Below are 72089 nucleotides of genomic sequence, written 5' to 3' on the forward strand. Positions count from 1 at the left end.
TTGGAATTCTAACAACCGATAGCCCCGGTGAAATATTTTTAATAAATGTCGAAGAACTTGACAAAACAAACCATAGCACTAGTTGTAAGGCATTTGATAGATCGTTGTTCTTAATTTGGCCCGAAGGAATACGTTATGATGACGTGATGTTGTTTTTAACAGACGCAGCGCCTTATATGAAGAAAGCAGCACGTCATTTACAAGTATTTTATACTAAAATGGTGCATGTTACGTGTCTTGCGCATGGCTTACACCGAATAGCGGAATATATTCGTTCACATTTTGATACCGTAACACGGGGAAACTTTGTACCATTTTTTAGCATTTTTAAACTTTCGGGCTAAATTTAGGTAGGTTTCACTTAAGAAAAAAATAAATAAATATGTACATAAATGTGTGGGTCTAGACAAGCCTTTTGCAGAATCTAATTTTTAATTTTCTAAGTTTTTAAGTATAAAACATTTATGAAAAAAATTGGGCTAATGTTTCCCGGCAATGGGGTAACTTTAACCCGCCTCCAAATTTCCTTATATATTCCCGTTCTCATTTATTTGGGCTAATGTTAGCCTATGCAGAGTTAATCAGCAAGTTTTTGAGATGAGATTAAACCAATTTTTACGGTAAAACAAGCTAAAATAACGAGTAGAACAGCATTTTAAGGAATAACAAAATTTATAGATCATAGTTAGCACTAGATCAAACTGTTTTTTGGCGTCGACAAAACGTTACGACTAATGATATTTTTTTTGATAACAAGGCAAGTGATAACGGCGAAAACTGTTATCATATTCGGTTAACAGTGTTGTCAGCTATCGAAGTACTTCCAAATATTTTGATAATAGTCACATGTCTTATCACAGCATACAAAAATATGTGAAATTCCAACGGTGGGCCAAAGTTACCACCCGGGGCCAAAGTTACCCCGTTTTACGGTAACGTTGATGATTTAGTGGATAACGTAAAAAAAATATCCCGCAAATCTCCATGTCGTATTTAAATATTTAGAACACTTGAACCTGACTTAGCATTACCACCAGAACCCATTATAACACGTTGGGGAACATGGATTTCTGCAGTTTCATACTATTGCGCACATTTTGAATCGATTAAACGTGTTGTCGAATCATTTGATGCAAATGATAGTCTAGCAATTAAAAAGATCAAGAAGTATTGAAATCTCAAGCACTGCAAGCAAATTTGATTTATATAAAATCGAATTTTGAATGTTTATCAACGGCAATCACCCAACTTCAAGAACAAAAATTATCATTATTTGATTCAATTCAAATAACAGAAAAAATAAGTGATATATTTAAAACACTTCAAGGACAACACAGTGACAGTATTTAAACTAAATTTGATTCAGTTCTAAATAATAACCATGGTTACAAAATTTCTGAAATTATATCTGGTGAAGAGAAAAATATGACAAATCTAGGATTACCCGAAGATATGACACTTAATGATTTTTCTTGTTTTAAATATGCACCAATCACCTCTGCTGACGTTGAAAGATCATTTTCAATGTACACCAATTTACTCATACCTAATCACCGTTCATTCAAACTTGACAACATTAAAAAAATTCTTATTGTGCAATGCAACTCCTAAATGTAACTCCTAAAGTAAATTTTTAATTATTTAATTAAGTATTTTGTGTATTGTTTAAAAAAATTGGATTTAAAATTTGAATATGAATGGACATTTTTTTGTTATTCCAAAATTTACTTATAGTATTTTTATTTTTTAATCTACATATTGTTGATACATATTTTTAGAGTTTTAGTGCATATAAATGCATATTTTTGATCTCTAAAGGCATATTTCAATGCATATTTTCCCAGCTTTTAGTGCATAAGTGCATACTTATTTAGGCATTTTTTAGAGCATGAACTCACGAGCCCTGGTTATAAGTATTCATCCAGGATTGTATATACATCTTGGTATAGAATTTATGTTGTCTAAATTAATAACTGCACACCTGGAACATTTTAAAAATGACCAAATACAACTAGGAATGAATGTCGATGGTTTACCTCTAACATCAAGTTCGAAATCAAGTCTTTGGCCCATTCTTATATCTTTTGTTAATATACAAAATTTATCACAAATTGTAATTCCAGTAGGACTGTACCACGGAAAGTACAAAAAGCCAACATCAAGTAATGATTATCTAAGACCGTTTATAGATGAGATGAAACACATTTTATCAACTGGTATAACTGTTAATAATAAACATTTTCAATTTAAGTTAGTTCAGGTTGTATGTGACGCCCCGGCAAAAGCTTTTGTTTTAAACGTTAAAGGCCATAATGCATACCATGGATGTAACTCGTGTACAGTTGAAGGAGATTTTATTCATAATCGAATGGCTTATTTAGATATTAATGCACCTTTAAGAACAGACCAGTCATTTCGTTCAAAAATGGATGAATTTTATCATAAAGATGTAAGCCCACTTGAATATTTGCCCATAGATATTACTTCTTCTGTTGTGTTAGAATATATGCACAATATTTGTTTGGGTGTTATGAAAAGATTATTGGCATTTTGGGTAAAAGGTAAAAAACCAGTGCGCTTTGAGGATCCTGACACTATTACTAATGAATTAATTAAAATAAAATCATTTTTTCCTGTTGAATTTAACCGTTTACCAAGAACTTTAGAAGAATTTGAGTACTGGAAAGCTAGCGAATTTAGAACATTTCTCATTTATACAGGACCAATTGTCTTAAAAGGACGGATAAAAAACTCTTTTTATAAACATTTTATGCTTTTAAGTTGTGCCATAAGATTGTTAATTTCCTCTAAAACTGCATATACTTATAATAATGTTGCTAAAATGTTATTAAGACAATTTGTAAATGAATATTCAGAACTCTACGGTAAAGAATATGTAGGTTATAATGTACATGGCCTAATTCATATCAATGATTTTGTGTTACTGCATGGAAATTTGGATGCTTTTTCTGCATTTAAGTATGAAAATTATTTACAGTTTGTAAAACATAGTTGCAAAAATTCTAGATATCCTCTTCAGGATACATATAATCGTATAATAGAAAAAATCAATACTATGTCAACTTGTACTATAAACAAATATCCTTTACTAAAAACTGAAATAGATTATGATCCTTCAATAAATAAATCAATTAATGAAACATTTTATAAAGAAATTATTTTAGAAAATTTCACTATAAATATAAGTAATTCAAAAGATAATTAATTTGCACTAAAGATCATGGTATAGTAAAAGTTATTAATATAATTAAATTCTTAAATGGTAAGATTAAAATTGAAGTTATGAAGTATAATACATCTACAGTATTTCAAAATCCCATTTCATCAGATATTATAAAAATATTTTATACTCATGAAATTATTCCAAAGCCTTCTTTAATTTCAATTGATGTAGAATCTATAGAATATAAGTGTTTCTCATTTCCAATAAATGACCAAAAGTCCATAGTTTTAGCATTACTGCATTCTACATAGGTAATTGCTATTTCAATTATAAAAATTTAAGTTACACAATACAATACTTTTTATCACTTAATATGTAAGTTTTTTTTTGTAATATTCGATTAGAAATTAGAATAGGTAGGTATGCTATACATTCAGTTAAAATTCAATACGTATTATATTCTTGTTAATAAAGATTTCATTAGTTTCTGTATACCTACCTACCTACCTACTTTATTTTATTTGTATGCTTACACATTGATTATTAATTATACATTTGAATTATTTTCTCTAAATTATATGATGGAAATTTAATTTTATGTTACTTGTTATTATATATTATGTTATTTTTAAGACTAAAATGTATATCAAATTTAATAAAAGTTTTAATTTTTATGTTTCTATCAATTGTATAGTAGGTAATTTATTTTCTAAGTTTTCAAGTTAAAAATAATTACTTTGTATTTTTGTTTAAAATATAGTTTTAAACTGTTATATTAGATTGGTACCTCCTACTTACTTAATGTCTTAATAACAAGTCATTTGAATAGCTTAATACTTTATAGTATTATATATACTATATATATGTATTATATATTATGAACCGTATATTATTATATAAACCATATTATAAACCCATAAAAATTTTAAATTAGTATCATTGTGGTCAAAAAGAGGAGGGGTATAGGCCCCTTACTTAATATTAAACTAAACAAATTGCAATTTAATTGTTTAATATAATTATTTAAGGCAGAAATGTAAAAAAGTAATTATAATTTATAATAGTATTTTGCAATGGTTAATATAGGTATCTACTTACCATGTAGGTAACGAACAAGTGATTATTAAAATATTTTAAATACACCATATTATTACATGAAAATCATCTCAGTAGCGTGTCCCGATATGTTAGGCGTAGGTCCATTTAGGTAGGGGTGTCAGGTTCGAATCTTAATTGAGTACAATGATTATTTTTTTCTTTTTTTCCTAGACATTTTACTTTGTATGTGTACTCTATGCGATATCAGTGGGATGAAAATGTGTAGTCACATGTATCTTAAACTGGTAGCGCATGAAAGTTACAATGTGACGTAACATAAACCATTATTTTGCAACATCGCATGCACTGTCTTCACAAGATTGGGCATTAAGCGTCTCTGGGTTATCTAAGTGACGTCTCTGAGCGCAAATATCGAACTGCACATGTCTCAGTGTGACTTCTATGTTATTGCTATACAACTAAATTTTGCACACAGGGCCCATAGCAACCATTTATAAACAAAAATTTCTATCGTAAATCTCAATATTCCTGTTTGAGCACATATTATTAATAATACATATTGAAAAAAAACTATCCTATCTTTTAAGTTGGACCAAATTACACGCGGTGTAAAAAATTTCATCAAAATCGGTTAAGTGGTTTAGGAGTCCATTGAGGACAAACATTGTGACACGAGATTTATATATATTAAGATAAGATTATATTATATATTATTATTATTTATTATTATAATATGTAAGCTAAAAGGAATTTCACTATATTTTATTTATTCATAACCAAAATTCTGAAATGTGTAAAAAATTGATTCTTGGCTATGAGAATAAATAAAGTCTAAAATGTATAGTGGTCTGTGACGTATCGAAAGTTCTCAAAGTAGTTCACAGTGTCAAAAAAAAATTAAACCACTGATTTAAATATCTTTCAAAATAGTATAGACATAGTAATTTGTATTTTATACTCAGTTTATTCATTTTACTAATTTTAATCTCAAAATATTATCCAATAAGATATATTTGTGTGACATTGTCACTGATGTCATGAATTCCTGTACGGGATCCCTTGCCCAACAATTAAATTAACTCACGATAAGTACACACTGTTAAGCATTATACGTACTTTTTTTTGTATAATATGTAAATAAAAAACAACGGTCATCTTTTAAAATTATATAGATTACTTTTTCCTGTATTGTCTACATACTTCTTTTGGTGTACCTATTATAAATATTAATCACATATCATACAATCATATTGTGTTTATTTTAATAAATACACATCAATGTTTCTTTTTATACAACCATTTATTTATGTACTGAAATACTATTGTACAGTAATGAAATAATGAAACTACAAAATATAAAATATCAATGCCCCAATGCACATTAATTTATTATTAATTTTTATTATGAATAATTTAAAAATTATTGATGTAATTTTCATGAAATTAAATTAATTTTATAATAAAAATAAATTAAATAAGCATTATTTAGGGAGTTTTATTTAAATGTATGTATTATCTCATCGAGATGATTAGATTAAAAATATATTTATTATCTTATGTAGATACCTAATTATTTTATTTTTATGATCTTAACTCTATTCATATGCTAAACAAAATACCATCATTCAAAATTTGTGGACCTTAAATGATTTATAATTTATTAACAATATCAACTTTGAAATTATATATTTAATATAGTTATTTATGTATTATATAGATGTCTACTATTATTCATAATTATTTCTATGGGGGTGCTGCCCCCATAAACGAAGAAAGAAAAAATAGAAAGCATGAAAAAGTAAATTATTTAACTTCAAACTGATTAATTTCTATTTTTTTTTTAGATGACAATCAACAAAATGTTGAAAAAAAAAATAATAAAAAACCAAGTATGTATATTGTATACCTATTGAGTATGCTATGTGATTAATTTCACATACCTAATTTATTTCATTTTTTTTTTTTTTTAAGAGTGTAAGACGTGTAAAAAACTACATTTCGGCAAATGCCGATTACAACAGGCCAACACTAAAAAAAACAAAAATAAAAGTTAGTATACCTATATTGGATATTAAATTTTAATTGATTAAGCAATAATAAACATGTATTTTGTTGTTTGAATCAGAATGCAAAATATGTAGTAACCGCCACAAAGGCTTGTGCTGGTAGAGACCAGAGAGCCAGGTAATTATTGAATTCAATAAAACAGTTTCCTGACTAGGTGCAATTTAAATATGATTATTTTAATAATACAATTTTTTAAATTTTAGAAAACAAAAACCAAGGACATGAGAGCGGTCCTTGACTCGAAAAAAAAAATAGTAAGTTTTTTTTTTTTAATACTTAAATATCACTATGCATATTGCACATATCGAATATTTAAATACAATAATATTTATACTAAGTTCCTGTTAATTATAATCAAACCATGTCTTCATTTAATTTATTTATCAGTGGAATATCCAAGAGAAAAGTTCAAACTTCAGGAAATATTAAATTACTCTATAGTTAATTAAATAATAGGTATATGATAGTGCAATTGTTGATATTGCAATTCAATTGAAATCATGGGCGCCCATTGGGGGCAGGGGGGCAAGATAGGGCACTTGCCCCCTGGACAAAAAATATTATGGACTTGTAGCTCAATAAATATTACCATAATATTATTGTTATCTTTATTAACTTACATTTGAGAATTTTTTTTATTTTGACACCCCCCCCCCCTAAAATGTTATCTATTGACGCCCATGATTGAAATAACTAAAATGGCTCACTTTTGATTTTCATAATCACACAATATCAAAATACATTCCACTACATTCAGACTCTCAAATATTTGCAACCAAACATTAAATGTGTATTTATTAAGGATTTTTTTTGTAATGTAACTAAACAACCACCCTCTCTCCCAAAAAAAATTCTAAATATCACTGATGTTCATAAAAAAAAAAAAAAAAAATAGGATAACTATCAACTTCAAACACCACAATAGTGTACCACTAAAGAATGTGTGTATACACTGAAGAATAAGTTTATTAAATATATGTTATAGTCAAACTAGGCATTTTACTAAATGATAAATAATCAAATAAGTTCATTTTTTATTCAATTTCACTACCAGTCTAGACATTTAGTTAAATGATTTTAAGAAATAAAAAAATATAACGATATTTTCTATTAATTATTAGGTACTAATTAATTTATATATTATATAAAAAAAAACCATTAGTGATGATAGTGTAATTATATAAAAATGTAATTTAATAAAATGCCTGATTTGACTATATGCCTATCACATATACACTATTCATAAAACTATAGTAAATACAAAATATTATCTAATTCTGTTGTAGAACAAAACAGACAATGAAATGGAGGTGGAGGAGGAGGAAGACTGCGAACTCATTAATTTTGAATAAAAAAAGAAAAAAAAATCGTTTTAGTTTTTTTTTTACATCCTACCTATCTACCTACATTCATCATGGATCATTAAAAAAAAAAAAATTCTACCTATAAAAATTACAAAATGTTATAGTACCTGTTCTTATTATACGTTGACTAGTTGGTTGTTAATGAGTTGCTGGTTGAAGCAGGCAGATATGTTAGCCAGCATAACGTATGCAGACATGCACCAATAAATAAGTACACTTTTTTAAATCTGCTTCCTCAGGGTTATAGGACCTAAAAATGTAGGTGAATTATGTTAATTAGTAAGTCAAAGACAAATGTGTCAAAAATTGTAACTCTCAATGTATACCAATAAAGTTCTAACCGAAAAGAGTATAACATTGTTAATAATACTTACGTATACATTGTGCTATTTTAATTATTGCATTGAAATGTCTAGTCCATAGTAAAGTTGCCCATAATCACATTGGTTGGAGTTGGAAATTTATAATTTATTGCCCAAAATATATTTTATTTCGACAAAACAATTTAAATGAAAAAAATAAAATAATAATAATAAAATAAAAAAATCACACGTGCAGCCTACAATTAATATTCCATTCACAACCAGATTACCAGAAACCACTATTAAACAAATTTAAATTTAAAAAGTAAACATACCTTGACGAAATGAGAGGTATTATAGGTTATTATATTAAATATAATATAATATTATAAGTCTATACCATTACAATTAACTAAATATTTTGATTTTTGATAATCACAATGTAGGTACACTATAAAAATAATTTGAGCATAGCGACTGTCAGTGAAATATTCAAATATCACGTACCTACCTATAATGTATAAACTATAAATGTATAATAATATAACATTATTTTCGAAAATTTTAAATTACATATTGGTACCACTGTATAGATTATAATGTTCAAACCATGAAGATTAGAGATAAGGAGACCAAAGTCCTATGAGCCGCCCGTTTATAAAGTGGCCCGACAAAAGTCGCACGGTTATTCTGCCACCAGGAGCGCGTCGTTCGGTTAGAGGGCTACATTTTACAATTATAACATGTAGACATGTAGTATATATAATAGGAATTATGTATGTTTTTCGAATTAAACATGATTTATTATTCCTTGCAAATAATTTATTAATTTATGATTTAGATCAGATCTAAAACATATATACAGAATTAGGGGGATATTGGTTAAAATTGGTTCAATAATAAAAAACAAATATATTATTATAATTAGCTATTAAACACATGGACATAGATGATTTCCATATGATTATTTATTATTGAATTCATCAAAATATTAAACTTATAAATAGACAATGTATACAATGATAAGGTTTCAAATAATTTGTATTATTATTTTGTATTTGTTTGATTATTTAAATACAATAATTATACATAATACCAGAGTAATTTGTATTTTTTATTTTTTTTACCTAAACATTAAAAATGGTTAAGTTTGAACTAAAAACTCTTATAAAAAAAAATTGTGACAAACGATTTTTAATTTTTTTTAGCTATAAAAACAACTCATAAGGAACCTTGTATTAAATTTTCAAAACTTTTTTGTCATCCAAAAATTTTTTATTGACACTTTAAAAAAAATTTCTCAAAAAAATCGAAAATTTCAGTGGTCTATAAATAACTCAAAAAAGTCAAAATTTTTTGAAAATTTAACTATATACAGATACCACTGACATTAACATTTGGTGAAAATTTCAAGTATTTTCAGTAATTAGTTTTTGAATTACAACCATAAAAAAAATCGATTTGGTCGAAAACTGGTTTTGCGTAAAAATTGCCGTTTTTCCGTTCTTTTTTTTTTGTTTTTCTCGATTTTTTTGAAAACTGTTGGAAAATGTTAACTTTTTACCTCTATTATGCACCAAGGATATTCACTTTTACATCGGAAACCACCCCCATAGTTTGAAATTGGAGCATTATTTCGACTAGTTATGCTGTACACACAAAAAAAAAAAAAAATTATACAAAATTGAATGTTGAAATAAAAATATAACTAAATATCTTATACCTAAGTATAATATTTATAATTAATAGCATATACATACTAATAACATAATTCCATTGTTGAGAATTTTCAGTTCTGGTATTAGAAAATCTACTTTGGAAAGTATCATTTACACTAGGAATATCAGAATCTGAACCGTTTGAACTTTGGTCAGAACTAATAGGATTATAATCACTGCCAGAATCATATTCAAAAGACTCGTCTAAAGCTTCTAAAATATCATCCGAATCCATTATATTTTGTGTAAAATTATTATAAAAAGAAGATCAAATTTTTAGAATAAAATTTACTAAATTAACAACAAATATATAAACTTATATCATATTTGATATCACATTCATATTTTTCAATAATTAATGATAATTATTATTAGATTTTCCTCCAAATTAATTATTATTATATTAATTAGATAACAAATTAATCTAATGGTTATATTTTCTTAAAAATAGTTAAAAATTGTATGAGGGAACTCGGGGACTCACAAAAATTTAAACACGCAATTATATCACTTAATGCATGCCAATATCAGAGTTGAATCCAAATGGTTGTTTAAATGGTAGTTAAAACTTAATAACAAATAATGTCTTTATTACGTATAAATGAAATATATGTAACAAATAAAATAAGTGGCTGAGTGTCGTGAAAGTGCTCAAGTGTTGATAGCTTTGGTACATCTGTTGTTGTTGGTCTTCGGACTCCCTTATATATCATGTTGCGTCTATTGTTTGCGTGAAAGTCTGGGTGAAACCAGGTGTCCTCGTAGTTATTGTTGAAAATTCGGACCCGGTTTAGAATGTGCAATATCATTGTGAGTAGCATGATTAATGACTATAATTATTGGTGCAGTTACTTTCCCGGCACGTTTCATGGTCATAGTAGCGTATGCATCACCCTCGACACGAAGCATAGTCATACTAACTTAGCATTAATATCTCGTAGATATCTTATAGATATCTCGTAGCCCATAACACCTCCCCACAAAAAAAAGGCTTATGTCTGCAAGACAGAAATCTTTACAATTTTTTCTTAAATGCACTCAGTTACACTTACAATTTAATTTTACAATGATCACTTAATAATAATATTAGTTGTATCAAATTTAAATCAATTAAGAATACAATATAAAGTATTTCAGTATAATATATATTATTTATAAATTTTTTTTAGTATTTAAATCTCCTTCACCTTGATTATTACAATTAAAATAATAAAATAAATTCGTGAACAATTAATTAATATTACACACGAATGTTACATTCTACCCATATACCAAATTAAATAACTGAATAACTGTTCCCTGATCTGTCAATATCGTTCCCGGTATTCCATGTACACACACGAAATGTATAACAAAAGCTTCCGCGACCGTGTTTGCCTGATGATTAGGTATTGGTACTCTTTATGTGTAAAGATAAGTTATCTTGCATCGTTAGAATATAATTATTACTATTGTGCGTTTCACAACAACTGTGACTAGACGCTAACGCGCCTCGTGGTGTTTTTTCATCAGGGTTTCTCAAACTAGCGTATAATAATCCGCGGAAAATTTAAAATTGATAACGAATATTTTACACTTTTTCAAATTATACATTTATTAAATAAGATAATCAACGAATCATATTTTATATTACACTTAATTATTTTTAAATAACTTAAAACTATAAAAATACGTAAAACAATTACATAATATTTACATATGGTTAGGTTGGTAAAAATATGTATGAAAAATATGGAATATATTTCATATCTATTTTTATTAATAGTCATCATCTTCGCTTTCACTGCTATCGTCTGGATTAATTGTCATAATTATTTGTTACAAAATTTCGTCACGTAAGCCCTCTTTGACGTAATCATTGTTTAGCAGTTTATTGCAAGGTAACACACACCTCTTCCAGTCGTCAACTATTACGGAATCCAATGCATCATGAGCCAATTTTTCGACGTCAGCGATTTTAAAGCTAGTATTTTCTTCGGCGATTTTTCCTTTTACTTGCGCCCAAATTAGCTCTATAAGATTATATTGGCAGTGATACGGAGATAGCCGTATCACCTCATGACCCATTAACAACGCAACCTGATCCAGCTCATATTTTTTTTCTTGTGGTATTAACTGCTTGACGTAACTCCGCTAACGTTTCCAGGTGTGAAAACTGAACTTCCTTTCCTTGTAGCCATTTTTGGAAATTGATTTTTTTTTCATTACTCTTTGGATAATTGTCACAAGACCAGAGTGGTATGGTGCATTGTCCATAACTATGACACACGGCTCTTCCAAATTGTTGAGCATTTATATGAACCAGTCTTTAAATATAACAGAGTTCATATGGGAGTGATAGTCTTCAAATGGACCCGATTTACACCGAAATACTAATTTTGAATTATTCACAAACCCAAATGAACTCGAACCAGTGTGGCAAATGATAATCCGATCTACCTTACCTGTTGGTTAAATCCTTCTTTACGCTCCAAATTTTTCCAAATGTAATTCCGTGTGGAGCCCTATGTAGAGGATGTAAGTCTAGATGAAGTAAAAAGTGCTATAATTGGCCTGAAAAATTGGAAAGCACCGGGTACAGATAATATTCCAACAGAACTCATTAAATATGGAGGCGAGGAGCTACATGTAGTAATATACAGACTGTGCCAGCAAATATGGATGGAAGAACGGGTACCGGATAGCTGGAATGAGGCAATCATTATACCATTGTACAAAAAAGGAGATAAGACAAAATGTGATAATTATAGAGGGATATCGCTCTTGAACTCTGCGTACAAGGTCTTCTCTAGAATCTTACTAAATCGCATGGTCCCTTATGTGGAGGACTGTCTAGGTGAATATCAATGTGGTTTCCGTAAAGGACGTTCAACCACGGAACAACTATCCGTAATAGGCCAAATAATTGAAAAGAGATACGAATATCGGCAGAATATGTGGCAAATTTTTATAGATTTCAAAAAAGCCTATGATAGTATCCACAGAGAGAGCCTCTACAACATTATGCATGAGTTCGGTTTCCCAAAAAAATTAATATCCCTAACTAAAATGTGTATGGAAAACACGAAATACAGAGTGAGAACACAAAATGTAACATCAGAAACCTTTACAGTGGAAACTGGACTAAAACAGGGAGATGCCCTGTCCCCAGTACTCTTCAATCTTGCTTTAGAGAAGGTAATAAGGGTACTACAGGACAATGAAGGTGGCCTACTAATCGGCCAGAATAAGATACAGATCCTAGGCTTTGCTGATGATTTAGACATAATAGGCGATTCACTTTCAGACTCAGCCAACGCAGTCAGAGTGTTAGAAGAAGCGGCAAAAAAAATAGGTCTTGAAATTAACACTGAGAAAACAAAGATAATGGAACTAATTGAGAGTGGGGAGAACCCTAGTGAGTCGGAGGATTTAGCCTATGAAAAAGTTAGCGATTTCAAATATCTGGGAGCTACATTGAGTACAAAGAATGATTGGTCAAAGGAAATAAGTATTCGGATAAACAAAGCTCAGAGAACGTTCTATGCACTGACAAAATTTTTCACGTCCAAAATGTTATCAAGGAAGACGAAAGCAAGACTATACGTAGCCATTATAAGACCGACGCTAACATATGGTTGCGAAGCTTGGACGACAACCAAACAAACAGAGAGAAAACTAAGGACTTTTGAACATAGAATATGGAGGAAAATATGTGGACCTGTCTTTGACGAAACAACGGGGAATTGGCGGAGGAGGTACATCAGAGAGTTGTACGATATGTTGGAACTAACAACAGTAACAAGCTTCATTAAAAGCCAAAGGATACAATGGCTAGGACACATAATGAGAAGACGAGAGAATGAAATAGTTAGAGTGACATTGGAATGGAAGCCAATAGGTAAAAGACCAAGAGGTAGACCGAGAAAAAGATGGATAGACGTGGTAGAAGAAGATTTAAAAATCCTTGGAGTTGAGAATTGGAGGGAGACAGTTCAAGATAGAGACAGGTGGCGAAGTGTAGTAATGGCGGCAAAAACTCTTAGAGAGTAGAAATGCCATTGGAAGAAGAAGAAGAATTCCGTGTATGATTTTGGTTCACCGATGTCTCGTCTAAATAGACAACTGGTCGAACACCATTATTTTTACGAAGGTTAACCATTTGTCTCAAAAACCGTACACCCATAGCGACAATATTGTTTCTCTCTCCATCAAAAATCGACGGCCGTCATTGCATTTTTTAACCTAAATTTTAATGACTTCAAAATTCTCCACATCGACGTTTTAGAACCTTTATAGTCAGTTTTTTCTGGAATTTAGATAAAATTGTTATGGATGTAGGAAACTCACCTTTATCATAATACTCGTGGACCGTCCGTCATACAACCTCTTGGTCAAAGTCATCAATATCTGTAGCAAATTTAATTCGTTTGAATGTTTTACGAGGAGAGGTAAATTTCGGTCCTTCAGTTTCTGGATCTAAAGGGGCTTTAGAGCCTTCCGATGTTATTCTTTTAACGTTGTCCATGCTGATACTACATGCTTCAGAAGTCTTTTGTTACGCCAGTAGAAAAAAAATGCTACTTCAGGATTCGTCGAGTCTTTAGATAATTTTTTAAAATACGAATATACACTAAAAACCATTTTTTTAGTTTGAGAGTGAATATCTACTGAATGGTAAGACATTTCTAAATAAATAATTAACTATATTAAAAAATATATATATATCGCACATACGTAATACGTAAGTAATGCGTAAGGAATAGTCAACAACGAACAACGGTACAACAGTACGCACTACACACTGGAGTCTGGATGGCACAATAACTATAGATGTAACAGGGGTTGTTGTTTGACCACATTCCTACGCATGGGGTCGGTAGGGAGTATCAACCCTACTTAAACACAATAGTGGTACATAAAATAAACATTCTATCCATTACAGCAATCTCATCTAAAAATATATTGGATGTTATTCGTCCTGATATTAATGATGGTTTTCTCATAATTCCTCCTGTTGCATTAATACTGATAGTTGGAGTTTTAGTTGTTTTTGAATATGTACGGTACAGAGTAATTTCTGTTGTAGACCAATAATGCATAAAAAAACGGTCATACCTAATATCATGTATTAACTCATCGTACGGTGATAATTCATTCATAATAAATAATGAAATAATTGGATCATCATTATGCAGTCCTTGTTTTATGGCTTTGCATTTGATAACTCGTAAAGCATTAAATGATGGTAAGTGGCTTGGTTCTTGATCGCCAAAGTTCATCAAATTTTTTGCCATCTCTCGTCTCACATACGAATCAGATTTACATCCTGTCGCCATTTTTGCATTTATTTTTTACTCTCCATTTATTCTGCGTTTACTCGAGGGTTTGCAGGTCTTAAAGTTTCCAATCAACGAACATTTGATTACAACACGGCTATTAGGTTCTGCTTGCTTATTAACAACACCTTTAAAATAACTCAAACATGTTGAGCAATAACCTAGTATATCTAAGTAAAAATTGCCATTATTATAAATTTTTGCCCTTTTATAAACAATTGTACACGGTAGCCTTGTTTGCACAAAAAAATGCTCATGGATTAAAGGTGCCCAAACATTACACTTTTATGTTTGGTATGATCTAACACAGCGGTCCTCACTAGGGTTTTAGAAAGGGACAAATGTAACTTTTGAAAATTATTTGCTGGCCGCATACATTATTAATGTTAGTAATTAAAAATATAAAAATTATATGTATTATATGTATTGTTAGGAAAGGGTATTGTAGTGCTGTTAATAGTGCGGGCCGCACTAAATCTGTTAAAGGGCTGAATGCAGCCCGTGGGCCGCGTAGTGGGGACCACTGATCTAACAGGAAATTTCTTATCAGATCGTTTGCACAATGTTTCTGTTGGCTCTTGAATACTGTTCCATTCTTCTTTTGATAATGTTATATTAAAGTTTAATATAGGTTCTTCGTAAAATTTGTAGTCATCTGAAAAAATATTTAATTCTTCATCATCAATAACCTTCTTTTCAATTGTTGTTGTAACAGAATCAAAATTTTCCATCAACTTATCGTTAATGCCATATCTGTTTAATTTAATAACGGTATAAATATATTTTAATGAAATATTATAACTTAATTGTCATGCTATTTCACTCCAGCAATCTGATGTAGGAAGATTTATAATACCGTTTTCAAGGTTTATGATTTTAGATTTATTTGAAATCAATATTGATAATAAAGAATCAATATTGAATTTTGATTGTTCATCAATAATTGAATAAAATTAAAATATTTTAAATATTCGTGCTCTGAAATTAATAATAAAAATATTTATAGCTAATATGGCACTGGGATTTATTAATACTATAATATATATATGTATTCTTTTTTGTATTAACTAATTAATTTAGAGTATCAACAATCAATATTTGTAGTATTTTGTTTATTTTAATATTGTCAATTTATAATATAAGGTTAATTCATCATTTTATTTTTTTCTATTATTTTTATTTTGTATTGTATAGTAAATAGTTTTTAAAATATAAATATAATTATTTATTGATTTGATTGTTTTCTTTGTGGATATTTGTACCAATTGCCAAATAGTGGTATAACCTTAAAAAGGGAATCAGTATCACATACGTATACTTATTAAAATATTAGATGATACAATCATTAATATTTAAAATCTAAACATGCTAAAAACCTGGTTTTGTTTTTATAATGATTGTATAACTGCATAAATGTAAAAATAAAAATATAAGGGGCCCGCTGTTCAAATTTAGAATTTTATTTATTTATTAGAACCATCCATACTGGATCGAGGGGGGAGACGTAATTTTTTGCTACGTATTCGGAACCTATATTAGAGAGTATCGTAACAGAGTAATTAACAAAAACAAAGACAAATTACTAGATAGGCATAAAAAAACAAAATTTCATTACATAAGCAGTTTTTAAAACTAATTAAGTGGAAAAATTATAAGGAAATGTTAAATTTTAATAACGTGTCACTTATCGACAAACAGAACACGGACAAATCAGAATTCGATATAAACCCGAAATTAACCCAATCACAACAAAATGTAAAATATAATGAAATGCATGATAAACAAAACGAAAATACTTATATCATTTCAAACAATATCATTCGTCAATACGGAATATATATATGCGCTTTAATACTAAGTTATATAATTATTCATTCAACGATAAAAAAACTAATGTTATATTGTGTGAGAGAAACAAATCGAGATATTATTAAAACTCAAAGAATAGTGAAATATTATCAATTAATCATATATGTAATTTTATTTTTAAGCATAAGGATAATTTATTTTCTTTTAAAAAGAAAAAAAATGTTTAATAAAAAAAGGGTAAAAGCAAAAAAAAAAGAGTGAGAAAGTTCTTAAGATCACGAAAGTATCGATTTATGGCTATATCCATAAACCATAAGCATCGAATCCAAGACATATGGTTCAATCACGGCCTTTCACTACACTACAGTCATACCCATTACCCGTACACCAATCCAAGGACAGATATTGGTAACATATATCCCTAAATTCAACACAAGTTTAAGGGCTGGTGACATTCATGGAGATGGACATTCCTAATCAATCGACTGAACGGGTTCCAGGAGGAATGATGTTTCGAAGCATTAAAATTGGATAAAGGAAATACTGTAGATTTATTATAGGTCAATTATGAGATATAAATGTATATAATATATACAGGGTGATTTTTTATCAAACAACACTCATTATTTCAAAAAGTATAGATTTTTTTTCAAATTCTTAGATACATGTTTTTCTACAACTGTATAAATTTTTATTTTTTTTCACTCGTATATTTAATAGTAAAATAAATATCAACTTTTGTTTTCATGAATTTTCATTGATCCGTCGGCGAGTTATAGCTGCTCAAAGTTGGTTGGTTTTATAAAGTTTTTACGTGTTATCCTTCAGTACTAATTAATTAAAACTAGGATTTATATTTGTTAAGTCCAGTAGCTATAATAGTTATGAATTCGATATCATCGATCCATGGTGTAGCGGAGAGTGGTGATAATATTAATTTTATACCTGTTATGGTTTATTATCAATTATCATATAATTATAATTAATTGGACTAAAATTACTACTATTAATACTATTATCACAGAATAGATTAAATCAGAAGGGACACTTTCAATATAAATAAAAACGTGGCGGCCATGTTCCCGTTGACTATTTTTATCAATTAAATGTTATCAGGTAAAATACTGTTAGTTAATAATTTAAGGTTACTAAAAAAACAAGCATTTGTTACACGTTTTTTAGTGGAGCGCGTATTATAGCCGAAAATATATCAGCCGAACCGTATTTTAGCCGAAAAATATTTCACCCGACAATATTTTAGCCGACAAATATTACGGCCGAAAGTATTTTAGCCGACAATTTATTGTTACATCTTATCAATTATACACAACCATATACCTGAACTGTGGTCTGTTGTTAATTTTGTGGTGATACGGTAGTGTACTATCACTGCTATCACCACAATTTTATTGATAAGTGATAACAATAACAATATTATAGTTATATTAGAGGCCGGTAAATCTCGATTACAGATGTTTGATTTGGATGTTCTTTTTTAGTTTTTTGTATGTAAAAATTAAATAAATACAAAAAATGGTAATTGTCAATTGAGTGTCTAGCTATCAGTCCTAAACCGATGTAATACCGTGTTCCGTTGCATGCTCAGTTTTTTTTGTATATAAAAAATGTATAGCGAAAATGGTAGGTATTTGAATGTCTAGCTATCAGTCATCTGACATCTCATAATGTAAATTGATATCCGAAAATGCAATACTGCAATCCGCCTGTACGGCGGATTGTCATACCTCCTGACTTCGAAAGTTTAATGTTGTATTGTAGGATAAGTTAAAGTCGATTAACATGTGAACATTCAAATTAAGTTGTCAGTTATCAATTTATCATTGGAAAAATCGATTTACTGGGTCAATGTACTAATATGCATTTTATTAGAGATGCTATTGATTTCAAAGAAATATTGAATATAGTAAAAAAGTCTACATCATTGATGAAAACCAGATGTTATCGGCTTAAAGACCTAACTTAATTAAATATTATTCATTTTAAATTTAATATTCATGTTATAATTTTTTATAATATAAGATTAATAGGTAATTATATGTTAATGTTATGACAATGTGTTAATAAAATGTTACTTTTTGCATTTGTTTTCTAATTTATTAGTAATTACTATATATGCTACAGATATATTTTATGTATGAACTGTAAAGTTAAATATAATTTATTAGTGTTGGTTTACAAGTATTTTTTTTTTTTATTTATGTAAACAATATTTCATTGTTTCAATTCATAATATTAAACAATCTAAAACCTCTTTTTATAAATTATTTTCGAGAACATCAGTAAAAAGAAAAATTAAACTTAAATCACAGTATCCAAAAGTATAAACATATTTTATTTAATTGATGAATTTGAAAACTAAAAAGTATGAAAAGTTAAAATGTTATTGTACGCTAGGTGTTGATTATGGTTTACGTTAGGTAGAGGCCGTTTTTTTTCAGTCAATTGGGTCGTAGTCCGCGCCTGGTAGTAACCAATAGTTTTTTAATAATTAAATTAAAAAAACCTAAAGTTCTCAAACCGGTAACTTTATTTGTATTCTTGTTATCAAAAAAATTAATAAAACTAAAATAATTAGAAATTTCAAATATCTACAAATAATAGCACAAAAACAGCCCAAGTATTTTTCAAATTGTATTAGTAAAGGAAATATTAATATTTTTGGTGAAAATAACCACCATACTTTTGAGTTTTAAATAAATATCGATTATTTTTAAACTAGTGTTTCGTAAATATTTTCATTGTTCCGTATGCCCCCCCCCCTAACTATAAATTAGAAAATTATATATCATTGCATTTTAGAGTACAAAAAACGAATCTGAGTATAGGCGGTAAGCCATAGCTAGTATATATCATATACATATTATACCTAACTAAATACTTCTATTAATTAATTTAGTATTATTTATTATGTAATATTATAGAAGCCAGAAACCGCAGAAAATTATGTATAATTATGTATCTACCAATGTGAACGGGCCGGGAGCATATAATGCTAATACGCGCGCCCGGTCACCAAAATACTTCGTGCGCTGCACACCGACCGACCTGTGTATGTGTGTTTATGTGTATAGCGACTCTAAGGAAGTGGACGGGGTCGCCGAGCAAGACCAAAGAGTGCTAGTGTGCAGTGGTGTGTGTAAGTGTGTATTATTGTGTGTGTGTAAAACTTAAATTCTAAAACGGATAGGTAACTCTACAAAAATGGTAACGCAATTGCAGGTGTGGTAAAAGATATAATATAATAATAAAATTTACGGCCCTTTTGGCCCAACAAGTAAAAATATGTATAAAAATGTAATATAAAGATTGCCGGTTCGGCACAACCAATAATAAAATAATAATGTATGATGAGATTATGATAAATAATGATAATAATCAGCTATTAGAGCTGTAACAATGATGTATAAAAAATAATAGTAATAATAACTCACAGAATTGTCGGTGCACTGCTGGCCAGCCGCTACCTAAAAACACCTATATAATACGAGTAATTGCACACACACAACAAAAATATAAATAACAAACATAAAAAAAAAAATTAAATTGCGGCGATTAGCGCCAATAAAATAAAATATAATATTAATGCGGCGTTCGCGCCGTAAATATAATATAATAAAACAATAAGCTTGTGGCGATTAGCGCACACAAGTATATAAAATAAACAATAATAAGACGATTCGCGCCGCACAAAATAAAATTTAAAAAATAGTGGCGATTCGCGCTCACACTTTCGAATATAGTGTGGTGATTAGCACGCACAAAATACAAATTTTACGTATAAAAATACACGATGGCGATTAGCGCACGTACGACTTAACTAACTTTACAATAAAAATATGCACACGGCGGCGATTAGCGCCTGCAATAAAAATGTGTTACTACGTAAACGTACATTATACCGACGACGCGGGCGGACGGGAAGACATAATAATGCGGCTGATTGCGCTTCTTCACGCGTAATCTTAATATTATATAACTCACACAACAATTTTCTTTTTTTTTTTTTTTATTTAAAACGTATATTTACAATCTATTTTACAATAATCAGTAAGTATGATGACAAAGTTTATATAACATTATAAAATATTCGAATAGGAAGACCCTCAGTAGTGTCACCTGACCAGAGATTACATTAAGTTATTGTTTAGTTAGGTCATAAGTTATGACTCGTAACATTATAATTTTATGCTTTGAGCAAGTCTCGGGGCCACAGCCTTTTTAGTCTTTTAGGGACGTGTGTTGCGGAGGATAGTTTTTGGATTAAAGGATTATAATGAGTGTGTAGTTTAGAAAAGAATTTGGTATAATGGGATTTGGCCAATTCCTTAAGAGTGGGTAGTTTTAAATCTTTGTGGAGGTTTTTATTTGTTACGTACCAGGGGGAGGAGGTGATTAGGCGTAAATATATTGATTGAAATGCTTGTAGTGTTCTAGTGTTTGAAGGCTTTGAGGACCCCCATATCTGAATGCCATAGAGCCAGACCGGACGGATTATCACTTTATATATTGTCACCTTGTTTGTTAGGGATAGTTTGGATTTTAAAACAGGTCTAAGGAGGTGCAGCCTGGAGTTGACTTGTTTACGCTTTAGTTTCAGGGGAGGGCCCCACGTAAGACGTTTGTCAAATGTGAGCCCTAAGTACTTAACTTCATTTGCTGTTGGGAGGACTTTGTTGTTGAGCATAACTGGGGGACAGTCAGAGTTTCGTAAAGTGAATGTTACGTGAGTTGATTTGGTTTCGTTTATTTTTATTTTCCAACGGTTAGCCCATAAGTTGATCATATTGAGGTGATTTTGGATCCTTGAGCTAGCAATTTCTGGATCGCGATGTGACGCCGAAATTAGGGTATCGTCAGCGTATGTGCCAATGAATGTGTAATGAGTCTTTGGGATATCATGGGTGAAAACAGAGTAGAGGAAAGGGGCGATGTCGCTACCTTGTGGGACACCTGCTTTAATAGGGTGACATATTGAGTAGCTGTTTTTAAGACGAACAGTGAAGAAACGGTCTGATAGGTAGGATTTTAATAGTAGAAAATACGGGGCTGGAAGGAACTTTTTTAATTTGTAGAGGATTCCGTCGTGCCAGACCCGGTCAAAGGCCTGAGAGACGTCGAGAAAAACGGTGGGGCAGAATTCTTTTTTTTCCAGAGCGCTGGAGATGTGATCGACGGTGCGGTGTAGTTGGTGAATGGTGGAATGATGGGCTCTGAACCCAAATTGAGTGTGTGGGATGATATTAGCATTGGTGGCGATGGAGAGGAGCCTTTTTAATAAAATTTTTTCAAAAATTTTTGATATGGTGGGAAGAAGGCTAATTGGTCTGTATGATTCTGGATTTTCAGGTGGTTTGTTTGGTTTGAGAATAAGAATTATGATAGAGTGTTTCCAGGCCCCAGGAAAGTATGATAATCTAAACAGTGCATTAAATAAATGGGATAAATAAATTATGACTTTGCGAGGTAGGTTTTTTACTATAAAGTTGGTAATTAGGTCATTACCTGGGGATTTTTTGATAGGGATTTTTTTTATTACATTGTTTATTTCTTCGGGGGATGTGGCTTTGGCAGGCAGAGACATTGGGAGAGGATATTCGAGGAAGTTTTCAACTATATCCAGTTGAGTGGGACTGGGTTGAATATCATGAGGATAGAAGCAGTTTTTTAGGTGCTGAGCTAGGATATTAGATTTATCGGTGTCGGTAATAGCCCATGAATTGTCTTCTTTTCTAAGAGGAGGGGTGGGTTGGTTTAATCGTAATATGTTTTTAGTTGCTTTCCACAGAGACATATTTTTAGTGGTTAAAGATTCTACATAAGTGTTGTAAGATTGACTTTTGTACTTTTGGATTTCCTTTTTTATTTGGATATTTAGTTTGTTGAGTTTGGTCTTGTCGTTGGGATATCTAAAGTTTTGCCAGTGTGCCCTAGTTCTACATTTCTCGGTAAGTAGGGCTTGTATGTGGGGGGGGAGTTTGGTTTTTTGTTTTTTTATTTGCTTGGGGTTTTACAGCTGCTAATGCGGCTTTTTGTATGGAGGTTGTGAGGTGATTAACAGCGTTGTTGATTTCATCGATTGATTTTAAGGAAATGTTGAGTTTTATGTCATTATTTAAAATGTTTTTGAAGGTAGGAAAATCTGTTTGACCGGGGGTGAGAGTTTCATTTTGGGATGGATGAGCGTTTAAACCTAGTTTGAGAATTATTGGGGTGTGATCGGAGGACAAGTCGTAGAGGTTGGTAAGGTCACTGAGTATATTACTTGGTAATTTCATAACAAAGATATCTAAGATATCGGGTAGTCTGTTGTTGTGAGAGGGCCAATAAGTTGGTTCAGGAGGAGCTAAGTAAGAAAAGTTATTATTGTTTATGCAGCACTGTAATGCTCTGCCTCTGGTGTTGGGAGTGCGATTACCCCATGTTGTGTTTTTCGCGTTAAAATCACCTCCTGAGACGAAGCGATGTCCCAGTGTAGAAAAGTATTCAGAGAAATGATCAATAGTGGTGATGAGACCGGGAGGACAATAAATTGCGGATACAGTAATAGGTATGTTATTATGAGTGACGATTGAGACGCTACTTGCTTGTATGTGAGGAGAGATGTAGGAAGGTAGTGGGTGATGGGATATGCTTGATTTGATGTAAATTGCCGAACCGGCGTGAGCAGTTCCGTCAGGGTGGCATGAGTAGTACGAATTAAAGCCATGTATTTTGGCGCATGAGGTAGAAGTAAAGTGTGTTTCAGAGATTAGGGCAATATCGGTATTTGTGTTAGTTAGGATGTGCTGTAGTTCGTCTAAGTGTTTTCTGAGGCCATTGGCGTTCCAGGAGAAAATGGTTAATGGATGGTTTGCATTTGAGTTAATGTTCATTATTGATTAAAATTTTATTTATAAGAGTCGTGAGTAGATTTATTAAGGGTGTGATAAGGGATTGAAAATTTTCGAGGAAGGATGAAAGTTGGGTGGAAAGTGGGGATTCATTAGGCTCCCCTTTTTGAGGATTAGATGGGCTGGGTGACTTGACTGTGTCTGAATAAGTACGAGGAAAGGTGACATTGCTGAGGGGCTTACCCTTTGAGTTGTTTTGTTGAGTGTGTTGTTCGTTGTTGTCTGGTTGGCTGGAGATGGTTGGAATGGATGGGTCCTTACTAGCGTCCTTCGTGTTTCTGGATCTTTGGAGTCCTTTGTGTACAACGCATCCTCTGTAGTTGGCAGGATGGTCTTTCCCACATAGAGCGCAGGTAGCCGGTAGATCCTTGGATTTTTCGCACATGTCGGTAAGGTGGGCTTGGCCACAGCGGACGTACCTTGGTTGGCGATTACAGTAGGTACGCGTGTGTCCGTAATTTTGACATTGGTGGCATTGAGGTATGTCACGTCTGGAATGAGGTTCTTCGATCTTGACTATTGAGTGGCAAATAGTCCTTAGCTTAAATATTTCTGGGTTGTTTGGTGCCGGATTAAGGTCGATGAAGAAGAGAGGGAGTGGAGTGTTGGGTTGGTTTTTATTTTTTATGTTGGTAATATTTCTAACCGAAAATCCGAGTTTTTTGAGATCTTTGGTAATTAGTTCAGTAGGTGTTGTGTGGTGAAGGTTTTTTAAAACTACTCGATATGATTTCTCTTCCTTCGCTTGGTAAGTAAAGTATTCCACAGAATTGTCGTTTAGTAATTTGATTACTTGACGAAAGGATTGAGAAGATTTTAGTGTTAATTTGAGATTTTTGGTTGTGGTTTTGCATAAGAATTCTTCGTCGCCGATTAAGGTTTTTATTTGGTTGCAAAAATTTTGATAGTTGACTGGTGTGGTGATAAATATTGGTGGAGGAGTTGGAGGCAGTATGGTGTTTTCGGTTTGCATATTTTCGTTTTCACCCTTTTTTTCAATATTTTTTTCCGTTTCGTTATCTGAGATGTTGAGTGCTTCGTAGCGGTTGGGAGTAGTGTATGTAAATTTGTTTTGTTTGGTATTGGTTCCTTTTGATGCAGGTGAAATGCCTAGGGAATTATGACGTTTTCCGGTTTTAATTATCCAATCTGGGCTGTCGTTTGGATTGTTCTGCATGTTTTTAGCTATGACAATTTTTAATGATGAATTCTCTTCATCATTTGAGCCGCTCTGTATACTGTTACGTGAGGAAGACTAGTTTTTGGTAAGCGGGTTATTTTTGGCCGGCATTGTGCCGCGAGCTTATCTGCGGGACCAAGGTCACGTATGGGTACGGTACCTGGAACCGACGCTTGATAACTAATCGGTCTAATTATTGATTATCTTGCGATGATAAATAATTGATCTAATTAGTTAAAACACTTATTTGACCGTAAAGGATTGCACTTACGACCGATTAAAATGAGAATTGTATGTAAATTTTAGAATTAATTTCCTTAAGATTTTGAACTAAGTTAGAGAAAAATCGGTTGCGAATTGCATCGGATAGCGTCCGCATGGCGCGGAGCAGATTACACCGATGTGTATTGCTACGCTGACCGCGGTGAACTGCACACAACAATTAAAACACAAATTTAAACAATAATATAAAATAAACAGTAATATGTGTGTGCGTGTGTGTGTGTGATCGGCCGGTGACAAATATAGGCCGTTGACCTATATATTAAGTGGCTAGGTGTATTATATAATGTGCTACTAATATTGTTGCATTCCGGGCGGCAACACAATGAAAAATAAAATTATTTATAGATTTACCTATAATTAAGGTAAACAGCTTTACTCGGTACCCATCATTATATTTAATAATATATAATGTATAATATAATATATAATAATATATAAATGTGTAAGCATACAAATAAAATAAAGTAGGTAGGTAGGTAGGTATACAGAAACTAATGAAATCTTTATTAACAAGAATATAATACGTATTGAATTTTAACTGAATGTATAGCATACCTACCTATTCTAATTTCTAATCGAATATTACAAAAAAAAACTTACATATTAAGTGATAAAAAGTATTGTATTGTGTAACTTAAATTTTTATAATTGAAATAGCAATTACCTATGTAGAATGCAGTAATGCTAAAACTATGGACTTTTGGTCATTTATTGGAAATGAAAAACACTTATATTCTATAGATTCTACATCAATTGAAATTAAAGAAGGCTTTGGAATAATTTCATGAGTATAAAATATTTTTATAATATCTGATGAAATGGGATTTTGAAATACTGTAGATGTATTATACTTCATAACTTCAATTTTAATCTTACCATTTAAGAATTTAATTATATTAATAACTTTTACTATACCATGATCTTTAGTGCAAATTAATTATCTTTTGAATTACTTATATTTATAGTGAAATTTTCTAAAATAATTTCTTTATAAAATGTTTCATTAATTGATTTATTTATTGAAGGATCATAATCTATTTCAGTTTTTAGTAAAGGATATTTGTTTATAGTACAAGTTGACATAGTATTGATTTTTTCTATTATACGATTATATGTATCCTGAAGAGGATACCTAGAATTTTTGCAACTATGTTTTATAAACTGTAAATAATTTTCATACTTGAATGCAGAAAAAACATCCAAGTTTCCATGCTGTAACACAAAATCAGCAATATGAATTAGACCATGCACATTGTAACCTACATATTCTTTACCGTAAAGTACAGCATATTCTTGTACAAATTGTCTTAATAACATTTTAGCAACATTATTATAGGTATATGCAGTTTTAATAGAAATTAGCAATCTTATAGCACAACTTAGAAGCATAAAATGTTTATAAAAAGAGTTTTTTAATCGTCCTTTTAAGACAAGAGGCCCTGTATAAATGAGAAATGTTCTAAATTCACTAGCTTTCCAGTGCTCGAATTCTTCTAAAGTCCTTGGTAAACGATTAAACTCAACAGGAAAAAATGATTTTAATTTATTTAATTCATTAGAAATAGCTTCAGGATTGTCAAGACGCACTGGTTTTTTACCTCTTACCCAAAATGCCAATAACCTTTTCATCACACCCAGACAAATATTATGCATATATTCCAACACAACAGAAGAAGTTATATCAATAGGCAGGTTTTCAAGTGGGCTTACATCTTTATGATAAAATTCATCTATTTTTGTACGAAATGACTGATCGGTTCTTAAAGGTGCATTAATATCTAAATAAGCCATTCGATTATGAATAAAATCTCCTTCAACTGTACACGAGTTACATCCATGGTATGCATTATGGCCTTTAACGTTTAAAACAAAAGCTTTTGCCGGGGCGTCACATACAACCTGAACTAACTTAAATTGAAAATGTTTATTATTAACAGTTATACCAGTTGATAAAATGTGTTTCATCTCATCTATAAACGGTCTTAGATAATCATTACTTGATGTTGGCTTTTTGTACTTTCCGTGGTACAGTCCTACTGGAATTACAATTTGTGATAAATTTTGTATATTAACAAAAGATATAAGAATGGGCCAAAGACTTGATTTCGAACTTGATGTTAGAGGTAAACCATCGACATTCATTCCTAGTTGTATTTGGTCATTTTTAAAATGTTCCAGGTGTGCAGTTATTAATTTAGACAACATAAATTCTATACCAAGATGTATATACAATCCTGGATGAATACTTATAACCAGGGCTCGTGAGTTCATGCTCTAAAAAATGCCTAAATAAGTATGCACTTATGCACTAAAAGCTGGGAAAATATGCATTGAAATATGCCTTTAGAGATCAAAAATATGCATTTATATGCACTAAAACTCTAAAAATATGTATCAACAATATGTAGATTAAAAAATAAAAATACTATAAGTAAATTTTGGAATAACAAAAAAATGTCCATTCATATTCAAATTTTAAATCCAATTTTTTAAACAATACACAAAATACTTAATTAAATAATTAAAAATTTACTTTAGGAGTTACATTTAGGAGTTGCATTGCACAATAAGAATTTTTTAATGTTGTCAAGTTTGAATGAACGGTGATTAGGTATGAGTAAATTGGTGTACATTGAAAATGATCTTTCAACGTCAGCAGAGGTGATTGGTGCATATTTAAAACAAGAAAAATCATTAAGTGTCATATCTTCGGGTAATCCTAGATTTGTCATATTTTTCTCTTCACCAGATATAATTTCAGAAATTTTGTAACCATGGTTATTATTTAGAACTGAATCAAATTTAGTTTAAATACTGTCACTGTGTTGTCCTTGAAGTGTTTTAAATATATCACTTATTTTTTCTGTTATTTGAATTGAATCAAATAATGATAATTTTTGTTCTTGAAGTTGGGTGATTGCCGTTGATAAACATTCAAAATTCGATTTTATATAAATCAAATTTGCTTGCAGTGCTTGAGATTTCAATACTTCTTGATCTTTTTTAATTGCTAGACTATCATTTGCATCAAATGATTCGACAACACGTTTAATCGATTCAAAATGTGCGCAATAGTATGAAACTGCAGAAATCCATGTTCCCCAACGTGTTATAATGGGTTCTGGTGGTAATGCTAAGTCAGGTTCAAGTGTTCTAAATATTTAAATACGACATGGAGATTTGCGGGATATTTTTTTTACGTTATCCACTAAATCATCAACGTTACCGTAAAACGGGGTAACTTTGGCCCCGGGTGGTAACTTTGGCCCACCGTTGGAATTTCACATATTTTTGTATGCTGTGATAAGACATGTGACTATTATCAAAATATTTGGAAGTACTTCGATAGCTGACAACACTGTTAACCGAATATGATAACAGTTTTCGCCGTTATCACTTGCCTTGTTATCAAAAAAAATATCATTAGTCGTAACGTTTTGTCGACGCCAAAAAACAGTTTGATCTAGTGCTAACTATGATCTATAAATTTTGTTATTCCTTAAAATGCTGTTCTACTCGTTATTTTAGCTTGTTTTACCGTAAAAATTGGTTTAATCTCATCTCAAAAACTTGCTGATTAACTCTGCATAGGCTAACATTAGCCCAAATAAATGAGAACGGGAATATATAAGGAAATTTGGAGGCGGGTTAAAGTTACCCCATTGCCGGGAAACATTAGCCCAATTTTTTTCATAAATGTTTTATACTTAAAACTTAGAAAAATAAAAATTAGATTCTGCAAAAGGCTTGTCTAGACCCACACATTTATGTACATATTTATTTATTTTTTCTTAAGTGAAACCTACCTAAATTTAGCCCGAAAGTTTAAAAATGCTAAAAAATGGTACAAAGTTTCCCCGTGTTACGGTATCAAAATGTGAACGAATATATTCCGCTATTCGGTGTAAGCCATGCGCAAGACACGTAACATGCACCATTTTAGTATAAAATACTTGTAAATGACGTGCTGCTTTCTTCATATAAGGCGCTGCGTCTGTTAAAAACAACATCACGTCATCATAACGTATTCCTTCGGGCCAAATTAAGAACAACGATCTATCAAATGCCTTACAACTAGTGCTATGGTTTGTTTTGTCAAGTTCTTCGACATTTATTAAAAATATTTCACCGGGGCTATCGGTTGTTAGAATTCCAATAATTTTATTGACTATGTACCTTCCTTCAATATCCGTCGTTTCGTCCATTGAAATCCATATTTTTTTCCCATCGACACGTTTTTTTATTTCATTCATTATTTCGGTGTAGCAACTATCAATATATCCAATCCGCAACGTAGGTTCGGCAGGAATATTTTTCCAGTATACTTGGCAAGAAAATCTTTAAATTGCGGATTGTTTAACTTGTTTAACGGAATATTAGCTTCTAACATAGCTTTGTACAGATCAAAATTAAAGTCTGATTTTTTCGGAGTTGTAGGGATAAGTTGTTGCAAATATTTCTTTCCTTACTTTTTTGCAGTCGGTGAAGTGATGTTTTGGTGTTTCTCAGTATTAATATGTTCACAACACTAAAGCGTTTTACACTCGCGACTTTTACTTCGCAAACCTGACAAAATAATATTTTATTGTCGGCCGAGAATATATTTTCACCAAATTCATTCACTAATTGTCTTAGTTTACAGGCCGATGACGGTTTTTCTTTCGGCATGATAGATAATTTCAAAACGAAGATAAAAAATATATAAGATTTGCGAAATATTGTTAAACTGAACGAACGTCCGTACACTATATCACAATAACGACTGAAATATAGTCTAGAATAAACCAATGTAAAAGTATCAAGAAGATAAGAGTCATAACTCATAATATTACATATTGTTACATAACATAACATGTTTTCCACTAATTGCTTAATGCGGGCTACATACCTATACGTTCGTATACGTATATTTGTACTCGCTTTCTACTCTATATGTTTTATTTTTAATAATTTGATGTTGCAAAAACTCCCATATATTTTATACTGTGTAGAAATATAAATTATTGTATTTTGATCAAATTTCGGTAAAAATATGCACAATAAACGCGGAAAACGCATAAATATGCCAAATAGTTAAAAAGCCTCTAAATATACAAAAATACGCAACATAAAATTTCACATACTTAACCACAGTACCTTGAAATGGATTTATATGTAACCTAGCATTAAATACGACTTAGCAAGATTGATATGCAAATGCATGAACTCACGAGCCCTGATTATCAATATTATAACATTATGTGGTATTACCTGTATTATACCTAATATTCACTTGTTAATTTGTCATCATTGATCATAGAAATATCATTGATAATTGATCATACAGTAGTAGAATGCATGATAAAATAGATTCTATTATTATTTATCTTTTAGATTTATTTTGTCATGGTAGAGTGTAGATCATAATAGTCATAATACCATATCTATTCTATTAGTAGGTAGGTATACTAACTAGGTACTAACAGAAAGGTACTCAGTATCCACTAATCACTAATCGCTAGTCAGTAGGTACTCAGTTGTAGTTACTACTCACTAGACATATTTTGCTTTTGGAACTTCAAACTTGTACAATCAATAAGAAAATAATCTACAACTGTTTAAGGAATAAGGTATTAGATAGGTAAGAATTATATTATATTATACTTATTAAAATTAACATAATAATATGACGACTAGACATCTACATAAAGAAAGTACCTATTATACTTTTTAATAGTAAGGCTCGAAGATATTATATTATATTATTATATATTGTTATTACCTATTTTATGAAATTTCATTTTTATTATTTCACATAATATGTCAAATGTTGTCTATTAATCTCAACAAAAATAAAAGAATCCATAAACAAGTTGAAATTGTGTCTACTTTTTAAACAATTTATTTATTATTATACTAAACCTTTTTTTTAAATTTTTTTTTCCAAGTTTAAACCGACGACAGCGTGGAAATCATAATTACCTAGGTACCTATTTACCAAATACGTTATGCCATATTAAAATTATTATTACATAATGGACATCGTTGTGCTTGTAACTGTGTTACTCAATCTACACATAACATTTATGCCCACAAGGCACAAGTGCACGAGTCCTCTGTTCCACTCTGCACACAATACAAATATTTGTTTCATCTGCAGGAGGATAGAGTTCATATAAATTTGGAGGAACTTCTACAAAAGGTATTTCTTCTTCCTCGTCGGTATCATTCCAAAACTGTTGCCATATATCCAATTCCCTATCTTCAGGAATAATTTAGTCCATATCATCATAATCTAGTAATAAATAAATGATTTAGTTATAATTTACTAAAGGTACCTGATTAAAAAATTGTTTTTTTGATAGAGGTACCTACTTTATTATTGGTATTATTGGTAAGTATATATCTATATAAATCAAATTAAAAATATTATTTTTGAAGTCTATTATGTAGATATTACCTTCTATGTTATTAACTTTTTCATTTCAGCAACTGGAATGAAATCTTTTTCAACTACACCTTCAGCATTTCCAATGACTGGAATGGGTGCATTTAGTAAATCTCATTATCAGAATCTATTATAAAAATCAATATTGTTGTTTTCCATAATGTAGGTATATATTGTAATTTTTGTTAACTATTAATAATTATTAATTAATATTTATAATAATGACATAACAATTTTATTTGTCATTTACTAAGTATAAATATAATATATTTATACTTAGTAAATGATATATTATTATATATTATTATATATTATTATCTTATGGCCCGGTTTTTCAATCATATTTATCCGCCAGATAACTCGAGTTATCGGACAGATAAGAACAAATTGATTATTTTCGGTTTTTCAATGTCCAGATAGTGTTTATTTGACAGATAAATCATGGAATAGTTATTCGGTACTATTTCCATCGAATAAAGATTAATCTAACGAATAAATTTGTTATCACCGATTATCGTCGTTGATAATAGGTAATAATTTTGAATATTTTTATTGACTATTTTATTTGTGATTCGTGACTTTAGTGAATACTGAATAGCTTTACTTCCATTAATTAATTAACATTTTATATAATGGATTTGTTTGAAATTATTGACGACGATGACCAGGAAATCGTCAATTTTTTAAACTACCAACGTCGTGTTTACACAATTCGTCCAAGAGTCGATCATATGAATATCTGGGATGATGAAGATTTTCGATCAAGGTTCAGAATTTCAAAGGATGTAGTTATACAAGTGTTGGGATTTATAAACGATCAAATATCTTCACGATCCGACAGGTAAATTTCTAACACTTTATTTTAATATAAATATTGGCAAGCGCCTTATTTATCTTTCCTTTTTTTTACGTTATCACAGTTCTAAAAAAGAAATGTTATTTCTCAATTTTAGAAATCATGCCTTGACGTCCATTGAAAAATTACTTTTGGCTCTAAGATTTTATGCAACAGGAAATTTCCTTATTACTGCTGGAGATTTCATGGGAGTTAGCAAGACCACTGCTTCTAATTGTACGTGATGTCAGTACCGCCATTGCAAAACTTAGACCTATTTTTGTTAAAATGCCAATTGAAAGTGAAATACCTACCATGCAAAAACGTTTTTATAAAATTGCTAAATTTCCTAGGACAATTGGGGCAATTGATTGTACTCATGTAAAAATTCAAAATCCTGGTAATATAATGCTAGAATATTTTTCATTATCTGTTATAGTTTATTCATAATATCTATATTGCTTTGTTTATGTTTACATACTTATATACTTAAAAACGGTGTTGTTTTATTGTTGTAGAAACAACAAAGTAGCTATATTAATTATTAATTTTTAGAAACTGTTAAAAATAAAAATAAAATATTAACATTTTTTAATTTTTCCTACAATGCTAATAGCAGATAATGAATTTATTTTGTGTTGGCATTGTATAATTAAAAATTATTTACATGTTAATATAGGTGGACCTAACGCTGAATACTACAGAAACCGAAAAGGATACTTTTCATTGAATGTACAAACTGTATCATGTCCTGACTTAAAAATCATGGATGTTGTAGCACGCTGGCCAGGATCATGTCATGACTATACAATACTCAAGAAATCAAGGTTTTTTAACAGGTTAAACAGTGGTGAATGGGGAAACAGTTTGATAGTAGCTGACAGTGGCTATGCAAATTCTCTACGGATTGTTACACCTTTCATAAATCCAAGAAACGACATTGAAGAACTATATAATGAGTCGATCATTAGGACTAGGAATCCTGTCGAAAGATCTTATGGTGTTCTAAAACGAAGATTTCCAATATTATCTTTTGGATCACGGTTGAAATTACAAACTACTCAAGCAGTTATTGTAGCCTGTTGTGTCTTACATAACATAGCTATTGATAATAAAGACACAGATCCACCAGCTCTACTAGATATAATTTTACCAGATATTGAAAATATGAACATAATAGAACACCATATTGATGAAGGAAATGCAAGACAACAATTAATAGATGAATACTTTTCATATCTTTAATATTTATTTGATAAAAATAACAAAATGTATGTTCATTATAGATAATAATAATAACAAAATGTAATGTTTATAATAATAATAAGTAATAATAATTGAAACTAAATTAATTATGTAAATTGTACCTATATAATAAAAATAACAAAACTTAAATATTTGTAAAAATTAAATAAAAGAATTAACAATTTTTAATACTTAAATTAATAGTTTTTTTTTACCTTAAACTTTTTATTATAAATTAACAAATACTTATAGGTAAGTTATATACATTATATGTCAGGAAATAGGTAATTTATTTATTATCCAACTTTTGTTTTTTGTTAGAGATATCTAATTTTAATGATTCTAACTTAAGTGCATTTTTAGTTTTAAGAAAAACTATTTTCTCATCTAACAAAATTTCTTCTTTGACCAGAATTGCTTTTTGTAGTTCAACCAATTCTAATTTTTTTTCTGCTAATAAAGAAAATTTTTCACTAGCTGATGCCTGGCAGTTGTTTTTTCTTTTTAAACCTTTGTTTGCTAAAAGTTAAAATTCTTTAATTTTATACCTATATTTTTAGACATGAGAAATAATTAAATGCTTTTTTGTTCATTCATTTTTACAGTTTTAGGCTTTTTTCTATACAATTTATGTTGCTGCAAACATTTAAAAAATGTTACAAATTATTTGATATAAATTGTGTTAATATCAAAGTAAACTTGGATTGGAATAAAATTATATTTGACCCTAATACCAAAAACTTCATTGATACCTTATACGAGAGGCCTTTATTATATAATATTTATACAATGCTTATAATAATATATTATATTATATAATTAAGTATATAATTAAATATTGTTATTGATTTATAATATATATTTTAAATGATTTATAATATGCAATATTTCCTGTGAGCCTGGTTATTTAAACAGTATTTTAATTTTCTATAATCTAATTTTCAAGAATAAGGTGAATGTTATTAATTAATAGATAATACAGCCATCAAATAAGCATTAAAAATAAAAACAAATATTTTTTTCCAAATACTATTTAGGGCATATTTAAAATTTAAATACAAATTTGAAAATATTTTGGCTATATTTAAATTATTTGTTTACCTGTTAGTTTTGCATGCTTTGGTGTTGTTTTCAAAAGCTTTGTTGCACAAGAGGGAGTCCAAGTTTGATCATTGAATGAACTATAACTAGCTTTTTGACTGTTGACTAGCAAATCACTAGGAGAGTTCAATACTTCATCATTGTTTTCAGCAAACACTATTGTTTTTTACAAAGTTAAACCTCATATTGAAATAAACACCACAACAAAATTATTTAAAATAAAAATACCTTCATTATCAACATCTATGTTAAGAACAATAATATTGTTATTGGTCAGATCACTGGTACTTGTTTCATATTGCTCTATATGTTTACCATCTGCTCCAACTTAAAAAAAAATTTAAATGTTTTTTAAATAAAAATTCATAAACTTAATGATTACTATGAATATTCTTTATTAATTTGTATTTATAGAAATACCAACCAGTACTGAAAACTGAAAAGTATAGTGGAAATAATTTCTATATAAGCCACTGTTTTTTTATTTATATTAAATATTATTTAAATAATAAAAAAAACTTACGGTCATCATTATCAAAAAAACCGGGCAATCCTTCCACTGACAGTTGTATAATATCAAAAAGTTGTTTTTCATATTCACTAGAAGCAGTATAAGAATTTTTTTGCGGACCACCTCCAGTTTGAAATAAATCGCTCTTCGTTCCTCTTAGTAATTTTTTGATTCCTTCATACTTCATGCGTAAACTCGAAGCATCTCTGTACTGAATTACAATAAATAACATTTTTATTTTCAAAACCTCCACAACAATTTTTTTAATTAAATAAAAAATAAAGATTTACTTACACAGCCTGTACTAGTAGAATTATAACAATCAGCAATTTTAGACCACATTTGTTTTTTTCTTTCCACGATACCGCATTGGATTCTTTATTTTCTAATATATGCTTATATTGTATTGCATACTTTAACATTAATTCCTTTTCGATAAAAAAAATTAGTTGCTCTAGACCTTTTTATTTCTTTTGAGACTTTGGACGACATGTTAATTACAAATAGAAGATACAAAGATGAATTTAAAAACAACAACTTCACATTCAATTATTTAACATTTTCATATTTAAAAAAATGTTATATTTCAAATTCTATTTTAATATTTAATAATTATGAATTATGATAACGTTATTTACTGGGAATTTGATGTGAGATAGTTTATCAATGATAAGCATAAAATATCTACCAATAATAATCAAGTAAATATGTGCATTTTGTTCCCCAATGTATTGTAAACAAAATGTTTTATTTATACCATCCGAGGTAACCTATGATAATAACATTATTCGCTGAATAGCTATCTAGTAGATAATTTTACCTTGAAAAACACTTATCATTTTATTCGGAGGTTTATCCTTAGAATAAATATATTCGACAGATAGTTATCTCTCGAATAAATAAACGATTGAAAAACCGGGCCTATGTAAGAAGGTAATTTATTTGATTATTTTTTCGAAGTCTTATTATGCAGATATTACCTTCCATGTTGTTGACTTCTTGTTCAATATTCATTTCAGCATCTGGAATGAAATCTTCTAAAATTATTGGATTGACTACACCTGCAGCTTCTCCAACGGCTGGAATGGGTGCATTTGGTATATCACCATTCTGGAATCTCATCGTCAGAATCTATTATAAAAATCGCAGAGAATTAAATCGATATTGCTGTATTCCATAATGAAGGTATATATTGTAATTTTTGTTAATTATTAATAATTATTAATTAATATTTATAATAATGACATAACAATTTTATTTAATATTGACTAAGTACCTATAAATATATGTAGGAAAGAAGGTAATTTATTTGATCAATTTTCTCAGTTGGATTTACTTGAACAAAAATTATTCATTCATTTTTGGCAAATACTGATCTGTGTACTTCATAGGATTTTTATGCATAACAAATTAATCAAAACATAATAGTATGATTAGTGATTACTATTCACTATAAATAATATTATTTTTCATTAATTGAATATTTTATTTGAATTTATAATTCTTTTTTAAAATTGTATTTTAAGTTATTAGATATTGAAAAGAATTGATCAAAATTCGCTCAATTCATGAAATATTTAAATTGTTTTTTTTTTTTTTTTATAGGTACATACCATCAATAGCATCATGCCAATTTAGCTCTCTAGTAACTAGAGTCTAGTTAAATATCCATCAGTGCAGTGTGAACATTGTATCAAAAACTCCTTAATTGTAATGACCCCAGTATACTGAGTAGAGCTGTAGAATTTTTGATACGCATAGAGTTCAAAACACGATGTAGAGAAGAGAAGGTGATAACACTCGACTTGATCGGAAGAAAAATAGTGGCTTATTTTTCGACGGCAATTTTTTAGTTAAAATAATATCCACAGGGGGCACCACAAGTATTGAAGGCCGGTTGTTATTCAATATTTCATTAATTTAGCATTATAACCACTATGCAATAATGCATTATTTTCATTAAATCGTAGTGTATAAATAAATCAATATTTTATTTAAGATGAAAAATACCTGTGTGTGCCTATATATATATAATGGTATATGAAACATTTTATTCAACTGCCTAGATGTCGACAGTTGGAAAGTATAGAAATATTGCATTTAACCGTATAAAACTCATTACAAAGGTAATAATTTCTATATTTTGCAAGAAACTCAAAACTATTTATATATACCTACTTTATTATATTTACTTCTACTTAAATACTCACCTTATAAAGGGCTATCAATATAAGGTAAGTATTAAATAAAAATATTGTTAGTACCTAGGTATAATATAAAAAATAATATACATACAAATAAGCTATTATATAATATTAAATAAGTAGTTACAACTTTGATTGTTTTGATAAATTTTTTTGTTTTTTGTTTTTTTGTCTCATTGAATTAGCTTCATTGCACGCAAAGTGCATTTGGCATTGAGTATAAAATATTATTATGCTTTGAGTAATTTCTCGAGCATGTTCTCCTCATCTAAAGCATTTATATTAGCTTCCATCATAATATGATTCATTATACTGTTGCTTGCCAGTATCAGATTTGAATCCAAATGGTTAATTTGAATGAAAGTTACACTTAATAAAGAAATATGTCTTAATTGCATATAAATAAAATACATGTAACAAACAAAATAAGTGGCTGAGTGTCGTGAAAGTGCTCAGTTGTTGATAGCTTTGGTACATCTGCCGTTGCTGGTCTTCGGGTTCCCTTATATATTGTGGTGCGTCTCTTGTTTACGTCGTGTTGTCGCCTTCTGAGTGAAACCAGGTGTCCTTGTAGTTGTTGTTGCAAATTCGGACACGAATTTGAGAATGTGCAATAACATCTCAAATGCATCATTAGTGCACTATAATTATTGGTGCGCTTACTATCCCGATACGTATCATGGTCATAGTAGCATCCGCATTACCCTTGACACGAGGCATGGTCATACTAACTTAGCCTTATAATCTCGTAGATATCTTACAGATATCTCATAGCCCATAACAATACTAAACAGCAAATTGGTGTGTAGATGTTCAACAGTAAGTTTTTGGCATATAGCATCTTCAATCTGTAATATATAAATATAATAGAAGCAGGTTAATAACATATTATATTTAAATACTTATTACCTATACCTACATTATTTTATTAATTTATAAGATATCTGGTATAATTTGAATATACTAGTCCCTTAAAAATTAAATCACATTATACAATGATTTATTAAAAAAAAAATATAAACTATATCTGTATCTTCATGAAATTATAGGTACTTAGTCCCTAGTCATTTAGTTACCTGATAAATTATTTCATATAGCTCTTTTGATGGAACTAATAAATACTCATAACTTTTAATATGTATGAGTTTTTCTCTATCATCATTATTTTTTTCATTTTCAGTTGCACATAGAGCAGTATAACATTTATCACAGGTTTTGGCTGGTTTGATTTTCCTCATTTTCCTCGCGACATATCCAACAAGCACAGTTAGTGCATGAGGATTTATAGGCAGTGCAGTGTAATTATGATCACTTTCTAAACTAAATCAATTATCTTTATTATCAAATATATTGTCTATTTTATTTTCCATTTCTTTCCTCCTTTCATTATTTTTTTCTGTTAGAATGAATATCTGGCATACTAATGATGGCTTCCAAAAGAGTTTCTCCTGAAATATTGCTACCTTCTGGAGGACGTACTAAGGAATAGGTTGAAATGAGTCTGTACACTTGAATAAACAATAAAGAATCTGAATGAGTTCCTGAACTACATGCACCTCTTATAGTTCCAAAAATATGCTATTACAATAAGAAAAAATAAGTAATTATCATTCAGGTATAATTATTAATTATAAATTTTATTCATAAAATATTTCAGATTTATTTCATACTTCTAGGGCATCTTGGTTGATACGTCTAGTCATCAAATACTTATATCCAACTTTCTCAGAAAGATATTTTATAAGTTCTAAAGCAGTTCGTATTGTAACTTTTAAACCAAGTGCTGTAGATGTGGTTAATTTTTGTTTCGAAGTGGTCTTTACTTTTTCACATTCATCCAAGTAAATTAAAAAATCAGTTAGTACTTAAACAGTTATAAAATGCTTTTTAAAATCTAAATTTTGAAAACTACTTTAAATTAAATTTCACTTTATTGTGAATAGATGCAGGATCTGGTCTTAAAGCACATTTCGGTAGCTGTGAATTCATAGCATCTACAACTTTTATTATATTTTTTTTATAAATAGAACAGTACTATTAGAATCTATCAAGGCAGGAATTGAATCTTTATAATACTGCATTGCAGCTACAACAGATCCACTAAAAAACTAAAAATAGAATAGATGTATTATTTGTTTGATATAATTTTATAATATGAATTACAACTCATAATATTTTAAATAATTACATTTTCTTTTTTTATATTAAAGGTATTTTTGAACTATACATTATTAAATTATTTTATAATTAATAGGTACCTGAAAAGCCATTTTGACATTCATTGTCTGAAAATGTTTTGGTTGTACATGGTCTATGGTTAATTTGTTACAAACTTTAATTTGGAATTTGGAATCTGCTTCAACAACTGCCTTCCAATGTAAAACATCCACTGTACCTTCTGGAACCTGAGTTATTCAGTCGGTAAATTATTTTTTTTAGTTAATAATTTTATTATTATAATAGTCCTACGCAATTAATCTTATGCTTACCTGAAGAGTTTTTGAATTAATTATTCTGGATTTTAAATTCTTAATTAAATGTGGAAAGTCAGACGCAAACCACAACTTTCTTTCAAGATTAACTGGATGTGTACAACTAGATTTTACATCTGAAATACCAAATAATTTCCACATATTTCTGTTCCAAGCTGCTCCATCAGTTGTCACCACATCAACATGTATATTTTGATTTTCTAATAAAACCACTGCTTTCAAAATAAGTTTTTCTAATATTTTTCCAGAAACTGCTCCAGATCCAAAAAAAGCTCCCAAAGTTTGAAACCATTTCCCACAAAATGGTTGAAATAACAATACTAAAGCATGGTCACCTAACTTATTTCGATCATATCGAAGTATAGTCTCCTAAGTTTACAAAACCCTCAATTTTCAAATTAGACCTTTGAAATGATAAAGCTTCTGATATTTTCATTTCATCGAGGAGTAAACAACCTTTATATAAAATTAACAGTAATATCAAAATATGTAAGTATTATATTGTATTTCATATGAATTAAGGGTTGTTCTTACAATATCTGGTTAAGTGTCAGTCAAGACTAACCAGTAGAATTCTATCGGTTAACACATAAGAAATTCTGCCGGTTAGCGTTATCAGACATTAACCGGACATTGTAAGAACGGCCCTAAGACAGTTAGAAAAATACTTTACCGTGTCTCTCAGCAGCATTTATATTTTTTGATTTCATACCTATAATTTCAAAGGTTGCCTGAGAAAATCCATAGGCTGCATTCAATTTTTTTATATACCTTGTAAGGGTCATGCATGATGGCAAAGGCATTACATTATCCTTTTACATTTTGCGATAAAGTTTGGGAGATTTTATACGCATCAGCAAACATTCATAAGCCCAACATGTTGTATATCTTCTACCATTTGAAGATTTACATTTAGCAGCATCTAAACAAGCTTTTACGACTTCTCTTTAGTTAGATGGTAATGAAGTAATATACTCATCTACTTTAGCTTGTTTAATTCTATAATACTCATTTTTTGTTGTAAGGAAATTACCTATAATACATACAATTTTGTTCATTATTTTATTGTTGTCAAGTATCATTATTCATTACATAAGTAATTGTAATATTGTTTACAATATTATCATATAGGTAGCCATATTAGCTCTATTAGTTTTAACTTAAAACTTACCTTGATTTTGAGACGTTTATTTTGTTTTGTTCTTGCATTATGTCTATTAGATTTAGATTTTTTTCGTAGTTGAATATTAGTATGTTTGGTTTTTTGCATTTTCGCTTTACTTCACTACACTTAGGACATCTTTTAATTTTTGTGTTTATATTATTTGAAGGTAAGCTACCCAAGCATTCTGAAGACCTTTTTCCACCATCATTACTACCAATACAAATTACCAGATTATGGATATCATACAACAGATTTTGGAGTTCTTCATAACTCTTCACTATAGGAAGATACATGGATTTTTGAAGCAATAATACATTTGGTAAACAAGTTGTAGAAAAATAAGCAATTTTATCATTTTCAAAATTGTCGTTTGCGGGTAAATACTGTACATTTTCCTGGAATTTGATGTATTCCCCACATATTTCCTGGTAACATAATTTTGTTAGCAATATTATGTAAATGTTTGATTGTAAACTCATCTTGTAAACTAGCATAATTATGTTCTAACATTATTTCTGTTGACAAAGATGTTTCAGTTTTGTTTATTTCTGTAAGGCCCATTGATTGTAATTCAGGATTTTGTGTTATAGCTTCGTCATGTTAATTAATTGATACAGGTTTTTAATTTTTGTTGGAATTGAGACACGTGGTTTTGGTGCTGATCTTTTTTGTTTTGACGAAGTTAAATATTTAGGGAGGTTAGGAAAAATTGATGGTACAGATCTGGGTCTTAAAATTGGATATTTTTGCTCAGTAGTTTTATGCACAAATCCTCCTGGCAAATCAACATCCAAATTGCGGACAAACTGACAAAAACTATGACGTGAGTTGCGGACGAAATCTAAAATGGTAACATACGAATTGCGGATACTTTAATGATTTTCCGTACCTACTAACTTACCTTTTTAAGAATCAATGAAAGGGAGTTGCATTTTAACAAGCATAAGACAGATCAAGTTATCGTGCATTCCACCATTTTATCGCCAACAGATTTAGGCCCCAAATAAAATGTTGCACAAAATTGCATATTGAGATTTTTGTCAATACGTTACCTACTACGTTTGTGTATAATTTATTATTTATTTTTATATTTTATTTCAATAATATTGCCATCTGATTTTAAAAAGAATAGCTGACCCCGTGCACTTCGTTGCCAGTTAAAAATGCCAATTCTATAGTATGATTTACTAAGACATTTTCATTGACCATTTTAATTCTCAAAAAACTTGTTCAAGTGCCACTTTAAAGTGCGAATTTTGTAAAATGTTTTCTTATTGCACACTAAATTTATAGTACGATTTTACAAATGTACCGTGTAAATTGCAATCATTGATCTATCATTGCACTGACTCTTTGTTTATCAGTCAGTGAGTTAGTCAAGTAATAATATTATAGTCATTTTGCTTGGCGTTGACCGTGAGACTCTTATGATTATGCTAGCAGTATATTATCATGTAGGCAATCCACCCGTGGTGGATTGCGGACGCCGTGAGATTTATACGTAAGTTTATAATATCTAACCTATTAAGTTTCAAAGTTATATCATTTTTATTTTTTACTATACAGTGGATAAAATAAAATAATGTGCCATCTCGTGGTTTTCATATTGTTATGTTAGTCTATTGCTGTGATTTTGAGATTTGACTTGATTGGACATTGACTTATTTCGCTAATTCTTATTTTTGTTGTTATGGTTTTGAGTTTTGACAAAATATAACAACTGGTCTACAACTATTATATTCAATCATAACCAACAGCGATCTTAATATAGTTTATTTTCTTGCTGGCAGGCACGGCGCCAAGTGGTGGCAAGGGCGGGCTCTAGCCCCTTCGCCAGCCCCCCTAAAAAATATGTACAATATAATAAGGTCATAAAACATTATTTTTAAATAAGAGCTACATCAAAGAATTTATGAAATATTCCTTTTTAGTTTTTAAAAATTTTTAGTTTATGAAATACTTTTGTATTTTCGATGACTTGTGTTTTAAGTTTTTGCAGTTATAAAAACTGATATATTAATATTTTATGTGTGTGTGCGACGCGGCGTATCAATGCGTCAACATGCAACGACCTGTCAATTTTTAAATAGGTAGCAAATAAATAATAATATTAAAATTAGATTATTACATTAGATAATCCTATAATTGTATATTTGTTATATGCAACCGATTATAATTATGTTTTATTTTTAAAGCATTTGGGATTTTATTAGATTATTACATGACGTAATTTTAGAATTGTTTATTATGTTTATATTCGATATGTATACGCTTACACACTACACAGTGTATACTGAATAAGACATCAGTGTATTTGAGTGTCATGCACTCGTGTGCGTCAACGTTAATTCGCCGTGTTCTTTTTAAAAAAATTTTTTGTTTTATATTACTAATATCTAATTCTAAGAATGAGTAAAGACAATAGTAAAGTGAGAAACATTGATTCGTTTTTTGGACCAAGTTTAAAAAAAAAAGTTAAAGTTAAAAAAAAATAATAATAATAATAAGGAACGTCACATGATGTATCATTGTCTTCATCACTATGATGTAAATCGATTTTTTTTTTATTAACCCAAAAGAGACTAACCTAACTCAACCCATCTGAAACTTTATAACTGTTCAAAAATTCGTGCTCTTCTCTAATTGGTTGGTACCTACCTACCATCTATGAGCTTTCCATGTACCATAGGGTTAGGTTAGGTTTAACAGAATATATATATATATATATATATACCTACCTACTATTTTTAACGAAATTATAACATTTATGTATGTTTTAATCTACAATAATGATACTTATATGTTCGTGTTATGCATATGGTGTAGTCATGTATAGTTAAATATCATACGAGACATTTATCATCCAATGAAGCTGAGAATTACTAATTTTAATAATGTGTGATGAAAATTGTCCATGTTTTTATCGAAATTATTAAATATTTATAACTTTTTGTATTGAAGTATGCAAGAATGATGATTTACTACGTGGATTTTTTAGTAAAATTATTATATAAAAAAAAAATATTTATTTAAGTAGCAAAATGGTTTTAAATAGTCTCTGGGTATTTTTGTAAAATTCATACGTTACCTATGCCAAGCAAGTTATCCTATAAATTAATGGTAATAGTTAACTAATTATGGTTTATGGTGTGTATACTGTAAAATTAAAAAATGATAATAATTTACTCTGAATAAGTTTACATTAAATATATGATGAAGAATACACTAGTTTCAATGAAACTATGGGGGTTTATGTATACTTTGCATGGTCTTTTGGACATTTCGACTTATGTAATAAATATAATATGTATTATTTATATGTGTATTCATTGGAATTTATGATAATATTACATGATTTTATCTAAATTATGATATTTTTGTGTAGTTATAAGTATGTTATGATATTTTTACATGATTTTATAAGAAATTTAGCAAAATATGTTGATGTTTATATGAAAGTATTTATTTATTTTTGTCAATTTGGTATTACGTGAAGATGATTATGATGATGATGGTATTAATCGGTTGAGGGTGTGTGTGTGTGTGTGTGTATGATCGTTCAATATGCTAAACATTTAACCTTGATGAATTCTAGAATTTCTATTTTTAATAAGGAATGATAAAAATTACCTATATTTTTACGTATTTTTCTACTTAACTATGTATATAAATGATGATTTTTTTTTTTTTTTATTTATTCAGATTTCAGAGATAAAATATAAAGAATAACACATGTGAGAAAAGGAAATAATATAACAAAAATACTAAAAATATTCGAATTAGGATAAGTGACTTTATTACAAAAAAACAATTTAATATCTATAGAGATATTTTACAAAATATTAAACTAATTAATATTAATAGAGACATTTCACCTTATTTTAAAAATGAGTTTTATTTCTATCTAATTTTACTATACTTACAAAAAATATTTAAAAAAAATAATCTTTACAAAAATATAAATAATATATAATATATGGAAATAATTTATAGAAAAAATATTTACAAGAATTCAATAAGTATAAAAATGTATAGAGAAATAACTTATACAGAAGTATTTACAAAGAAATAATTTATAGTAAAATATATTTACAAAAAAAAAAAATATATATATATTATATACAGGTATAATCTTTACAAAAAATATATATAGGAGTATTTACAAAAACCAACTATCTAGTGCTGCTTCGAGTTCCTCCTATAAAATTCAAAATTGTTAATTAAAAAATAATTAAAATATATATATTTATATACTCGCTCTATAGAATAGTGTCCATGAGCTAGGGTGTGTACTTTGTCTTCAAGTATAACCCTTTTATCATCGAAACTGTTATAAGTTAATTTATTGGATTTGATGGTCTTTAATTTGTGCTTGAATGAACGGATAGAGACGTTTGATGCTGTTACTTCCAAACTGGGATCACCAAACAAACACCGTTTATGATCTTGAAAAGTCATGTGGTTTCTAACAACATGTCCACGGATTCCTTTTGCTTTGATTTTCTCCTTATCTTCTAAAATGTAAGCGTAGGACTTTGCACGGAGAGCACAAAACTCTCTCATAATACGTCCATCGGTTTCATCAGAAAATAGCCCAGGAATCTTCTTTATCTCAGCAATGTAACACGGGTGGTCACGGGGTAGATTTGCAGTGTCCATTAGATTCAACAAGTTGGGATTGTTCAACAGATCATTGCAAAAATCATCAGTTTGAATATAGTATACCAATGAATCTAAAATAATAAATTAAATTAATAAAAGTACTACTAATAATAATAATTTACCAGTATCTGTATACATGAGCTCAATTTTATCATCATAATGTTTCTGCATTACGTTATAGTGATAGTCATACATTAAATACTTGGAAATTTCCAGCACTGCAAAACCTGATAAAAATTTAAAATATTAAAAATATGACAATAAAAAATTAAAATGTTTATATTTACCTATATAAATAGGTTTACAAAAATCAATGATTTTGTTTTCTAATGCAACTGCATTTAGAGTTTCATTGTAAGTAATACAGTGTTTGAATGTTGACTGATTTATCAGTTTTTGTAAACGACGATCACTAGACACCAGTTCCATTTTTATTCTTTTCCGCATAGACTCCATGGTTTTCCCAAAAACCGCATTATTTAAAAGTTTGAAAAAGTTTTTCTCAAAGTCATTTGCTGCTTTTTTTCGCATCTCTGTGTTTAGTGCTATGTATGGAGCCAGCCATGGTGATTGATTAAACTGAACTACTCTATGAACCTATAATAAAAAATTATTATATTATAAATGTAAAATAAAAACATTTATACATTTACTTTTTCAACTATGAGTCCATTGGCTATAGCTTGTTGGAGGTTTCGGTAATGAATAATATAGTTTTTTTTCGACTGATATATTGCCATGAGTTTTTTAACTTTTGAGCCAGCTGGGATATTGTTTTGAGGAAGAAAAGGCAAATCATTGTGTTGATCGTGGAGTTCTTTCGGATAAGTAATGTCAATTTCATATATCCGTCCGATGGGTGATGTATCGTTCAAATCATTCAACCCTTCTAGTTTAGGTTCAACCCACTTAAAACCACCATAGGGCATGTGTTGTGACATCGCCCAACCGTACAGATTATTACCTAAAAAAATAAATAATATTAAAAAATAATTAAAATATATGTATATGTATACTTACAATCTTGATAAATTAACCATGATTTGGACTTTGTTGGATCACATAATCTGGGGTCTTTTCATTATTAGCTTTAGTATACCTCATACTTGCTTGTGTCAAACCGCCTCGAATTCCTATAAAAAATGTATATATTATAAATGTAAATTTTTATATATAATTATTATAATTACCCTTATCAATCATCAACAGCATATCATACTCTGTGAGTAACTCTAATTTGACTCTGGTATATTTTAACATACAATCAAAGGAGAATCCTGGTGCTGTATAGTAAAAAGATGGGTCCAAACAGTATGTGGTTAAACATAGGTCTTTGAAGTTCTCAAACACGTCAGCCAACAATAAAACATCAATTTTCAGATATAGATCACTGTATTCACCCAAAGTCTTGCATCCAAAGTGACTCCAAACAGTTTTTGCATGTTCATAATCTTCTTCTTGTATATTTGATTCTGTTAGTGTACTGTAGAAATCTGCTTTCTCTGGTAAATTGGTTTGCTCCAGCTTGTTCCAACCATCCGTATACTCATAAGGGTAAACACCTTTACGAGTAACGAGTGGCAAGTCTGCGGTATTAAAATGTTTAGCTGTTTCTCTAAACTTTTCGAACCCTGGTGTTAATAAATTTTCCGAGAGTGTTGATAAACTTGAAGCCATAAATCTTAATGTGTCGATGAACCGTATTGAAAAGTTGTTGGAAACGTGTTTTGAAAATGAGATGAATTTTTCTTCACTGTTTGGTATTACAGAAATTCTTTTGACATCGAGACCGAGTTCAGTTACAATAAAATGTGCATCATAATTCGATAAATTGTGAAAAAAACATGGTACAAAATTTGGTGTTTGAAGCTTGAGGTTGCAGGTATTACACAATGTTTGTCGAAATTTACCCGATAAGTGACAGTGATCAGTAGAGGTCGGATTTTTATGATTTTACATATTTGTTTCTAGTTTATGCAGTTAAATGGGAGTGAGAAATCTTTACGATTCATGAAACACAGAATTCACAAGAAAAAATTTATTTTGCTTAAAAAAGCATATTTTAGGGGTTAGAGAATATTTAACACATTAGAGAATATTTGAGAATATTTTTCTAACATCGGCATATAATGAACAGAATTCACGTATATCAGCACTTTGATAAATACAATGTTCACTAAATGATTTATTTCTGGGTTTTAATAAAAATTAATCTCCATATATTCCTTATGGATTGCGATAGCACATCGGTTATTTCGTTAGCTGTCACGACTATTCTCGTCGTTTACTAGTTGTCCGTCGCGTCACGTAAGTGTGATACACTTAAAGTTTTCTACCCAAATTTAATTCACGTTACGTGTGTAGCTCACGTGATGAACAGGGTTGCAGAGAAGGTCAGAGAAATGTTTCCAAATGTGAACAAATTAATCAGTAATCTAAAAAAAGTATTTTTAAAAGCGTCATATCATGTGCAGGTGTACAAAGAAATATTGTCCAATGTGCCATTACCTCCAGAACTCGTATTAACTAGGTGGGGAACTTGGCTGGAAGCCGCTATATTTAATTGCGATCATTATGAGAGTTTGAAAAAAGTTATAGACAAATTAAGCGAAGAAAAGTCGTCAGTCAGTATTGAAAAATGCAAAAACATGTTACACTTACAGTCAGTAAAAAATGATTTAATTTTTATTAAAACTAATTTTCTTCAAATTGTTACAACTATCAAAAGTTTGGAAAAATCAAATACTGCCTTAGTTGATATGATAAATATTATCGAAAACACTTTTACACAACTTGAGCAGATACCAGGAGAAAAAGGAGAAGTAGTAAAGACAAAAATATTGCAACTTCAACAAAAAAACAAAGGATACAAATTTTTGAAATATATTGGACAAGTTCTTAGTGGAAATAACACAGTACAACTTCCGGAAAATTATTCACCGACTATGGTAGCCGACTTACAATATTCTCCAGTGACATCGGTTGATGTCGAACGATCCTTCAGCATATACAAGAACATTTTTAGAAACCGGAGTTCTAAAATGACACCGGAACACATGGAACAATATATAGTTATTAATTTTTATTGTAAAATTAATTAAATTAAATATATTTAAAACCAAATTAATAAAAAATAAATTTAAACTGAATTTTTTTTTAATATTAAAAGAATATTTTGCATATTTAAAGACATAAAACATCATATATCTGGTATTTTAAAAGAATATTAAGAGAATATATTGCCTATTTTATGTGACATAAAAACATCATATTTTAAGGATTTTAAGCCTTCCGACCTCTAGTGATCAGCAACTTTATGGTTTCCCACAGAGAAACCGTTTTTACATAAATTACATGTCTTACATAAATTATGTGCTTGTTATTGTTCTGTAGTAAAGGTTATTGGTATGTCGGTTTGTAGTAATTTTTCAATGTTTTCAGCTATTTCAACGATACTCTTCACAAAATGTTCACCCACATTCTGATTATCTTCATCGCCACGAAAAATTATAGGTGAAGTTGGAATATTAAATTGTTCAAGCAGTTCTGCGGGAACGTCGTTATTTGCTTTAACCATAAAACCATAACTCATGGCCTCGTGTTTTTGAATAGCTTTTGTATTGTTCCCACATTTTTCATCGGATTTTCTTAGTAGTGCTTCAAAATCAGCATATATAACTATCGGATTTCGTTGAGTTTTTTTCCATGCGTCGAATTCTAACATCGATCCTGGAGCAGGCATTCGAGGTAAAATTGGTTTGTGTGTTCCGCATATTAACTTGTGTTCTTCAAATCGTATGCGTTCATTTAATTCATATTTATTAATATTTAGAGGTTCAAACGATGTAAAGCACCGTTTACAAAATACAGCACCTCCATTATGTCGGGTTTTCTGTGATCGTACAAGTCGGGAAAAATTAGAGATGTAGGTAAAATGAGAATTTTCATCATCGGTTATAAGTAACAAGTCGAAATGATCTGTTTTTTCTTCATCTACCACCTTCAATGGAAACACTTCATATTTTGGAAATTTTTGCGGTGGTTGGAAATGTTTTTCGAGTCCGTAAACATTGACAGTTACGTTAGGATTATTTTTTTTCAAAAATGTTAACCTAAAGGGGAAGAAATATAATTGATTGGGAAGGGGAAAAATATTTGATGGTCAGGTGTCGAAATCAGAATATTATATATATTATTTTTCTTCAAAAGGTGGGGATTTGAAGGAGAAGGTATAAAATATATGCCGGTTACGTGTAGGATCTGGTGATGGTGTTGGGTTTATGCGTGTTGCGGGTTGCCTATATTGAGTAATTAATACAAGTTTGGGAGGAGCTGTGTAGTTGTTGTCTATACAGGCCATGCATATCCTTTTACATGTAAATTTAAGGGGGAGGAGATTCTAGAATCCCCATTTTACACCTACTCAAATGTCCTTTTGATGGTAAGAAACTTGGTACAAGAGATCTTTTTAATAGTTTAAAATGGATTGTAAAACACCCAGATGGTTCATTGAGTTTAAAAAAAAAAACATTGTTATTATGCACAAGTACAAATGGGCATTGTTTTATTAAATGTTATGGAATGTGACTTCATAGTACACAGTAGCTATGAAAATAAAAATGCTGTGTTAAAAGTAAAATATGATGAAGATTATTGTAAAAAATTGTTTTGTAGTTAAAAAGTCATTTATTTTGAAAGATTAATACATGAAGTATGTATAATTAACAATATATATTAGCTAACATTTTAATTATTATATATTATACTAAGTTATACATGTTGAATTATACATATTATATTAAATTATACAAATTATATTAAAATATAAATATTATATTATATCAAACTGTTTAGGATATAAATTTGTCTAATGAAAATATTGGTTGGCTTAAATTGCATAAACCACCTATTATTGTCATTATGTCTGAAGCTAAATGTACATGAGCCCATGGAAAAGTATGACAAAAGATATTAAAAGTTTTTATTCGCTGATTAATATTTTCAATGTGAACTCTAGCTTTAGCGATATTTTTAGACAACAAAGCATCTTCTTTAGAAATTTGCTTTTAATTTTTAAGGAAAGGTGGTCTTATTAGAGTTATATTTTTTTTTACAAATATCATCAATCAAAAAACCCTTGTCAACCATAACAGCATCAGGCTTTTGCATTAATCCAATAAGATTACTTTGCTCAAATATGGCTTTATCAGAAGCCCTACCACCATATGGCTTACTGATATATGTTATAAGACTACCTGGAGAAATTCCTATCAAAAGTTTTAATGTAAAAGTAGATTTGTAATTACTATAGCACTTTATACGGCAAGTCAAACATTTGGGTCTTTGTACTGATATTTCTGTACAGTCTAATACAACCCGTACATCAGTAAACTGTTCAAAACAATTGGGTGAATTACTTAAAATGTCTTGCCTAGAAGGCCAATAGATCAATGATTTAAATATACATGCCAGTTGAGGAATCAAAGAATTATAAGTTAGTCTACAACTTTCTGCAGAAAAATCATTGAATAAAATACTCAAAATTGCAAAAGATAAACCTGGCTTGAATTTCACAAATACCATAACAATATGCTCTTTAAGACATAATGTATGTTGTCTTTTATCTGGAAAATGTGTCTTATGTAAGCCTATTATCTCATTTAAAATTTTGAAAGAACAAACGCCAGTCATGGTGTTCAGTTTTTTTACTATGCCAATGAATGATAGAAATGAAGTTTTTATATTTCCAATTGCTACTTGTGTTCCTACACTTTTAAGTTCTCTAAGAATCTTATTAGCAGTTATGTTATCTTGTACATTACACTCCAAAGTATCAACATCATCTTTTTCATTAGAATATTCTTGCATTGTTGGCCCAACAAAGTCCAAACAGCTTTCATCCCCATCTGAATTCGGCACATGCAACTAAAATGTAAAATAATTAATTATATTATATTTGTCATTATTCAAATGAAAAGCAGTATCAATGATAAAAAATTCACTTACTTCACATTCTGATTCCTCTGATTTTAGTTGGTTTCTAGATGTACATTTGTTTTTAGGATATGATCTTTTTTTGGGTGAATGAAGAAATACAGTTGACTTGGGCAAATTTTGCGATGGAATTGCTATGGGTTCAAGACGTTTACGTTTGTTGTTTTGTCCTAAAAAAGTAAATTATTTTCTACACATATAATAATTATTACCAATAATAATATAAACTGCAAGTGGATAAAGTTGTTCCAACTATATTTCTATATTTCATACTAATTTAACACTGAAAGGAAAATAGTACTACTTATTAAAAGTATGTGTAATAAGTAACAGATAGTATGAGTACAGTTAACTTCAATATTTCACACAGACAACTAGCGTATAACACAAATATTTGAAAATTATTATTAAAAATGTGCCTAAGCCATACAATTTCCAACTGCCTAAGTAGTATAAAAATATTCATTTCAAAATTATTCATCAACTTACAAATAAAATATTAAAAATAATAATCTATTCATTCAAACACCATAAAAATAAATAGTAGCTACGTGTAATTTACCTGGAGGTAAGAAGTCCTCTGAGGTAAAATGTTTTGAACAAACTAAAATATGTTTTTTCAATAATGCTTCTTTCGAAAATCGTAATAAAATAGCCCGCATTCTGCGGCGGTCAACTAGTTCTTCTTGTCCCCATTTGTTTTTTAACAACACTTTTGGGTCGTTGATTTTCGGTAAACGATGAAAACTAATATCATTAGTTGAATAGAAAGAGCAGCATCCAAATACGGAACAATAATTATTGCTTTTTTTCTTAGTACTTTCAGTAGTCATTTCTGTAAATAATAAATATGCATTTTATTATTAATCGATACCAACAGTTTACTTTAAAATAAGAATTAATATTATTATGAATAAGTAGGTACTTACTTAAAGATCGATTAATTAAGAAACACAATTAAGTTTATAATTTAATATTTTAATTAGCTTAATTATTCATAGAACAAAATTTTAACGACCACCTTTTCAATGGAAATTGCAATGTAAACACAATATCTATCCCGAATCGGCGAGTTGATGATTTTGTCATCAGAGCGCGTACCGTTATCTTGTTTTACCAATACACATAAACAATGTTAAATTGTTTTACGAGACCGAATTATAAAATGAATAATAATTTTTTTTTAAGTCTGATTTCAGAATTTGCAAGTCGTTTCCCTTCTCCAACAAAGGTGTTTTGTTGCCGTGAAATTGGCCCTACCGATTTACCCTATGTACCCCAAACCTGTTTATTTATTCCGTTGTTGAAACAGATAAAAATTAAAAATCATAGATACAAGATACTTACGATTTACCTATGTTGTATATTGGTATTGCACTACATTACTCAAGGAGTCTTATTACGTCTATACTCTATAGGTATTTATCAATTTAATTAATGAGTTATTATTAAAATTTATATTTTATTTTTATTAATTTTATTAATATAATTAATAATAACTAATTATGTAACAATCAATGGTTTGATAATGTTATTTCTTTAAAAAAAAAATCATGTACCTAGTTATACAGAAGATATTGTCCTTATATGTTAATATTTAATTCTATTGAATCTTCTAATTTTTTACGTTCATATGAGTTTGCTCAATTCATAAAAGGATTTTTTAATAACTGTGGATAAGTATAGTTTTTTTTTTAATTTCAAAACAGACAATTTTTTTTAACCATAATTATTTAATAGTTAATAGTACTTTGTGTACATAAAAGTAGGTATATAGCAAAAATGAATAAAGTTCAATTTTGGATTTGAACATGGCCCGTGGGAATTTCAGAGGAGCATATCAAATATATGCCTAAAAAAACGTTTGCCCCTAGCACTCTTAGTGTAAGCATATAGCTACATTCCCGTGCGCACACCTATGAGCACAAATGAAAATTAAAGCTGCAAATTCTAGTAGGAGAGGTGATAATATGTATCTGATTTGAATTAAGAACCATATCAAAATTGATGTTTAAAATTTCGTGAGGAGGTTAACCCTCGCAGCGAATGGTCCGGCGACGAAACAGTTGTGACGAAATGTCTGGGTTCGTTAAATAATTGTGTAAGTTATAAATACTATTGTGACATAATTTTATATTTATTGTATTTGTTTATTTATTATTATTTTATAATATTCACAAAACAGTAATAAAAACGTCAAATCGATTTTCTAAATTCGTCATAATAGATAATAAAAATGTTCTGTTGAAACTTTTTTTATACCTCCAGAAGGTACTTTATATTATTTTATTATATGTTATATGAATGTACTAAATTAAAAATTTAACTACCGAAAGGTTAGTTTATAGAACTATCAAAACCTTAATTCAATAAAATTACAATATACGTGCTTAAGACTCCCCCGAAATTTTTTTTTTGGATACGATCTAGGTCTGAATAAATAGATACATAATCAAATTTAAAAATATTAAAAAATGTTGTTTTTTATTTTTATACTTAAGTTCTGTAATAAATAAATATGACTATTATTTATTTTATTTGTTGATATTTTTATGAAATCAGAGTTGTGGATAGTTCTTCACGATTTAACCTGATATCCTTACAATTTTTCCACCATCTATACCAAGGTCGAATATTGTCTCTGATTATCATAAATACTGTAAATGTATAGCCGATAATTGTAACTGTAATGAATGCGACAGCCAAGCAAAGCCCAAATATATCCATTGAACTGTAAATTAAATTAAAACATTGATAAACTTCTTTGTATTGTATAACATTTAATAAAATATTAAAAATACAAGTAAGTATACTTATTACTTATACATCTTAGAAGCATAACAATTTACTCTATACTAAAATATGGATCTAATTAACCCTTTGTATATTTCACTATAAATAATGAAAATTTTAGAATATAATAACTTTAAATTTCTTATATTAAATAGCTCTACTTTGGTTTTACTACTAAGTAATCAATATCACCTTGATTTATGACCACTGTAGGGTACCCGTTATTTTTTTATGAACGATTTTTTCTTCAAAATTCGAGGAGTGACAACTTGAAATTTTTTTCTATGGATTTAAAAAATAAGATCTACAAAATTTAAGCTCTATATAATATGATAAGCAGGGCGCGCTCTAAGCTCAAAGTTTAAAGAAAATGTAAAAATGTGAAGTTTTTAAATATTATCGCACAATTTTAGTTTATTCTAAAAAGTCATAAGAAACTTTTTTATACAATTTGCTATTTGCTAAAAAAGTGTGTTCTTATACATTTTTGAAGTCGTTATTTTTTTTTGTGAAAAGTAAAATTTCTATATGAAAGTAACATTTTGTGAAAAATACCTCTTTTCATGTTTTTTTGCAATTACAGTGGAACCTCGATAAATCGAAAAAAATTCCATCCCCTTGCGAAAACCTCGATTACTCGAAAAAAAAACCATAGATAACTCGAACATTCTGTGCTCCGAATATGACGGATAATGACAGATAATTTTATAAACATTTGTCTAATCGGCTTGTCCGTTCCGATAATTTTATCTAATCGCGTTTATTGTGTTTATTATCGTATGTATTAACTAACCTTGGCACGTAACAGTCTTTTTAATTTGTATTGGTATTTCCAGTTACGATCGATCGATTACGCGTGTGCGGTGTCTGGTACGGTAGTGAATGTAAAAATGCCTCTTAATTTAAAAACTCTTACTATTAGAGAAAAATAAAGGTTCTTGAAGCAGTGAAAAGTGGAAGGAAGAAGAAGGACATCGCTTAAGAATTTGGAATACCAGCCAGCACACTATCAACCATAATAAAAAATAGTAAGGAAATTGATTTAAACTTTCCAATAGACCGGAAGAGGAAGAGAGGCCCTGATTTTTCAGACGTAGAAGAATGTGTAGTTAAGTGGTTCAAGCAATGTAGAGATGCCAATGTCAGTGTCGGAGGTCCTATTTTAAAGGAAAAAGCAGAAAATTTCGCAAAATCATTAGGCCACGAACAATTTGAGCCCAGTAACGGGTGGCTTGAAAATTTTAAAAAACGACACGATATTTCTTTTAGAAAAGTCTGTGGTGAAAGTGTAGGTGTCAGTGATAATGTTGTAAATGAATGGAAAATAAATTTGAGTGAGCTACTTTAAGGATATAAACCATGTGATATATTGCAATATAATGCAGACGAAACTTCACTTTTTTACAAATGTATGCCAGATAAAACTTTAACATTCAAAAATGAGTAATGCAGTGGTGGTAAACATAGCAAAGAACAACTTACACTATTATTGGCTGTTAACATGACTGGTACAGATAAACTGAAACCTTTAATAATCGGAAAATCGAAAAACCCGAGGTGTTTTACAGGTGTCAAATCTTGTCCTGTTGACTACACAGCAAATAAGAAAGTATGGATGACTAGTGAATTGTTTGCTGAATGGCTATTACGAATAAACAAACCAATGAAAATACAAAAACGTAAAATTTTATTGTTTATAGACAATTTCCCGGCTCACAATATTATACCGAATTGTCAAGCTATAAAAGTAAAATTTTTACCGCCGAATACCACATCAAAATCGCAACCTTTGGACCAAAGAATTATTAAAACGTTCAAGACGCTTTATAGAGGAGAAATAGTGAGGAAAATTATAAGTGATATGGATGACGAAAAATCTACAGTAATCGATATTCTTCATGCTATGCGCATTGTTGATAAGACATGGAGAAACGTAGCAACGTGTTGATTTGTACTTGAATCTGAGAAAGACGACACATTGATGCCTATAATCGAAAATACTGATACGGATGACAGAGAATGGACGATGATAGCAAGTAGTTATAGAATCGTGGAAGAAACCTTTGACGATTTTGTTAAAATCGACAATGACGTTGTCGTTTCTGGTATTCTGACAGACAACGATATAACTGACTCCGTACGTGGCACTGATGAAGATGTTGATGACATCGAAGAAGCATCATCTGAGCCTGTGCATCGTGTTTCAATGAAGCAAGCAACAGCAGCCCTCATATTACTAAGGACATTCACCGAACAATAAAGTAATGTGGACGATAAAGTGTACTCTGCTTTAAATATAGTAGAAAATACAATTGATAATAGCAAATCTCAAATTTTAAGTCAAAGTAAAATAATAAATTATCTTTTATAAAGTTGCAACACATGTTTTATTATATTTTTCTGTAATAATATTTTATTTAAATAATCTGTATACTCACATTTTTTTACATTGTATATACATATATACTAAGAACATAATAATTAAAAACTTGATTACATATGTACATTTTTAAAATTCTTTAAGTCGAATTTTTTTTCTAAAACCTTGATAAGTCGAAAAAATTGCATTTCCCTTGAATTTCGACTTATCGAGGTTCCACTGTATCTCTTTAAATATTAAAGATCTGACAAAATCGTAAATTACTAAAATTGATCCAATTTATTTTTATTAAATTTTATGTAACTACAAAATGTTGTATTAAGCTTACTAATTTTGATTACATTTGAGCTATAATAGTGCTATGCCTCAAAGGGGTAGTCTCACATTTGACAAACTTAATAAAATCCGTCCCCTGATTAACTACTTAAATGATGCTTTTGCTAAATATTGTTCTCCAGATAAACAATTCAGTTGTGAAAAAAGTATAGTTGCTTTTAAAGGGCGATCAGGAATTATACACTACATGCCTATGAAACCTGTTAAGAGATGGCTTAAAATATGGGTTTCAAATTGTGTTGTTCTATGACTGATTATTTACTTAAGTTTATGGTGTATGAAGGGAAAAAAGGATCCAATGAAAAGGGATCCTTGTGTGAAAAAAACGGTTCTTGAAATGATTAGTAATTATCAAGAAAAAGGGTACTGTATTTTTTTTTAATATTGATCTTGTTTCCAAATTATTAAATATAAAAATATTTTTTTGTGGTACTATGATGCAAAATAGGAAAAAAATTTCCTAAAAGTATATTAAAGTTAGATAAAGGTCTTAAACCTTTGAATATGATTTTACTACTTCGGGAGAGATATCTGTTTTTAAATTGATGGGCAGAGGAATAAACCAGTAATGACTGTATACACTTGAAATAGAGGTGAGAATACAGCTTTTTTTAAAAGTAAAAAGTAATGTTGGTGTTAGGGATGAAGTTCAATGTTCATTAAGTATAACTAAATATAATAAATACACGGAGGGAGTTGATCATATTGACCAACTTCAAGAACGCTATAATATAACTAGGAAATCTAGATGATCGTGGTTAAAACTTTTTTATTATTTTTGTGATGCAACAATTCTAAATGCTTATATTATGCACACTACAAAAGCTAAATAAAATAAAATAAGTCTTTTAAACTATTACTGTACCGTTCTATATTGGAAAATGAGGTAATTTGCTAACTATTTAGTAGGAAAACTGTTGTATCTAATAAAAACATTCCTTCTACTAAAAGAAAGCCAAAATAAACTGGAGATGGACGAATTATACTGCCAGGAAACAATAGTCGATTACAAAATGAAGGAAAACATTTGCCGATAGCTGATAAGTATAATGGCTGTAGACTTTGTAGAGCCAAAAATATGTTAAAAAGTCAAAAATTCACTGTACCTAATGAATGTGTAAATATGCTTTTTATTTAGATTGTTTTATGCCTTTCCATTCCCCTTAAAAAAATGAATGAAAAAAATGTTAATTGCAATAATAGAAAAGTGATATTGTGTCAACATTTTTTAACCAAGTATGTTATGTATAATATTAATTTTATGTTTAAATTATCTATTTGTTTACAATATAAAAAAAGCTTAAGTTCACTATTACACTAAATTATTTCGAAAAGACATAATAAATTGTACTGTGATATTATTTTATTTTTAACTTTAATTAATTTGTATTTAAAAAGGATTATTTATGTATTAATTTGCTATTATTTTATTGTTATAACTGTTAACCATTGTGGTAAATTTTATAATCCAACCAAAACGGTTCAAATAATGCGTATATCTTATGTATTTTACTTTCATGAATTAAATCTAATTTCTTCTTTAAACAAAAATAAATAAAAAAAAAACAAAAATATTCTATTGCTTGGTAGGCTATCATTTCTTTTAATGTCATACAGAAAATATAAACTGCAATGATCACATAATTAAACCATTTAAAATATAATGCCACAGTACAATGAATATAAAATCACAACCCATTTTTTTTTTTTTTTTGATAAATGGCTTGTATCAAAATAAGTCAACATAATAAATGTATCTCTTAAACATTGATAACTTCAATATAAATAAAATATTTCCATATGTATTTCCCATTAGTCAAAATATTATTTTATAAACCCGCAAAAGGCCCGTAAAAGAGTATATTCGTAATGGTGGTTTTGCGATTTCTACTCGGCAAGCATTTTGCATCCGGTTCCAACTTGGCTAATCTAACCTTACCTTTTTATTATTTTTTTTTCTAGTTTGAACCGACGACGCCGTTGGAACTGTTTTCGCAATACTTCCGCGGCGCAACCTAACCTAATTTAACCCTTGTTTGGGTGATTAACTTTAGAGCAATGGATTCAAACGAGGATTGTTTTTCTATCTGGAACAGAATCATGTTGGGCAAGTTGGAACCGAATGCGAAATATTTTACAACAATATAAATTATTTTATACATAAACTGGAAATACAGTAAAACTATCCGTTTTTGCCATTATTCAACTCCGTGTCGGCACCAGAAGAGGTCGAGTAATATCTTCCAAATTTTACCAAAATTACTTTCTTATGTGACTTAACAAATGTAGTGGGTACGGACTAAATAGAATTAAGTTTTAAAAAGAAGGACCACCCAAATATGTATATATATAGATATATTAGGGATATTTCTGATATTATTCACATCATATTATTTTGATTATTAATTATTATTATTTGAGATCTTTATTTTATTTACAATTTGGCCTTCAAAGTGGATTGTAAGTTGTTTGTAGCGTGTCGGTACAGCTATTTCAGGTAAAATATTTTCTTTCATTTCCAATTTTTTTCGTCTTTATTGTCTACAATTATTATGAATTTCATTCAAGAATTGATTTAAGTAAAATTTACGTCCTTGTCGTTCGAAAAAAAAATTGAAATAAAATCACTAGGAAGACCATTACTGACTTTATTCAATTTAACCTAGGAATCAAAAAAAAAGGAAATAAAAATTATTCAAGTCGTTTTAATACGGAACTATTCCAAAAATATAAATGGCTATGTGGGTGTGAAACTACCGTCAAATTATTTTGTTTTCCCTGTGTTTGTTTTGGTGGTGATTTGTCATGGAGCAAGACGGGTGTAACAGATTTAATACATCTTTTATCTAAAATCAGTAAACACGAAAATTTATTTAAACATCTTCAAAATGAAGCAAATTTAAAAATTTTGGGTACGGTTAACAACATTCGCAGCCAGATCGATGCTAATTATAAAGTGACATAATGAACAGGTATCTAAAAATCGTGATATTTTAGAAAAAAATTTAAACTGAGTTAAATTTTGTGGATATTATGAACTTCCTTTGTGTGGACACGATGAAAAAGGTACATCAAAAAATCAAGGTGTGTTTCGTGGTTTAATTGACCTTTAATCAAATTTGGATCCGAATTTATGAGATCATTTTCAAAGTTCTATAGTTTTCAAAGGAACATCTAAAACTATTCAAAATGAGTTACTACATTGTATTTTAACTGTTTCTAGAATTAAAATTTTAATGAAAATAAATAATTCAGATTTTAATGCTATAATTGTAGATGAAACTACTGACGTTGCCAACACATTTCAATTAGCACTAATTTTCCGTAATGAAATTAATGGTAAACCTGTTGAACGTTTTTGGGGCTATCAAATCCAGACGGCCACAATGTCGAGTCATTAACTCGAAAAATTTTAATAGAAATTAATCCAATTCTAGAAAAAAAAACCCTTCAAAATTAATCGCACAATCATATAATGGCGTAGTAGTAATGAGTGGTAAGAATTCAGGAGTTAACGTGAGAGTAAGAGAAAAATATTCTTTTGCGAATTTTATTCATTGTTACACACACCTATTAAATTTAATAATGACCCAAGCTACATCACAAAATAAACAAATTAAAATATTTTTTTCTAATTTATCTGAGATTCCGGTATTTTTTTTCTAATTCTCCACAAAGAGTAGCTGTATTAGATAACATAGTGGGTGCTGATTATAAAGAATAAAATAATATCGTTCTTTATAATCGTGCCAAGAGCAGTTCAAACACGTTGGAATTTCAATATAAGAACGGTCAATACAGTTTATGAACATACAGACTTATTAATTGAATGTATGGAAAAAATTGTAAGCATTTCGATACAGAATAGCACTATTAATCAAGCTACAGGTATCAAGAGACTTTTAACAGATGTAACTTTTATTATTTGGCTAACAATTTTTCATAAAATAATGCCTCATATTGACTGTCTTTATAACGTTGTTCACGCAAAAAATACTGATGCAGTACAAATACAAAAATCAATTGACTGCTTTAATAAAGAAATTCCAAAAATTTGTGAGCACATATCAAAACATCCAGACATTGAAAGTACTTATAAAAGAAGAAGGGTTGAAGATAATATTAATTCTAAAAAGTTAGCTGCATTAGAAGTGTGTGACGTAATATCTATTCAAGCTCAAAGTTGTTTTGCTTTCACCAAACATTTAACAGCAGCTAAACTTTTTCAAAATGATACATACGAAATTTATAAAAATAAATTTCTACTCACGATTCTCAACACTACTGTTGAATGTTATCCATTCATTGTTCAAGAACGTTCAAAGACCGAGTGAGAAGTAATGTATTCTCGCGATGATTTTCGTACTTAATGTGGTGTAATTTCTACTATAAATTATCTAATAAATAATAATATGGAGGATACATTTAAAGACATTTTAAGTTGCTAAAACTCTTAGTAGTCATTCCTATGACATCTTCTAAAACCAAAAAAAGTTTCTCCACGTTGAAAAGGAATAAAACATGTTTGAGAAGTACCATGTGTGAAGAAAGACTCAACGCTCTGACTATGTTAAGTATAGAAAGTTGTTTGATCAACAAAGATAATAGTTTTAATCAAAAAGTTATTGATGAATTTGTTAAAATAAAAGAAAGAAGAATGGATTTTGTGTATAAAATTGACGTGTAATAAAATAAAATAAAATAAAAATGTATTGCATTATTATTAGTTATTTTTATGAATAATCTTGGTAAATAAATATATAATTTTATGAGTAATATAAGTTATGAGTATTATTGTTGGTCAAAGCCTCAGTGGCGTCTAAGTCAAATTGTACAGGTGTGGCTAATCGTAATGACGAACATTTGCACTTTACATACCTACTAAAATATTTATTGTCAGAGTGTGTTATATATTGTTATATTAATATGTCTAAAGTGAAAAATAATTTGTCTATTCCACTAATACGAGTATTGGATGGAAAATATTTTAAAATAAAAAAAACTACTAGAGACGGAAAATGAAAACATCAAAGCAGAATGTGTTCTCTGCTATGATGCTAAAAAAGAATATAGCGGCACATTAAAATAAACTTAACATTTTCGCATTCATATCATGGTAAATTTATCATTTATTAATAATTTATTATTTATTTGTATTTATTAATTATACAATGTTGTTTAAAATTTCAGAAAATTCACAGTAATCTTCTGGAAGAATTCAAGAATTATATTAAAACTGCTGTTAATAAACGTCGTGGTACAAAAAGAAAATTAAACGATTCTAACCCAAACACATCTAAACGGCAGAAATTACATTTGCATTTAAACGATCTTCAAAAAAACGAGTGCAAACAAAAAATATAAAAATAAAGTTAAAATCTTTTAAATTATATCATAATATGATATTATGTAGTGTAGCACCGGGAACGTTCAACTATAGAGCGTGAATCCGGCTGCTTATATAATACATTACGCGCACAACCTTCCGCTGTGTCCTAGCTGAATCCGTGCGTTACGTATATTGCGGGAGATGCGTGCACGCAAATAAAACAAACTGCAACCAAGTACAAACATGTCCTAATTGGTCGTAAAATGCGTGCGATAGAACTTGTTCTATTTTTCAACGCAACGTACCGTACAATGTACATGGTCAAGACCAAATTAAATTAAAAATAATTAAATAAATTATTGATTATACATTTGTTTATTTGAATTTTTACATTTGTATTTATTAATTACAAAATGGAACTTCTAATTTCTGAAGTACAAAACCTAAATACAAAGATCGCGTAGTGACAGACAGGCAGTGGGATTCTGTATCCAAAGAACTAGGAATATCAAGTAATTTAAATTTAAGTTAGAATAATATATACAATACTTATACTTAATACTAGCTAAAAAAAAAAATAGAACATAATATTATAGAATAATTAAGTTGTAATTTTACATAGTCAAATGTTAATATAATAGTAAAATATTTACAATTTGTTATTGGAAAAAAAAAAATACTTAGGTTATTTTTTACATTTTCTGCTGCTCTGGATGTTATGTTATTTTTCACACTTACTGTTAAATCACCGGATAGGTATGATACATCTGAGTGTATATTATAATTTTCTGTAACATTAATTTTTTGCAAATCGATAATTACATTGTGCAGTATACATATTGCTTTAACAACGTGGTCAGCATTTTCCACCTTTGTCTCTATTGACTTCTGCAAAATTCTAAACTTTGCTGCTGCAATACCGAAAGCACATTCTATTATCATTCGTAATCTGGAAAGTCTATAATTGAATTAACTTTTATTTTCATCGTTCAATAATTTTCTTGGGTAAGGTAGCATCAGGTATGTTAGCTAAGGAAATACTTCATCAGCAATGAAAGTATATGGACCAGTTACGTTAGAATTTGGTAGTTTTTTAGGATAGAGTAGTTTCAAAGTTTTATTTTTAAAACGTTTTAAAATATTCGAATTTGCTAGTACACCTGCATCGCTATCTTTTCCGTAAGCTCCGACCTCAATCATGATAAATTTATAATTTGCGTCTGCCATACCCATTAAAACAATAGAAAAAAACAGTTTTTAATTGAAAAACTTACTACCGGAGTTTTTTGAACATTTTATCCGAATATGTTTGCCGTAAATACTACCAATACAATTTGAAAAATTCCAATTTTCATAAAACTCTTGTGCAATATTTTCAAAATCAGCAATCGTTGGTGTGGGCATATGTCTTTCTTTCAAAATCTTCCAAATTGCTCTACAAACTTCAATAACTATTGAAGAAACTGCTGTTTTAGAAACTCTAAATGATAAAGCAATTTGTCTAAAAGCTAAACCAGTAGCAAGATATCTGTGTTGAAAAAAAAATAAAAAAAATTTAAATGTATTCAGCGTAAATATTTTTTAATGTTGTACATAATAGTGTTACAATTTTTGTATTTTATTATTATAATATACATTTTACATATCTCATACGCTTTATTATAATCAGGAAGATGGTATTTTGCGCCAATTTTATTACTTGTAATTTGCGCCACGAATAGGTACATACAAGTACGGTATCCGGTGAATTGGTCGTGAATATAATTGGTTGCTAGGATAATTGATCGTCAAACAAACATTTTAAGTTTTTTAGTTATTTTATTGTAATATTAGGAATATTTCCGAGTTTTATGTTTTTAAAGTTTCTCACAGTAAATTTAAAATTATAATAAATAAATAAATAATAATAATATTAATAATTATACATTTTAATTGATTTGTAGTTTACTTCTAATGTGATAGTCGTCAAGTATAAAAAATAATAATAATAATATAAATAAAAATAATAATAATATTAATAATCATACATTTTAATTTATAATTATTTAAAGTTGGAGTTGAAAATTATGGGCTATTCCTTTTAAAAAGTCTATTTTACTCCTATTATGATAGTCGTCACATATTTTTATAATTTTTTCTGCGTCGTCTTTGTACTTCCGTTTAACACCCATCGTCATTCCTGCAATTAGTTGTTCTATTTGTAACTTCATAAGACTCTCCTCCTTTTTGAACGAATCTATACATTTCCATATAGTTGGATGACATGCGTTTAAACTAGATGCAAAGCCATTATGCCACCCTTTAACAGAATTGTTGGTCTGGGGGATATTTTCGAAAATATATTTATGACAGTTCCACAGTGTGGAACTTCCACGGATCAATTATCCTAGCGACCAATTATATTCACGATAAATTTACCCGTGGTCAATTCATCGGCGATCAAATGTTCTCGACCATTTCACCGAGATCCATACAAGTACGCAGGTAATTTGTGCCAAAATATAAAAATATAATATATATTTTGAATTTTTGCGCTACATATACAAATTAGTGTTGGTACTTTGCGCCACGGCAGAAAACGAAATGGAATATGTAATTTGCGCCATAATTTCAATAATATTAAGATTATCAATAAAATAAAATTGACAGAAAAGGTTTAGTTTCATCATTAAGCTATAAGTATAAAAAAAGTTGAGTAAGCTAGGTAAGTATAATAAGTAGGTAACTAGGTATTTTAGTTCAAAAATTATATGTTGTATTACAAAAATGTCAAAAATAGTAAATGCTAAACGAAAATGTACTTATATAATATGCTATATAACTATTAGTGGCGCTAATTACAATTTTAATAAGGTGAACAATGGCGCAAATTAACAAAATAAATTTTTAATTGTGGCGCAAATGACATATATACTCGTATTTTTGGGGGGTTGGTTTTGGTGCAAATTACATACGCCCTGTAATCAATATTTATTTTTTTACACATTATAATTTATTGATTATTGCACTACACGTACGTATAATATATGTAAGATTTTTTATTTTTAATATTCCAAATTCAATAATTCAAAATAATAATAATCTGGTTTTTGGAAAATTTAAATCGTGGTTAATTTTTATAACTTTAAAATTCAAAATTGTTTTAAGGCTCACTAATTAAAAATACTCTAATTTAAATATTTTTAAAAAAAACGTGTACTTTTATAATTTATTTTATTTTAATTTAAAGTGTTTTTACGACTTAGTCAACTTTACTTAAAAAAACTATTATTTTATACAATATTTAAATTTAACTTCCACAGAAGACGAGGGTAAAAAAAGTGGATAAGTCAGTAAGAAATAAAAAAAATGTCTACTTGTCGTTCTGGAAGTAGTCAGGAATATGCTGCACTATATAAAGGCAAATGAGGCTATTTCAACGCAATGCTGTTTTTAAAGGATATTGCCGTTTCAAGAGTAAGCGACGAAAATATTTCAGATATAAATGTAGACGTAGATGAAGAGAGCGAGGTACCAGATGAAATCGATGACTTTGATCAGACATCTACAATCTACATCAAGTTACAACATTTCATCACCTCCATCAACTTCGTTTACGACACAAGCAAAATATATAAGAAAAAAAAACAAGACACCAGCCGTAATTTCGAACAACAGTTGATCGATCTCGAAACAAGGAAACTAGGAATTATCTGAACCAGGTTGCAGCTCCAGACGATGAAGATATTTTTATTTTTTAAACCAATTCTTCCTTATTTTAAAAATATGAGCCCAGTTCAGAGATTACGCGCTATGAACGAAGTACAAAATATTTTGATACGTGAAAGTTTACCTCCACAGCAATAGTTGGGCTCAGCAAATTCTCATAACTAAAATTATATTCTTCCATCAGGTTCTACAATCCATCCAACATACAGTTCCATGCCATCATCTTCACAAAATTTTCAGTATTCAGACGACACACATTCCAATATTTAAGATTAAAATGTTTCCATTCATTAGTCAGTGTAGTTATTTTTTATAATTTGTTATTTTAAAAGTTTTTATTTTTATTTTATTTCTAATGTTAATATTATAATATACTAGGTAGTATACAACACAGAAATCATTTTATTTTATTAAATATTTAAATTATAATATTATTAATTGTATTTTGATATATTATGTTATTGTTAATATATAAAAACTATTCATTTAAGGTTGTAGCAAAATAATATGCTTACCTTAATGTAATTAGTAGTCTCTCTTCTACAGAAATTGGTACTTTAAAGTTAGTTGTTATATTATGATAACATTCAGGTTCAATTGTCTCTTTTATATTGCCAAAAGTACTTGTAGTCATTCTTGTGTAAGAACGGAATAAATTGTCATCAGCACATAACTGTGTATACAAATGATGAAACTCGCCAACCAAATTCAAACCTATCTTTATATATTGGGTGGGCCGGATTACGTTTGCGTTTTTCATTCAAAAAAAAAGGTTAACAGCTAAACTTTCGGATAGTAACATTTTACGTTGTTCGGTGGTAAACGCCATCTTTTCGACTGTATTGTAATTTTATAACTTCACAACCTTTTGGACATATGAATTTATCAACGTCAATTTTGCCAACAATATGTTGCGTTGCGTTGCGGGCGAACGTATTGCAACGCACGGATTCAGTTAGGACACGGCATTATGTTTACGTGCAATATCTATATATGTATATTTAGATATCTGTATTAAAACGAAATAACGGATTGGGGTTAGAGTTGGTGTATTACTGAAAAAAATATGCTATCCGCGTAGTGAATAATATAATATAATATAATAAACGGTATAATTTTCAATATATAGTTGAAATTTAATATAAAATAAGAATAATAAATTATATATGGCCCTTAGGACTAACAAATTATTAAAATAAATATTATGGCCCTTCTGGCCCAACACGTTAAATAATAATAATAATAATTTACAGATAAGCGGCTACCAATTGACTATAATATACATAAAAATTACATGGACAAGGCGTCTATATATGAGCCATAATATAACACAATATAAATACCTAACAATTGTAATTTTACTATAACTCGCTATATGGCAGAGATTATAATACCAATAATAATAATATACAATAATAAAATATAATTTCATTATTATATCTCGCTATAAGGCAGAGTTTATAATATTATTAACAATAAAATAAAACTTTTTTAAGATTATAAAATTCACTTTTTACACTTCTACAATAATTTAGTTAAATGGATGGTGCACCGATCTACCCGTTTGAACGTCGGATTTATACTAAATTGTATATAATAACATAATAATCATTATATAAACGAAATAATATTTTATTAACGAGGCAGGTAAAGCCATATAATATTATCTGTCTGTGCGTATAATGTGCGTATAATGTGCGCAAACAGACCGTTACGGTGTCAATTATCTACGTGCGTTGGAGCGTTCTTTTCATTTATCATATATTATATTGCATAACACTAATACTTACACTAATTATATTATATTAAGTTTACTTTTTAATGTTGAAGCTCATGATATTTCGCCGACAACATGTAGCATGAAGCCATTATCATCGGTTGAAGACAAACATTTTATAAAAATGATTAATGGTATATACCAATGATGGGTTAGGTACCCACAGGGCCGGCCCAAGGTATTTTGACGCCCCGGGCAATTTTTTGAAAGGCGCCCTTAATCAAATGCTCTATAATACATTTAATACTTTTTATACTTACCTACATATTTTGTCTAAAATTCTTATATTTATGGATAGGTAAAGGATTGCAAAATTTATTTACGTACAATTTATTTTTATTTTTTATAATTTTATTAATCTGTATTAAAATTATTTCTTTAATCGTATATAATATAATAAATATTATTAATAATAATCTTTTTAAAATATACATTTTTTTCTAGATTTTAAATCAGCAAAATTTTGTATTGCTTCGTTTAGATCTAATTTAGAAACTATATCATTTTCTATACTGATTAATGCCAAATTGTTGAGACGTTCTTCTGTCATTGTTGATCTCAAATACGTTTTTATTAACTTCAATTTGCTGAAACTTCTCTCGCAGCTTGCAGTAGTTACAGGAATTGTCATCATAATTCTTAAAGCGACCCATAAGTTTGGTAAGGTATCTTGTAATTTGTTATCATTAATAAATGTTAAGATTTCCAATGGGCAGCTATCTTTTTTGAGTATAATGATCTTACAATTTCAATTTCATTACACAAATCTATACCGTTCAAATCGCACTCTGCCTTTTCTTTATTCTGATCGTTAAGTTTTAAATGTAGATCCTTACACGATTTTAATAGATCTTCGTGGTTTTTATTTTCTTTTATATTGTACAAAAATCCCCAAGTATCATTAAATTCTTTAATTTTTTTCAAAACGTTCAGAAATAGAAGATATTGCTTGGTCTAGTATGTTATTAAATACATGCTGTTTGAAATATAATTCTGAGTTTTGAGGTTTTGAAGCTTCGTCTCTAGATTCATAATCAAATTGTTTTTTTCTACGTATTACACGAGTGACTCTAAATTTCGGTTCAACATTTAATTGTAAAGCTAATTTTTCAGAAAACTTTATAGCTTCTGTATGTCCAGTTATTCTATAATCTTGTAAAAACTTTGTACAATTTTCCAAAAGTAAAACCGCGGTCCTAACATCCATTTTTAAACTTTGCATTGACTTACTAACAAGGTTAATTTTTGATAAAATATCTTGCCAAAAACATAACAAAACTAAAAAATCGAATCTCTCTATAAATTGAATTAATGAATTAGCTTCAGAAATAACTAAATGATCAGCAGTATTTAATTCAGTTAATTCTATCAGTGCATCTATTATTTGTGAGATTTCAATTTTAATAGCATTAATACAATCTATTCTACATTCCCATCGAGTTTCGCATAGTGGCTTAACAGTTAAAGATTTTACATGTTTTTTTTTAAGATATGACAACGTCAAACAGATGCAGAGAATAAAACATAAATTCTTTGAATCGTTCCAAAAAAGTTCTTTGACTCAATAGAACAAGAAACACTGTCTCCGACCACTAAATTCAGTGAATGGCAACCACATGGCATAAAAAAAGCTCGAGGATTTGCTTTTAATATTCGTGCTTGAACGCCTTTATTTTTGCCCTTCATGTTTGCCCCATTGTCATATCCCTGACCTCTACAATCATTTAGTTCTAGTTTACAATTTTTCAACATACTGTAGGATTTATATTTTATATTTTGATGAACGTGGGTTTTTCTAGTGATCGGCGTTATCGACCGTCGCTCGTATCTAGACCGGTCGATACGATATTTATATATTATTAATTAATTGTATTGTATATGTGTGTGTGTGTGCGTGTACGTCGATCGACCAGACGACCCGCGTATAGATATGTTTTCATATTATATTGTAGTTAGTCTCGAGATACGCGTCGCGATGAGCGTTTCTCTCTCAATAAAGAAAAATTAAAGTTATAAAGGAAAATATTTCTTTTGTTGGTTAATTATTACGTTTTATACAGACCCCTCCTTACAATACTTAATATAGACTCATAAATTCCTTCACTAGAGGAGTCGAATATTGATTCAAATTCTATAAAATGTCCTTTAATGCACATTTCGTCGATATCAAATATCCTCAAGGTCAAAGAAAGTTGTTCAACATGATTAATATCTGGAGTACAATCTAACATAATACTATAATATTTAGCTTTGCGAACTCGACTTAGTATATTGTCACGTGTTAAGTTCCCAATTATATTAATAATTTCATTTTGAATAGTTTTTCCACAATAATGTACATGAGTTTCACGAGACATGACACGACGAACGTGTTCATTCATTACTAAATCAAATTTTCCTAACAACTCAACAAGACCCAAAAAAATTCCATTATGATGTGTAAATAACTTATCCGAAGAACCTCGAAATGCTAAATTATTTTTTCCAAGAAAAATTGTAATTTCAATTAATCGTTCTAAAACTTTTTTCCAATGTTCTCTTTAAGCCTTATATTAGTTTCCAACCACATACTAGCACATTTGATATGATGAGGCGAATTCTCGTGTGTTTTTAAATACTCGTGTACATGTTTCCAGTCTTTTAACCCATCTTTGGCTAATTAGATCGACTCGTAGGATCAAATATTTTACAAAAAAAAACAAAATACCGCATAAATGTTTCGGAATACACTAGCCATTTTCTTAAATATTTTAATATTTTTCTCCGTTGCTTATAGTTCGAAAAAATAACGAATATGAAAAACTACGGTTATTATTATCTTTAGGGAAATTACATTTTTTCATACAGTCAATAGACATTTTGGGTCCTGTTGTTATCAAATAATCTTTGCCAGTAGATGTTAATTGTTCAGGCCAATATGCTATATCATTGAAATTTTTTGAACTAGTTATTACGTCAAAAGATTCATTCAAATCAATATTTTTTGGATCATTCGGGAGTATATTAGGAATATTACTACCTACATTCTTCGTCATTGCTAGAACTATTATTAAAATCTTTTATTTCTTTAGAACTATCTTCTATTTCACTCTCAATTGTCATATTAGGGTTTTGTACGTTCATATTAGATTTGAAAAATGATGAAATTTTTGGACATTTTTCAACTTGTAATTGCTATTCTAGTTTCCTTTTACGATTTTGATAACCACTAGCTTTTTTTGGTGCCATTTTTTGTCTACCATTTAATATATTTAAAAAAATCGCATTAATTTATGAACGCTGTTTATAATTTATTATTACAAAAGTGTAGATTCAAAATTGTTTCTATTATTTAAAAATACTTACATATTTTTGACCGATATCGGAGACACCGCTAACAACTGTTCAAATTCACCAGCAAAACAAAAATGTAAAATAATTGTACATCGTATTCATAAATACGAACATTATTACAGATAACGACAATAAAAGACGATAAATGTACGATTAATAGCTATAATAATAACCAACACAATCTAATAGCGACTATCTTATATGTCAGACGTATCGGCTATAACACATACTTTTTCGGTTTTCCCGAATTCATGATTATATGTCATTGTATATTATTTTTTTATTATTTGTAATATAATAATAAAAACTGGAATGTGAAGTAAAATCTACAAAAAAAATTATATAACAGAATATTCTGTCACGGATAATTTAGTCATTTAGCTATATTATTGTCAATTTGAATAAATATTACGCTAAAATTTATAAAATATTCGTATAATAAAAATGCCCATAAAAAATTAGCGCCCCGGGCAACCGCCCGGTTCGCCCGTATCTTGGGCCGGCCCTGGGTAGGTACCCATGTAGATACCCGGTAGATATATTTTTGGTAAATTTCCTAGTTATTTACCCGGTACAATTGGGTAATTACTTCAAACAAAA

General features: G+C 29.3%; 2 protein-coding genes, 1 long non-coding RNA gene and 1 pseudogene across 3 annotated transcripts; 2 read left to right on the forward strand and 2 right to left on the reverse strand.

Moving 5' to 3' along the window:
• Positions 1 to 2353: 2353 nt before the first annotated feature.
• LOC114120630 (uncharacterized) lies at positions 2354 to 3994 on the forward strand. The gene is made up of 2 exons (XM_050205808.1): positions 2354 to 3086; positions 3945 to 3994. Exons 1-2 carry the CDS (start codon positions 2369 to 2371, stop codon positions 3992 to 3994), a joined length of 768 nt encoding a protein of 255 aa, XP_050061765.1. The 5' UTR covers positions 2354 to 2368.
• Positions 3995 to 32256: 28262 nt separating this feature from the next.
• On the forward strand, positions 32257 to 33704 carry LOC114124196 (putative nuclease HARBI1; annotated as a pseudogene).
• A 12204-nt stretch (positions 33705 to 45908) lies between these two features.
• Positions 45909 to 46780, reverse strand: LOC126552927 (uncharacterized). Its single transcript, XM_050208109.1, has 3 exons — positions 46493 to 46780; positions 46127 to 46436; positions 45909 to 46066 (listed from the first exon to the last, which is right to left on the reverse strand). Exons 1-3 carry the CDS (start codon positions 46778 to 46780, stop codon positions 45924 to 45926), a joined length of 741 nt encoding a protein of 246 aa, XP_050064066.1. The 3' UTR covers positions 45909 to 45923.
• Positions 46781 to 54290: 7510 nt separating this feature from the next.
• LOC126552931 (uncharacterized) lies at positions 54291 to 59377 on the reverse strand. The gene is made up of 2 exons (XR_007606399.1): positions 59282 to 59377; positions 54291 to 54564 (listed from the first exon to the last, which is right to left on the reverse strand). It is a non-coding gene; the product is annotated as an uncharacterized LOC126552931 (long non-coding RNA).
• Positions 59378 to 72089: the final 12712 nt, after the last annotated feature.

Source organism: Aphis gossypii, chromosome X, assembly GCF_020184175.1.
Source record: "Aphis gossypii isolate Hap1 chromosome X, ASM2018417v2, whole genome shotgun sequence".
NCBI classification, from domain to species: Eukaryota; Metazoa; Arthropoda; class Insecta; order Hemiptera; family Aphididae; genus Aphis; species Aphis gossypii.

Bases quoted from the DNA above. Each gene is read 5' to 3' on its own strand.
- LOC126552927 (XM_050208109.1), bottom strand. From the start codon at position 46,780: ATGTCACAACACATGCCCTATGGTGGTTTTAAGTGGGTTGAACCTAAA. The intron at 46,437-46,492 runs GTAAATGTATAA...TTTTTATTATAG, and splicing joins ATGGACTCATAGTTGAAAAA to GTTCATAGAGTAGTTCAGTT. The intron at 46,067-46,126 runs GTAAATATAAAC...AATTTTTATCAG, and splicing joins TTGTAAACCTATTTATATAG to GTTTTGCAGTGCTGGAAATT.
- LOC114120630 (XM_050205808.1), top strand. From the start codon at position 2,369: ATGGCTTATTTAGATATTAATGCACCTTTAAGAACAGACCAGTCATTT. The intron at 3,087-3,944 runs GTACTATAAACA...TTTAAAATATAG, and splicing joins AATCAATACTATGTCAACTT to TTTTAAACTGTTATATTAGA.